The sequence below is a fragment of the Bubalus bubalis genome, chromosome 9 (genome assembly GCF_019923935.1).
Source record: "Bubalus bubalis isolate 160015118507 breed Murrah chromosome 9, NDDB_SH_1, whole genome shotgun sequence".
In the NCBI taxonomy this organism is placed as follows: Eukaryota; Metazoa; Chordata; class Mammalia; order Artiodactyla; family Bovidae; genus Bubalus; species Bubalus bubalis.
The window spans coordinates 39,956,268-40,028,356 of NC_059165.1; the positions used below are offsets into that span (position 1 = coordinate 39,956,268).

The 72,089-nt window shown below is 39.2% G+C and overlaps 2 protein-coding genes across 6 annotated transcripts in view; one reads left to right on the forward strand and one right to left on the reverse strand.

Annotated features, from left to right (window-relative positions):
* IL12B (interleukin 12B) overlaps nt 1-12,247 on the forward strand; it is an 18,690-nt gene extending 6,443 nt beyond the window's left edge. For 3 of the 5 annotated variants that reach the window (XM_045166529.1, XM_045166530.1, XM_045166531.1), the window contains 6 exons: nt 959-1,234; nt 1,819-1,936; nt 3,958-4,175; nt 5,574-5,731; nt 7,349-7,474; nt 8,041-8,778. In XM_045166529.1, the coding sequence (XP_045022464.1) occupies nt 959-1,234; nt 1,819-1,936; nt 3,958-4,175; nt 5,574-5,731; nt 7,349-7,474 (896 nt within the window). In that variant the 3' untranslated portion in view covers nt 8,041-8,778. 5 annotated transcript variants of the gene reach the window in all.
* Nucleotides 12,248-33,351: 21,104 nt separating this feature from the next.
* Nucleotides 33,352-53,495, reverse strand: UBLCP1 (ubiquitin like domain containing CTD phosphatase 1). Its single transcript, XM_006066998.4, has 11 exons — nt 53,362-53,495; nt 49,599-49,796; nt 48,723-48,814; nt 48,045-48,130; nt 47,848-47,963; nt 46,749-46,847; nt 44,416-44,453; nt 43,756-43,854; nt 40,806-40,922; nt 36,263-36,390; nt 33,352-34,442 (listed from the first exon to the last, which is right to left on the reverse strand). The coding sequence occupies exons 2-11, from the start codon at nt 49,750-49,752 to the stop codon at nt 34,415-34,417; spliced, it is 957 nt and encodes a 318-aa protein (XP_006067060.1). The 5' UTR covers nt 49,753-49,796; nt 53,362-53,495; the 3' UTR covers nt 33,352-34,414.
* Between the last annotated feature and the right edge of the window lie 18,594 nt (nt 53,496-72,089).

Genomic DNA, 72,089 nt, shown 5'->3' on the forward strand with positions numbered 1-72,089 from the left:
GAGAACCACTGCATTAAACAGTTCTATTTAATTAATAATTGATGCATGAATGAATGAAGGTTTGATATGAAATACTCTTCAAAATGCGATATTAGGCCATTCCTCAAGTGCCAGTTTAGATGCTGGTATTAGAGGTTCAGGGCAAAGACCTGAGATATAACTCTTGTGGTTCTAACTTGATGGAACCTTGCTTAACCTCATGGGCCTCAGTACCCTTCTCTATAAAACGGGAAGACTGAGATCTACTGAACTGCCTCGTAAGAGTGTAAAGTCGCTTTTAAAAACACAGAGGGAATGAAAATCTCCATTGGTGAGTTTCATGCAGTAGGAAATAAATCCTTCAATCCCTGTGGAACATTGGAAAGCAGTTTCTGGCACAGTTGTCTAACCTTTGGTCTGTGACTAACAATAACAACTAATTCTGAGTGACAGATTCTGGGCTAAGTGTTTTACATGCTTTTTTCATTTAATCCTCACAGCCAAACTGACAAGGCAGATACTATTATTATTGTCATTTTACAGACAAGGAAACTGAGGCTCATGGTGATTAAGTATCTTTCTCAAAATTCCCCAGCCAGCTAGTGGGGACAGGATCTCAGTCCTCATCAGTCTTTTTCAGCACTTATTCTCTATGAACGTGAATTGTGCTGGAAGTTTCCTATGTCCACCAAGGCTTTGAGAAAGAGTATTGTGCTGTTTGTAATTTTTGGTATATCAAGGTCTTCCTCATCTGCCAGCTAATCAGAAGTTAACTATTAATGGCAGCCTGACAATCAGTCAGTGGCAGCTATTACACTCAGTTTCTCTCTTCCACAATTTTGAACCCAAGTGAAGCCTGGTAACCTGAGGTCATCTTCAGCAAGCATTTGCTGTTATTAGCAAGGTTGTGCTTCAGCCATTCAGATGCCCAGGTGATACAAAAAACACAGTCCAGTTCTCCAATCCCTGTGCTCTCCAGTTTATATTGTAGAATTGGATTGGTATCCTGATGCTCCTGGAGAAACAGTGGTCCTCACGTGTGACACTCCTGAAGAAGACGGTATCACCTGGACCTCAGACCAGAGCAGTGAGGTCTTGGGCTCTGGCAAAACCTTGACCATCCAAGTCAAAGAGTTTGGAGATGCTGGGCAGTACACCTGTCACAAAGGAGGCGAGGCTCTGAGTCGTTCACTCCTCCTGCTGCACAAAAAGGAAGATGGAATTTGGTCCACTGATATTTTAAAGGATCAGAAAGGTAATCCCATCCCCTTGGATGGTGTCAGTTTTCTCTTTGGCTCCATAAGAGATTTAAAAAAAAATTTAGAATTTAAAAGGCAAGACAGGCTTAATGTGATTAATGAAGTCATACCAAGTCCCTTACTGAAACCACCCAAAACCTATATTTTCCTTTGCTTTGTTTTTCCTTTGCTGGACACTGGATTATCAGCCATCAAAATCTCCTGTTGAGAGAGTTTCAGAGGGAATCTAGATGCTTTTCCTGAGGTTCTTTTCAAATAGCAGTAATATGATTGGATGACTAATGGAAGTTAACATGCAGTGTGCGTAACTCAGCTCTGGGCTGATAGCCTTGAAAGAAATTAATACCTCCCTCTGATATGTTAGGTGTGTAGTATAATCTACAGAATCAACTTCCTCTTGGGACCTTCCCAGTCCTCGCTGAACTGCCTGCCAGGGGAACAGCAGCATTTTCCTAGGACATAGATGGAAAATCTTCACTCTTATACCATACAGTGGTCTGTAATTTATGGCAATAAAAATCTGCAATTTTAAAAGAAAGAAAATCCATAAATATTGAATTTTTGTTCTTTTCAAATCCAGAACCCAAAGCTAAGAGTTTTTTAAAATGTGAGGCAAAGGATTATTCTGGACACTTCACCTGCTGGTGGCTGACAGCAATCAGTACTGATTTGAAATTCAGTGTCAAAAGCAGCAGAGGGTAAGTGAAACCACTGGGGTTTCTCAGCATTTCTCTTGAACTTTCTCATTAAGAAAATAAGGGCAACCTAGCAATACCCTATCAGTTAATGAGAAGGGAGAAAATAAAATCAATCCTATGTTTTTAATCCCCCGCTCCGCATATACACACCCTTGCCTAAATTAGGGAAAGAACATGAAGGTTTACGCTAATTGCCTGAATAAATGTAAGCATTAGAACAGGATATTATTGGGGCTTGGAATAGCCTCTGCTATGTATGAACCCACACAACCAAATTGCCTGGCAATGCTTCATTAAGGCTCATAGCACCACAGGGAGAGAATAAAAGGAGAAATCAAAGCTATGAAGGACTTGCCAAAATTGCACCTTGAGTCAAAAATAGAAACAAGAGCCCTAGGGCATGTATCTTGTAAGCTCTAAGACCAACTCCAAAAGCTCTGTGAAGCTTCTAAAAATTTTCCCAGGGCCACTTCAACTCCTTTTTCTTCTGCTGGCACTACTAATCTGAAGTTCACTGTTTGTCCAATGCACCTGAACTTACCCCAAGAAACCACTTCCCTTGGTACGGAACCTACGTTAGCCCTCTATGTGACTTCCTTCCCTCTCATCTAAGTTCCCAAACAAAACAGGCTAACGGAACAAACCCTAAGTGATCACCCTGGCCTGGCCACTATTTAACTGAATAAACCATTGGAGTCTTACTATTCCATCATTAAAATGAAAGTGCTTACTAAAGAAATGCTTATACAAGTTCACAGAGACATAGATGCAACGGTTCATTGTGATGTTCTTGGTAATCTGCAGGGCAAAGGTTAAACAGTGAGGTACATTATACCCCGTCTTATTGTGCAGTCTTCAAAATGAATAACCCAATCCATGTGGTGTGTCATGGAGTACTCCATATGTTCAGAAGGGGGAAAGATGGTTGCAGAGTTATATATATACATACATATGTATGTAAATATGGGTGTCCCTGGTGGCTCAATGGTAAAGAATTTGCCTCCCAAACAGGAGATGCAGGTTTGATCCCTGGGTTAGGAAAATTCCCTGGAGAAGGAAATGGCAACCCACTCCAGTATTCTTGCCTGGAGAATCACATGGACAGAGGAGCCTGGCAGGCTACAGTCCATGGGGTCACAAAAGAGTCGAGCACAACTTAGCAACTAAACAACAACATATATAATATAATAATATGTTAGAATTTTAAAACTTATAAAATACATATTATATATATATATAATTTTATCCTTTTTCATAAAAATAAAACCAATGTATGTGTATATAGACAAACACATGTATATGCATATACGTGTGTGCATGCTAAGTCACTTCAGTCGTGTCCAACTCTTTACAACCCCATAAACTGTAGCCCACCAGGCTCCTCTGTCCATGTGATTCTCCAGGCAAGAATACTGGAGTGGGTTGCCATGCCCTTCTCCAGGGGATCTTCCCAACCCAGGGATTGAACCTGCATCTCTTACGTCTCTTGCATTGGCAGACAGGTTCTTTACCACTAGCACCACCTGGAAAGTTCTTATGTATACATACATGTGGATAAATGACTGCTTTGAATATTCATAGAATAATGTCTGGAGGGATACAACAAGCCAAGAAAAGTATTTGTATTTATATCTAGGGCATGAGATTATGGTTAAAAGGGGGACTAGAGTTAAAAGAGGCATATACATTTCATTTATACACTATCTTCTTAAGAATAGGTATGTGTTGATTTTTGTTCAGGAAAATGAATTAAAATGTTTGATAAGGAGATTTAACCAGGAGCTTTGGATCCCAAAATTTTCAGATTCATTTAGGCCAGAGGCATATAAGTGCAGAGTTGTTTCTAATCATTTGTACCACTTTTTGAAGCAACACTTGGTCTCATGGGGAGAGCAGTTGCTATCCCCTTGAGAGAAATCAAACCAATTGGAGAAATTGCATCCTTGGACAGATGTCTAGCTACAATGGCTAGCGACTCACCTACAGTCGTGTGACACAGGATAACTTGTCTTTGATTTCAGCTCCTCTGACCCCCGAGGGGTGACGTGCGGAGCAGCGTCGCTCTCAGCAGAGAAGGTCAGCGTGGACCACAGGGAGTATAACAAGTACACAGTGGAGTGTCAGGAGGGCAGCACCTGCCCAGCCGCCGAGGAGAGCCTGCTTATTGAGGTCGTGGTAGAAGCTGTGCACAAGCTCAAGTATGAAAACTACACCAGCAGCTTCTTCATCAGGGACATCAGTGAGTCTGCTTGATTGTATGTTGCTTAATCAGGATGATGCCATTCATCACATGTTCACAGTGCTCCATGCCGCGGAGTGAGGGTTTATACGTGCGTTATCTCTTACTCTTCACCTCCACCCCAAAATAATTACAATGTAGATACAATTACTGCTTTTAAGGAAGAGGAAATTGAGTCCTGGTTAGGTTAAACAACTTGCCCCAGATCTCACAGCTAGCAATTCAGACCTAGGCTGCCTCAGAAAAAGCAGGCTCCTGGTTACACTTCTGTTCTGCTACCCAAGCACCTTCCATGATGAATCCAAGAGCAGTCACTCAAGCATAATATTCATATGCAGAACCAGAGCTTCCCCTCCTAATTGCAATTATTCCCAACTAGTCTTTCTCTAGCATTTGAAAGAGACTTCTTTATAAATTGGCAGATGGAGATTTGGCCATTTGTCATATCCTTCACCCTTTATCCAGTGACCATGCATCGTGCCATAAAGTGTGACAGAAGCACAGAACCTGCTCTAGCATTTGTGGAGGGACTGCCTTTGGTGGGAAGCAGAGGGTGGGGTCTTGTTCACGTGAGGTGGCCAGGGAAGGTCTCTGTGACGAGGTGGCATTGTCTGAGTCCTAAAGGAAATAAGATGTCATTGTGTTAAGAAAGAGGAAAGAGTATTTGTGGAACATCTAGGAGCCTTTTGTCTTTGTGTGGAGAGGTGCTGGGTCCAGATGTTTCAAGCCCATTCTATGGACTCCCTCTCCTCCCTACACCTTTCTAGAAGAAGGCATTTATTTGAGGACAGAGTCTTTCTGACATTCGGGGATGTGCTTTCTGTGCACAGTCCAGTGGCTGGCACATAACAAGGGCTTTTTATTGAATGAATGTGTCACTGAGCATAGAGACAAGTTGGCTTAACTGCCACAGGACAAGTCTGTGTCAGCTTCCATGAAAAGGCGAAAGAAAGGGCACCAAGTGGGAATCCCTCATCTAGTCCCCAGCAAGAGGCTCCACCCTTTCTGAGTTTGGTGCAAAGGGGAATGATTGTAGAGACGGTGGTCCTTCACTGCCAGCGCAGATTAAGTCTTCTTTGTCTCTGAGATCTTTCCTCTGAGCACCATACAGAGGTGGTTCCACCCCCCAGGCCTGTATAACTGCACAGTGATGAGAAGGATTCTGAGTCTCTCTTAGTTTCAGCCAAAGCAGCGGTTGGTGAGGATGCCTCCCACAGGCATCAGCATGAGCATCACTTGCAGGGGTGACTCATGTCTGTCAACCAGATCAGAGAAGTTCAGTAACTATTATATGGACCTAGGCTCAGAGCTGGTCAACGGCGAAAGTGGGGTCAGAAGCCAAAACTACCTTACCCCAAAGCCCCATTAGGAAAATAACTGTTTCTCTCTCTTCTACAGTCAAACCAGACCCACCCAAGAACCTGCAACTGAGACCATTAAAGAATTCTCGGCAGGTGGAGGTCAGCTGGGAGTACCCTGACACGTGGAGTACCCCACATTCCTACTTCTCCCTGACGTTTTGTGTTCAGGTCCAGGGAAAGAACAAGAGAGAAAAGGTAAGGTGTGGTTCAGGTGCCGTCTGTTCTGTAGTCAGGTTTATGTAGGCCCACATCGAGGAGAAGATTAATAATGCTGCTGCTGCTGCTGCTAAGTCACTTCAGTCATGTCCAACTCTGTGCGACCCCATAGACGGCAGCCCACCAGGCTCCCCCATCCCTGGGATTCTCCAGGCAAGAATACTGGAGTGGGTTGCTATTTCCTTCTCCAATGCATGAAAGTGAAAAGTCAAAGTGAAGTCGCTCAGTCGTGTCCAACTCTTAGCGACCCCATGGACTGCAGCCTACCAGGCTCCTCCATCCATGGGATTTTCCAGGCAAGAGCTAGTAACAGCTAATGTTTGGTTGGTACTTTCTATGTGCCTGGAACTCTGCTGAGGGTTTTCCCTGCATATCTTACTTAATTCTCACAGTAACCCCAGAAAGGCAGGCAGTGTTATGTGTACCACTTCACTAGTGAAGACTTTGAAGCTCAGAGAGGTGGAGTGACATGCCCAAGGTCACCCAGTTAGGAAGTGGCAGAACCAGGATGCAAACTCAGTCTCCAGGACACAAAGGCCATGCACTTAAGACCCTACTGCCACCAGTATGGATGATCATTAATTTTTGCTCTCAGAATTGGCCTCGATATAGAAAATCTGGGCTCTAGGAGCCTAAAATAATGGTTTCTAATGAATGAATATAATGGGTGATAGAACATTCATGCTATGTTTCTTCTAAAGTGTTAGATAATTCCTAGCTTGTGAAATTATCTTATTGAACAGAACGTTGTCTCAGACATTGGCTTTCAAACTTCCTTGCCTGAGCATCATAATCTCAAATTCCTAGAGGCCCTTTTATAGTTCCAAAGACTCCTTGGACCCCAGTTTTAGAAATCACTAGATAAAGGCCTTATTCAGTATAGTGTTAATATGTGGTAGAAATTCTATGATTCAGGAACTCCCTGAGAATTTTTTTCTGGAAAGGAAGGGCTATTCAGGAGTAGATTTTACCTAGATTTTACTTAAAATCTTGCTATGTGCTTCTCAATATATTATTAATATATAGTATTAATAGGTAGTAGTATTTACAGAGCATTTTCTACATGATTAAATACTTTGCTACTTTAACTTTTATAAAATTCTATAATGGAATGATTATTATGATTATCTCTCTTTTATAAATAAGGAACTGAGACACAGAGAAACTAAGACATTTTCCTGTGGCCACATAGCTAATAAACAGCAATGCCTGGGTTTGAACAAAGATATTTCTGACAAAAGGATCAGACTATAGAATTTCAGAATATCCAGGGGACAGCTAGAGGAAATCTTTCTCAGCCTGCCACTGGCCTAGTACTAGAGCGAGTGCACATGGGGCCTTCAAGCAAGGCAACTGTGCTGAAAAAATGAAGCCTTGACCAATTTCTTCCTCCAGGCTTTTGGCTTACAAGGTAGAAAAATCGTGTCTATGCTGAGAGCTTCTGTCAGTAGGTGGCGCAAGTTCTACATACGCCCTGTGAATTCCCAGAGTAGTGCCCTGAGACTAAGGTGTGGATGTTTTGGGAGACTGTACTTGCCAAAATATGCCCAGCCCACCTTGTGATTGCTTTGTCAAAAAGTTCCCTCTCCCTTGCAGAAACTCTTCATGGACCAAACCTCAGCCAAAGTCACATGCCACAAGGATGCCAACGTCCGCGTGCAAGCCCGGGACCGCTACTACAGCTCATTCTGGAGTGAATGGGCATCTGTGTCCTGCAGTTAGGTGAGCAAGCCCGCAAAGCCCAGCCCAGACTTGTGCACTCAGTGTATCCACAGTCAGGACAATGGTGGGGATGGTGTGGGGCAGGAAGCGGGGGGCGGCGCCCAACACATAGTCTCCAGAGATAGAAACGTACATTTGTTCATTAATGGGTGTTTATTTGATGGCCATGGTATTCCAAGCACAATGCTGGGCACAGGGACACTACAGTAAAGAAAGCAGGCACAGGTCCCGCCCTTCCAGAAGTAGAGAGAGAGAAGTAGCCAAAAGTCAGAGAACAGGTGGCCTGCAAGCTGTTTCCAGGAATTACGATCTTATCTGGTGACCCCTGGGGCCACTGAAGGGCTTTAAGCAAGGAAATGGCATGATCAGATAGATGGTCTTTTAAGAAAACTCCCAAGAGAACCTCTGGCAAGTATAGTACCAGCAAAATCTTAGGCACATAAGGAAGGGGAGGACCCTTCTGACATGGAATCCCCAAAACCCAACTGCCCAAATAATGTGTTGTGTGAAATAAGGGTTGGCTACTGAATTTTGAATCCACATAGATGCTTGGCATTCTTTTCCAGGTTCTAACCTCAGGATGAAACCTCAGAGGATTTTTAAAAGACATGACGGAACAGACCTCCGCAAAGATATTTTCTACCAATTTGCTTTTTTTTTAAGATTATAAAGATGTCTTTGCTGTATTTTTATATTTAAATGCTAAATGCCCACTGAAACAATCAGCTAATTTATTTATAGTGTTTCCAGCTAACAGGTCACAGCTGACTTTTATGTTATTTAAATATTTAAGTAATTTATGTATTTATTAATGTATTACTGTTATTTAACATTTGTGTGCCAAGATATGTTTCATACACTCATAACCTGATATAAGGAATGGACCTTATTATGCAAAATGTGAATTTATGTGTTATTTATACTGACAACTTTTCAATTGAGGCTGCAAGTGCATCAGTTTTATGACAACCAGTAAGAACACAATGTTCTGATGCCAGCACCATAATATATTTGTGATGAACGGGAACACAAGAGATAGTGAACACACCAGAGACATGAACACACAAACTGAGAAGGTCCTACACAGCAGATATTAGTTCTCATGTCCATGAAGACTTCCTTGAAGTGGTGGTGATAACTCAGGGCTTTCTGCACCTCTAAGCAAGTTTAGTCTTTGGATGCCTGAACTCAGAATTTTAAAAGATGATTGAAATTGAAATTCAGCTTCAGCCTTTCTGGCAGCCCCCACCGCCTTCTATCTGTAAGACATAGGAGAGTGATATGGAGAAATTGTTAGTGTCTGGAAAATACAAAGAACTTACAATTCAAGAGAGAAGACAAGTGTAGTTATGGCAAAGGACATAAAATTGTCAGAATTGCCAGTTGTTCCTTAATAGCCACACAAAGAAGCAGACAGATGCAGAGAAAACAGCCAAGAATCTCTTTCTTGTCATCATGAGGGAATATGACAAGTGGATATAACCAGAAAGTGCCAAGCCATTAAAATGATACTTTTAAGTAATGAATGTGCTTTCTGTAAAATGACTCCATTTGTTTTCTGTTTACTTATTTATTTTTATATTCTGATGGTGAACTAATAAAAATATAATTCTTTTTTGCAATAATATTTTGGATTTTCTCAGTTGACTGGGTTTGCTGTTCCCACGTTGATCAGGGCTGCATTATTTTTCCCCTGTTGTTGAAGAATCACCCCACCTTGGAGCAATTTCGTTTCTGGTTTTGCAGAATGGACCCTTTCCCCTTACAGGAAAGTCGGTGTCTTGCTGAGCTCAGGAAGTGTCGCTGTGGTCTGACCACAGGGGACTCTGTGAGGGCACTCAACTGCATCATGCCCCTTCAGGGATGGGATATTCTTGCTTCACCTCCTAACCTGGAATCAATCCTACTGGTTTCCAAAGCATCATGAAAAAAATTTCCCAACTGGTAGAGCCATGGGCAGCCCATCCCATAAGTCCAGCTCCGATGTTTATTGAGGGTTTACAGTGTGTCTGGCCAACTGCTTGGGCCCTGGTCTTGAGCAGTTCCAAAAATCCTTGTGTTGCTGCCCCCAAACAGTCCCCACTCCTGGCAAAGCTTATAAGACTAAGATGAAAAGTTAACTTCAACACCACTAAGTGCTAATATGTTCACTGTATATGGCGCCCTGGGGTGAGAATGAAGATGGATCAGTATAACCTGGAGTCACCCAAGAAGGCTTGATAGAGAAGGGGATGTGCCTATTCTGGGCTCAAAGAATGGCCAGGGCCTGCCAGTTCCTCTTTGGTTCCTCCCATGGAAAGAACAAGTGGTGGAGTTAAAGAGAATGGTGTCCATTCTCTATCTTCAAAAGCCACATGTACACATCTGGCTCCCTCGCAATGGCAAGGTAATTATAATAGGGATGTTTATTTACATTCCTTATTTTAAGTGTCCCCTGAACCCCCAACTTCACTACTCTCCTGGTCTAGACAGAAGTTGTGAAGTTTCTGTCATCTTAATCCAACATTTGAAACATATCATCTTGTGTGATAAGCCCACTCTTGAAAGCACATGACTGGTTAATAGTAACTATATGTATCCTCCTGAGTACCTTTCATCTAGAGATACCAAAACACTTACTGGGCACTTAATAAACAACACTAACCAAGAAAAATATAATTACACCTCATCAGCACAGAGACATGGGGACCTTTCCCAAAACTTCCGGCCAGCCTGGGGCACCACTCAGGTGTCCTGGCTCCACCAATGCCCAGTGCTTTCCTAACACAACCTCTTAGCAGTTGATTAATTTCAGTTACATATAAGTTATGGAGAGTTTTCCTCTTTGAAAGATACTCTCCAGGACAGTCCTTTTTATTGGGAAAATAGCCACTAAAAATTCATCAAATGTCCCAGCAAAAAGCTCAGGATGGGGAACCCAGAGCCTGGGTCCTGGGCCTAGCCAGCCCTGCTGTGTGACCATGTGACCTTTGGCAGAGCACCAGACATAACCAGTTCTCACTCCCAGAGGCCTTCTCCCCATGCACCTCCTCAGCTTAAAGGCTGGGAAGCTAAGCAATCACTTTTCCAGTTGCCCTTGCTTCTTAGCAAGGCCATGAGACCCAGTTCTGGCCCATGAAGTAGAAGAAAACTCTTCTGGGGGTTTACCTGATTTAAAAAACCAGAGCCATGGCTAGTATCTCCCTTCCCCTCCTTCTTCCTCTCTTGACCAGATGAAATTTAAAATGTTTCAGAGGATACCTTGAACCCAGGATAGAAACCATCATGCTAAGACAGTAAAGAGAAAAAAACTCTGAGACACTAGTGACATCATCAAGGAGCTGAACCAACCCAGACTTACTGTTGTGTTAGAAAAGCAGACCCATATGTGTGGTTTTTTAATTCTGGTAAAATATATACAACATAAAATTTACCATTTTAACCATTTTTAGGTGCAGAGTTCAATAATATTAACTACAGTCACACTGTCTTGCAACCATCACCACCATTCAGCTCCAGAACTTACTCTTCTTCTGAGGCTCTGTACCCATTAAACAGCTCTGTTTTTAAAATAGAAAATGAATAAACTGAAAATTATATAAAGACATCCTCCTAAACATTCAGATCCCCATCTACAGGAAGCTGTTGGCCAAGTCAGATAAAGGAGCCAGGTCAGCACAGGAAGGAACTGGCATCAGAAAATCTGGTTCTACTCCTTAGAGTTGGCACAACCATGGGGAGGCCCCGGAGGACTTGATCCTAATGATGCCAGGTGGGATCCTGATAACACCCTACCTAGCCTGGTAGGGTTGCCATGGTCAGGAAGCCTGCTTCAAGGGCAGCCTGAGTGTCAGCAGGATTCACATGGTGGGGTGCAAGAGGAGGAAATGAGGGGTTACCTCTTGAGGGTTAAAAGCACTATGAAATGAGATCATCAGTTTATCGTGATCAGTACAGTACCCGGTCTACCATAAGCACCCAGAAAATTGAAGTTATTTCCACTGACTAGCTCTGTGACCTTGAGCAAGTTACTTAAGCACCTCAAGCCTCAGTAAAATGAGATAATAACGGTTCATATCTCACAGGGAAGTTGTGGAGGATTAAATGGAACAACACTCAGAAAATGCTTAGAAAAATACCTGATCCATAGAAGTACTCAATAAAAGCTTGTTGTTAATAGTCTTACCATATTACTTATCACCTGAAAGAAGCACAATTTATCACCCATGCTTTTGGGAGGTGGTAAGATGGAGGAGTCATTGTTGGGAGGCCCTGATGTCTCTAAGAACTAGGTTGGGATGGAGGCAGTATTAATCAGCCAGTGGGGAGGAAAGAGGCAATTCAGCCCCTTGAGACTGAAAACAGTCTTCAGTGTAGAATGCCTTTCTTATAAATAAAGTTGCAAAAACATCCCCATGGGGGATACCAAGATGCAATGAAAGCAGTTGCTGCCCTCAGGGATTGTAGTCTAGTGAAAGAGAAATGGGCCAAATACAGCGACTATATTAAAATACAGGCTAGCTAGCATAAGAGCATGTGCACCCTAAAAATTTCTTTTTATAAAGGTTTACAGCTTCTAGGAAGAGCCTGTCATTCCTTTTCACCTTCCTGGATGCAATAATTTGGCATAAACCTACCAATTCACTTCACCTATAAATCAGACTGTAATCATTTCTTTCCATTTCATTTCAGTACAGCCCATCTTCCAGGACAGAACCTGTGAGCAAAATATATTTGGACAAGACTTTCTCCAGAGGGTCATATTATACCAAGGAAATGAATTCCCTCTCTCAAGCTCATAAAATACAAAAATAAAATCAGCTTTTGGGCTGAAGGCGGAAGAGACCAGGCGTGCATACTGAAAAGCCTCCTTATGTGGGAAGCAGAACTGATTCACATTTTCCTTCACGCAGGCCTGGGTGCCAGGGCAGCGGTTGTGCCCAGCCTCTCACCAGGTGGATGCCCGTGTGTGATGGGCTGCAAGGCTCAGCAGCTGCTCACTAGTCTCCCATTTCCTTTTTTCTTTTTATATAACCTTTTTTTTTTTTGGAGTTTAGTTGCTTTGCAACATTGGGTTTGTTTCTGCTGTACAGCAAAGTAAATCAGCTGTACATATACATATATACATATACTCCCTCTTTGTCATCGCAGAGCATTGAATAGAGTTCCCTGTGCTATACAGTAGGTTCTCATTAGTTACCTATTTTATCCATAGTAGTGTATACATGTCATTCCCAAGCTCCCAATTCATCCCACCCTTTCTGACCCTCCTTGGTGTCCATACATTTGTTCTCTATGTCTGTGTCTCTCTTTCTGCTTTGCCAACAGGTTCATCTGTATCATTTTTCTAGATTCCACATATATGTGTTAATATACAGTATTAGTTTTTCTCTTCCTTTGCTCTGTGTGACAGTCTCTAGGTACATCCACTTCTCTGCAAGAGGCACAATTTCATTCTTTTTTAGGGATGAGTAATATTCCATTGTATATACATCTTCTCTATCCATTCCTCTGTTGATGGACAATTAGGCTGCTTCCATATCCTGGCTATTGTTAAGTAGTGCTGCAATGAACACTGGGGTGCAGGTATCTTGAATTATGGTTTTCTCTGGGTATACGCCTAGCCTGAGACTTCTATCTCCTTTCATAAGGAGCACAAACTGACTCTCCCCTGCCCTCTATCCCAATCTACCTGGCATCTTCCCTGACTGCTTGCTAACTTGAGCAAGGGGGGCTCTAGGGAAGTGAGCATTCTTCCTGTGGTTCTGGAATTTGAGGGAGTAGGAAAGTTGCGGGACAAATCTTAGACAAATTACAGTGTCCAGCCAGCTTTATTCTCCTCACACCCACCAGCCGACATTTATACAGGTGGGAGGGAGTTAAAGTGGTGGCAGGGAGTGTGTGGGAGGATTGCCAATGGGGTGTGCACATGTGACCCAGGGCTCAAATCCGCACACACACCTTGCTTACCAGTGATGTGCTTCTAGGCATTTCCTTAATCTCTTCTGGCTCAGTGTCCTCACCTCTAAAACAAGTATGCAAGTATGCTGGCAGGGCCATCACCTCCCACGGTTACTATGAGGGTTACCCAAGACCAGGCTCAGAGCACCCAGCACTCAGCACTAAGTACACAACAAATGTTAGGTACACTTGCTGTTTTTCTAAAGTCAGGCCAAAAAGAAGCAACACTAATGCCACCTCATCTTCCCTCCCTACGGCAATGAGGGTGGGTTCGGGACATGTACACAAGCCTTCCCATTCTAATTTGTAAACGTATGTCCTCCTGCCCATGAGCCCTCTCCTGGGTACATTGCCAGCTCACAGCAGTGACACCACCCCCAAATCACGGCACCCAGAGCAATGCTCCATTTCAGTAAACCACTGCATGGGTTTCCATTCAACCTTGTGGAACCAGTGGTGGCTTGCCCCTTTCTCTGAACTCCCTCTTTTTTGTGTTTTTAGGGTCCTTGGAAGCTAATCAGACCAATGGTCCCCTAGCTTGTTTGAGCCAGGATCTCTGTGGTCAAATGGAAATCTTAAATGAATTTCCAACATATACAGGGACAGGGCAGGATGGGTACCAAAGGGGCCTTAATTGTGTCTGCAGTATTCTAATTCCTTACAAGAAGGATATATTAGTAGATTTCCTGCAAAATTAAAAATTAATTTTTTATAAAGTCCTACATGTAAAGTAGATAAAAGCAGAACTTCTGGCTGAAGCTTCCCACCCACTCAGTCTCACCTCCCTACTCACCACTGAGAGCCCGAGGTGTCACCTCGACACCCCTAAACTCTTCAGGGCACCGTGTGAGAACCTCTAGTTTTATAGGTGAGGAAACTTGAAGGCCAGAGAAGGTCACTGCCTGCCCAAGCACTGATTAATGTCAGGGCTCACACTTGAACTTGGGTCTCCTGACTCCCATTCTGGCAGTTCTTGTTATATTAGGTTATAATTTCCAGAAACTGCTGTTAGAATGGCCAACCTATTGCTAAAGAGGGGAGGCACATTAAAACCTAGGAGCTCCCACAAGCACTTTAGGACTAATGAGTTTCTCCAAATAGTCACCATGCTCCTTGGAATATGGTATCCAGGACCCAAAGAAGATCCTCTACTCCACTCTTTGGGAGAGTGGAAAGCAAACAACAGGGCATGTACCCTATCAGACAAGAAAAGTCAGAATGTGGGCTGTCATAGCGCTGCCACCAGTCCCCGAGTACCTTACTGCTAATACAATAAACTGCCCTCTCCTCTGGGCTGGCTTTCCAAGTGGAGAGCAGGCTAGATTTCAGCCCCAACATGCTCCCTCCACCGGAAACTCGTGTGCAGTACACAACCTGCCCAACCATACATAGCAATTCTTGTCATGGTAAGAGGAATAGGTGCTTAGTTAGAGGAAACTGAAGGAGAGGGAGAGCTTTCACTCATTCATTTATGTAGCCAATAGTTGCTAAATGTTTGCTGTGCCAGGTACATAGGTGCAGGAGAAAGTACATTAGTAAGGTGGACAGGTCAGTTGCCCTCCAAGATCTTACAGCCTTGAGAGAGATGAAGATGAGGCCACAGACAACAACAGTGTGCTAAGTGTTAGCACAGGAAAGAAAAAGGGTTCTCTGGCATTACAAATTAGGATTCTTCAGGCTGCAAGTAAGAGAGACTCTACTAAAAAGTGGCTTGGGCAATAAGGAACAATAAGGGCAACCTAATAAGAACCGTGGAGGTAAGTGGTAGTGGGATACAATCCAGGATTTTGTGACAACATCAAGAACTAGGACTCTTGTGAACTCCCTCCTCCACTAGTTCCAGTGTGCTAGCTTTTGTCCTCACATGTGACCCTCATGATGGCTGCTGCAGCCCCCAGCATCATGTCCTCACACTGCCATGCCCAAAGATCAGAAAGGTAGTTCTCTAAATTTTTGTGTTTTTTTAATCCGAGAAGACAGTCTTTCCCAGAGTCCTCCAGCAGAAGCACCCATACCCTACCTACCTGAGAGGTTGGGGAAGCAAAAATCTGGCATTTTCACCCTCCAAAGAGGGAGGCAGTCTCTGAGAGCAGAAAAGTACTATAGCTAAGAATGGGAAATGGTTATTGGTGAAGCAACCAGCAGTGCCTGCCACTGGAGCACAAGGCAGGGACATAGACCGTAGATTTGAAGGTGGGCACCTGTGATAGGCAAAACTACCTGCCCTCCCCTCCCCCACCAAATATGTCCACACTCTATTCCTCAGACCCTGTGACTGTGATGAGATTCTCCCAAATTCTCCAGGTGGAACAAGTGTAATCACATGAGCGCTTAAGAGTCAAAGAGTTGGAGAAGTGTCTATTTAGATCTCCCACCCATTTTTTTGATTGTATTGTTTGCTGTTTTGATATTGAGTTGTATGAGCTGTTGGTATATTTTGGAGATTAATTCCTGGTCAGTTGCTTCATTTGCAAAAGTTTTCTATCATTCTTAGGGCTGGCTTTTCATCTTGTTTATGGTTTCCTTTGCTATGCAGAAGCTTTTAAGTTTTATTAGGTCCCAATTGTTTATTTTTGTGTTTATTTTCATTACTCTAGCAGATGTGTCCAGATGAAACTATTTGCAGGGTAGGAATGGAGACACAGACGTAGAAAACAGATATATGGACAGAGGCTGGGAAGGGGAGGGTGGGACAAATTGGAAGACTGGGATTGACATATATACACTACCATGTGTGAAATGGGTAGCTAGTGGGAACCTGCTTTATAGCACAAGGAGCTCAGCTCAGTGCTCTGTGATAACCTAGAGGGGTGTGGTGGAGCAGGGAGGTAGCAGGAGGTCCAAGATGGCAGGGATATATGTATATATATAATTGATTCACTTCCGTTGTATAACAGAAACTAATGCAACACTGTAAAGCAATTATACTCCAACTTTTAAAAAACAGTCAAAAGATGGCAGTAGAGGGAGAAGTCGAAGATTTTTGAAGCATGAGAAGGGTTTGACCTGCCATCACTGGCTTAGATATAGAGGGGCCACGTTTCCAGGAAATGGGGATTTCACTTCTACAACCACAAGGAACTAAATTCTGCCAAAATCCTGAATGAGTTTGGAAGCATATTGCTCCTCAGAATTTCCACAAAGGAATCCAGCCCTGATTTGTGAGACACTAAGCAGAGAACTCAGCCAAGCCCATCTAGACCTGTGACTTCTGAAATCTGTAAGATAATAAATGGGTATTACTGCAAGCAGCTAAATACAGGCATTTTGTTGCAGAAGCAATAGAAACTAAAACAAGATCCCAAATGAGAATGCACACATGCTGTGACTTTATGAATTAAGAATTGCCAGGTGAAAGGGCTAACATGAGCACAAGTCTAGAAAAGGGAAAGACATGTTTGGAAACGAGCAAAAATTCATTTCAACTGAAGCATAGGAGCTTTGGTTGCACAGAACCATGAAAGCATAGGAGATAAGAGGAGAAGGGTAGGAGAAAGATGAAAAATAAAGACAGGCAGATATTTAGGAACTAAACCAGGTATGTCCTCAAATATCAAGCGTGGGCTGCATCATGATGACAACAGAAAGTCACTGAAGGGTTTTAAACAGACAAGTGATGAGGTCCAATTTCTGTATTTACCAGTTCATTCAAGTTGCTACATGGAGAACAGATTGGGAGATGGCATGAGAGAAGGCAAGTGAGCCAGGTAAAGGTCACAGCTGTTGTCTGGGTGAGAGAGTATGACAATTTGGACTGGGAAATGAGAAGAGAGGACTACTTTGAAAGAAACGATGGAGAGAATTGATAGGGTTTATTGCTTGGAGTGGTGAGAGGCAGAGAAAGGAAGGATGAAAGGATGAAGCCATTCATTCATCCACTCATCAGGTCATTATTTGCACTTTTCACAGTGAATGGTCCAAAACTGAGCTAGCTAGACACAGAATGTTGGCTCAGCATAAATAAACAGTCCTTCTTTACATGGAACTGAGAGGTTTCTGATTTGATCAATTGGGTCACTGTTGATACCATTCACTGAGAAGGGAGGAGAAGGATTGAGTTGGGAAGGAACTGAGAAGAGGGAATAAAAATGATGAGTTCCACTTTATATCTGAGAACATATATAAGGGACAAGTAATTGGAGCATCCAATAAACTTTGGATATATGGGTCCGGGGACTTCCCAGTTGGCTCAGTGGTAAAGAATCTGCCTGCCACTGAAGAAGACATGGATTCAATCCCTGGTCTGAGAAGACCTGCTGGAGAAGAAAATGGCAACCCACTCCAGTATTCTTGCCTGGAGAATCCCATGGACAAAGGAGGCTGATGGGCTATAATCTATGGTGTCACAAAGCGTCAGACATGACTTAGCGACTGAACAACAACATATGAGTTCGGAACCTGTAAGTGAAATTTGGGCTGGAGTTAGGGAGCTGGGGATCACCAGTATATACAAGAAAATTGCCTTCAGTTGCTCAAAAGACAATGCCTATGAGGAGAAAGGTTAAGAATTAGGAAATGGGGATTTGCTTTCAAAAGCTTTCATCTCCACTTTTTTTTTTTTGCCTTGGGACCAACCCTGAATGAGAGACTAACTGAAACCTGGGACTATCTTCTTCATCAATTTATACTGGCTAAGCCTGGCACCAAAAAGCCCAGGGGTGCTCAATAAAGGTTAAATGAATGAAGGAATTACTCAAGAAGGCAAACAAATGAAACCCAGTGGACTATTCTCTCTCGGATTCTTTGCTCTAAAATAGATGAAACATTTGCTCTCCACTTTTTAAAGTAGCTCCACTGCCATAGAATGCAGTCTCCCATGTATTTTAATAACTGAATTTAATTCCAAATATTCCCTTAAATTAGTTGCTCCTTTTAAAATGAATTCTCTCCTTGAAGGCTAACACTTCTTTCTTGGGAGACTAAGACACAGGAAATACAGTGTCTCCAAGGAGGCAGCTATTTGATTTCACCAGGCTGGGGTGGTTGTGGGGGAATGGGCAATAAGGAAACAGGAGGGGGCATCCAGCTGTGCACTTGGCTATTCTTCACCCTTGGAATTTATATATGATATAGAGAGAAATTAGACTTCCCTGGTGGTTCAATGGTAAATAATCTGCTTGCAGTACAAGAGGTGTGGGAGGAGCCGCAGGTTCAATAGGATTCTGGGTCGGGAAGATCCCGTGGAGAAAGAAATGGCACCCCACTCCAGTATTCTTGCCTTGAAAATCCCAACAATAGAGGGGCCTGGTGGGCTACAGTCCATAGGGATGCAAAGAGTTGGACACAACTGAGTGACTAAACAACAAATGGAGAGAAATTGACCAAAGGTAACCATTTCACGTCCTGTAAGAAATCTTTGGCATTGGCATCCAGAAGTATGTGTAGTGGATAGGAATATGGTAGTATCAGAATATAGAGGTTTTAACCCACCCAGCATATACTAGCTGTGTAAGCCAGGGAAAGCTATTTATCTACTCTGTGCATCAATTCTCTCAGCTATAAACTGGAAGCAATAATAACACCTCCTGCAAAGTGATGGGGTGAAGATAAAATGAGATAATGCAGAAGAGCTCAATGTTCTAAGTTCTCAGTAAATGTTAACTAGTGTTATGGGTTTGTTAGGACTGATGTAACAAATACCACAATCCAAGTGGCTACAACAACAGAAACTTACTGTCTCACTGTTCTAGAGGCTGGAAGTCCAAGATGAAGCTGTTGGCCCCGCTGATTTCTTCTGGGGGCTGCCAGGGAGGATCTGCTCCATGTCTCTCCCCTAGCTTCTGCTGCTTTGCTGACAATCTCTGGAGTTCCCTGACTTCTGCTACATCACCCCCATCTCTGCCTTCATCTTCACATGGGATTTGTTCTCCCTGTGTGCCTGTGTCCAAATTTCCCCTTTTTGTAAGGACAAGCTGGATTAGGGGGATACCGAACTCCAGTATGGCATCATCTTGACTTAATTACATCTGCAGGGAAGGACCCTGTTTCTAAAAAAGGTGACACTCCTGAAGGTATTAGAACTTCAACGTGTAAATCAGGGTGGGGGGCAAATCCAACCGACAACAGCTAGTATTATTACTGTTAACTTTAATACTATGCTCAGTTCAGTTACCATATAAATATACCTATCTTTCAAGTTGTTATTTTGAATTCATTTCAGACAGAAAAAAAAACTTCAAAAATACTATGTTGCCTTGTGACTATTACCCAGCTTCTCCTAATGTTATCATCCATAATCTTAGTATAAGAATCTAAATCAGGAAATTAATGCTGATACAGTACTATTAACTAACTCATAGACCTTATTAAAATTTTTCTAATTGTCCCACTAAGTGTCTTTTCTCTGTCCAAGAATCTAATCCAGGATCCAATACTGCATGTAATATCATATCCTCATAATCCAATCTAGACTGTTTGGTCTTCCCTGCTGCTGCTGCTACTGCTGCTGCTAAGTCGCTTCAGTCGTGTCCGATTCTGTGCGACCCCATAGACGGAAGCCCACCAAGCTCCCCCGTCCCTGGGATTCTCCAGGCAAGAACACTGGAATGGGTTGCCATTTCCTTCTCCAATGCATGAAAGTGAAAAGTGAAAGGGAAGTCACTCAGTCGTGTCCGACTCTTAGTGACCCCATGGACTACAGCCTACCAGGCTCCTCCGTCCATGGTATTTTCCAGGCAAGAGTACTGGAGTAGGGTGCCATTGCCTTCTCTGTGGTCTTCCCTAATCATTTGCTATTGCTACAGTTTGAAGAGCAATGACCAGTTATTTTGTAAAATGTCTCTCAATTTGGGTTTACCTGATTATTTCCTTGTGATTAAATGTGGATTCTGCATTTTTGCCAAGGATCCCACACAACCGATATTGTGCCTTCTCAGTGATCTTGTCAGGCGATTCAGCATCACTCAGGGTTGACGTACTGGAGCCTTAGGACCGCTCAGCACCTGGTGTCAGTGGTGTCTGCCAAGCTTCTCCACTGTGTGGGTTCTATTGTTCCCTGAGGATTAATATAGCTACCTTGTGGAGAGATACTGGGAGGCTATGTTAATATCCTCCTTCTCATCACACTTTCACCCACTGATTTTAGAATACAGTGATGATACTTGGCTGCAGCAATAGTTTTGCCTAATGGTGATTATCTATTTCCATCATTCCATCTACATTTACTGATTATAATTTTACCATAAAGGAGGCTTTCCCTTCTTCCTGTATTCTTTTTAATAACACATTCCTACATTTGAGGTTATCAGAGGCCACCAAATTAGTTTCTTAGGGTTCCTTAGTATCTTATTCTTGGGTCTGCCCATTACTGAGGTATTCACTTATGTGCTAGAACAAAGAAAAATAATCTCCTTTGTTTTGCATTTAAACCTCATAGTTTCATTTCCCATTAATAGAATCTTTGAGGGAAGAGTACACTAAATGCTTTTCAGGGTGAAGAGGATGTTTAAATTATTCAAGAGAACTGCTTTTAAACAATTTGGATGTACCCATTTACACATAAAAATTAATGCTAACTAGATATAATTTTCATCTAGTCATTAAAAGAAATCCCAAAGCATTCCAGAAATCCTTAGTTAGCCTAGTGTTATACTAGGTACTTGAAAACAAAATCACTTTTCTTAAAAAAGAAAAATCATGACTTTGCCTTTTATGAAAACATTTATAAGCACTAACGGTGAAGCTGCTGGCTCCTCTTTCCAAGCACCCACTTCTTTTGCTTTTCCTCATCTATCAGGCATCAGAGTCTTTTCTAATGAGTCAACTCTTCACATGAGGTGGATTGGGGGCAGGAGGAGAAGGGGATGACAGAGGATGAGATGGCTGGATGGCATCACCGACTCGATGGACGTGAGTCTGAGTGAACTCCAGGAGTTGGTGATGGACAGGGAGGCCTGGCGTGCTGCGATTCATGGGGTCGCAAAGAGTCGGACACGACTGAGCAACTGAACTGAACTGAACTGAACTGAATCTATCAGGCATTCATTCAACACTCATTCACTGAGAACCTACGGTGTGCCAACCTCTTCTCTTAGTGCTGAGACCAAAGACCTGCCCTGAATACCTGCCCTGTGGAGCTTCCAATTTCACAAGGAGATAAACTACAAACAAAACAACAAATCCCACTGCTTTGAAGAAACATGAAGTGAGCTCGAGTGAGGGAATAGAGAACAATACGGAAAGAAAGCCTCCATTCAGGTAGGGTCAACCAGTGGGATGACCCCTCAGACAAGGTAGGACGTGACAGAGACTGAAAAGAAGTGAGGGAGAAGCCCGCGGTGGGGGGCAGAGAGGATTCCAGCAAGTGCCACAGGTTTCAGTTCTGTCTTAGGAGCAGTGATTGGGTGTGTCTGCCAGTGGGAGTGGTTGTGGTGTGTCCTTCCCCAAACTGGTCCACTGATGCTCTATTTACAGACAGCCTTCATCTGTTAAGTCTTCAGCTTTTCGTGCCTTCCAATTTCCCTCCCTTCCCCTGCTTAATTTTTTTAACAGTTTTGAAAATCTTTCCTCATCTGGAAGAATACTCCATGTAACTAGATAGATAACTAAGATAGATATATATAGGGTTTTGGTTTATTTGGCTTCACTGTGTGTCAGGCAGACAAATTTGCATTTAGTAACAGAACTTCACTGGATAAGAGAAACACTGAATACTGACCCCCAAAAACTAATATATAGAAATAACAAACTTGTGACTTTACACTCAGCCCTAGATCCACAAAAAGAACCATTTCACTTTTAAATAATGAAAAAGTTATTTAAATATATAGAAACAAACTCTCATATTAGGCTTCATTTTCCTAACTTCATAAACTGAAGCTACTAAAACTTAAATATCAAAATCTTTTGACAGCTATAATGAGTATAATCCACACAACTGTGCAACCGACTACTTAAAGCATAAATTCAATGGCTGTAGCATATTCACAGAGTTGTGCATCCATTACCATAATCAATTTTAGAATATTTTCAATACTCCATAAAGAAACCCAGCACCCCTTAGCCATCAGCCCCAATCCCACCATCTCTCTCCTCCCCCTGGCAGTCCCAGGCAACCACTAATCTACTTTCTGCCTCTGTGGATTTGTTTATTCTATTTCACATAAATGAAATTATATGATACACAGTTTTCCAACTTCCTTCTTTTCCTTAGCATGTTGTCAAAGTTCAAACATGTTATAGCATGCATCAGTACTTTACTCTTTTTATCACACTGTGTTGATATGCCACATTTTATTTATATATTCATCAGTTGATGGACGTTTGGGTTGTTTCCACTTTGGGGCTATTTATGAATAATACTGCTTTGAATATTCATGTACCTAATTTTAAACTTAAGTAATTCTGCTTTAGGGCTCAGATGCATCCAAGGAAAGTGAGTATAAAACAAACTTTATCAGTGATTGCCATTTGTAAATCATGTTTTCCCAAGGAAAACATTCCCTAACAGCCTGATTTGAAAGCATTAAGTCTCTCAGAAAAAACTGTTTGATCCTTTCACACAAACATATTTATTGCATGGCTACCCGATGCAACATACTGTTTATGCTGGATTGATAAACTTGAACTATTAAACAATGTTTTTTCCCTGTATTCCTTTGCACCTCTTGTTCTGCCCCCTCTTTGAGCCATTCACTAAGAAATATGTGGGGAACGGATACCTCAGAGAAGAGCAAAGTAATCGGCTTTGGGCTTTTGAATCTCAAAAGCCAGGCAATAAATTTGGGAACACAGGTGATGAATTAGATCAAAGCTTCCTCCCACAAAGATTAGGTTCTTCTGGAATTGAGGGAGTGTAGTAGGAAAATGCAATGGCACCCCACTCCAGTACTCTTGCCTAGAAAATCCATGGACGGAGGAGCCTGGTAGGCTGTAGTCCATGGTGTCGCTAAGAGTTGGATATGAATGAGCGACTTCACTTCCACTTTTTACTTTCATGCATCGGAGAAGGAAATGGCAACCCACTCCAGTGTTCTTGTCTGGAGAATCCCAGGGATGGGGAAGCCTGGTGGGCTGCCATCTATGGGGTCGCACAGAGTGGGACACGACTGAAGCGACTTAGCAACAGCAGCAGCAGCAATAGGAAAATGAGCCCAGGAGGGGGACAAGGAGAATTCCATGAAGGTTCATGAGATCAGAGAGCAAAGCAAATGCAGGCCTCTCTTCTCAGGTAGTGTCCACAAGGGGTACCATGAGCTCAGAGAAGAAATGGCTGTGTGGTGTGCCTTAGGCAGAGAGAACCTAGACAGCCCCCCAGAATGTTACCATGGCTCAGCTTCGTCTTCGGTGAAGGGAGAAGGCTGATCTGATGAAGGCTCCTGAGTGGCTCTGAGGTACCACAGGGTTTTGGCTCCACAGAGTGACTCAAGGCTGAGGGAAGCACAGGAATTCTGTACATTCAGCAGAAGTTCAGACATAACAAGGAGCATCCCTGGACCTGATGTGGAATGGGAGTTAAGGTGGCAACGACTCATGTGGACCAGTGATCAAGGTCCAGAGCAGATTTTGGAGACTTTAGCAAATACAAGTGTGGCTAATTGACAACCTAGAGTAGACCCCTCCCCATCTCAATCCCATGCCCCAGGAATGTTGTCAAAATCCTCATTACCTGGATTACAAGATTTTATCCCCTTTCTGGAGATGGCTTATCTGTTTTCACTGGCCCCCCCAAATTTGCTACCTTCCTGTCTTTGAGTCTGACCTCACCTTGAAAGGGGAAGGAAGGGAGTAGGGCACAACCACTAAAAGAATGACAGAGCCAGGACACAACAAAAACTGGTTAGAACCAACGAGGCCCAATGGGGCAAAAGACTTGACTTCTAGAGATTCTTCCCCAGTACAGCCTGGCAGATACCTTGTTGCAGCCTCATGAGACCTTGAACAGAGGATCCAACTAAGCAGTACACAGACTCCTAACATCATGAGGGACTAAACGGGCGTTGTCTTAAGCCAGTAAGTTTGCAGTAACTTGTTATGTAGCAATAGGAAACAGAGAGAGGTTATGTTTCTTACCTTGGACCCTCATATAAGTTGTAGCACTGGAAATCCAACCTGGGTCTGTTGACCCCCATGTTATTCAGAGCCACCTGTTGCATCTATGTGGTGCTTTCAAGACTGTTTAAGATCTCAGCCTGACTCCAACATGGGACTCAGTTAAATTCCTCTAATTACTCAAATCAAGACCTTCCCTGACTTGGATCACATGCAGGACCTCTCTACCTTCTCAAGTAGGCTGCAGCTGCCTGATGGAGTAATGATAATACGGGCCCATCTTGGGAGCTAACATTTGAGAAGTGTCAGTGGTTAGTGGTCCTAGCAAGACTTCCTACAGGCAGGGGCCCCCATGCACATTCCCTGCGCCCCACAGTGGGGCTGGATGTGGGGATGCTTAGTTAGTTGCTCAGTAAACTGGATGATGGCAGGCAAATGGCAGCACTTTGTTTTTGATGATTTGCTGCTCAGTGGCATCTACATGATACCTATCAGTGTCCTCTTAGTCAAAAGAATCATCTAGCCTTGAGCTCTCAGAATTCCCTAAGAATATCAGTTTATGAGAAGGAATTATGGCATTTAGACAGGTGCTGTGCACTTCTACTATTGTTTGGTAAAGGCATTTGTAAACTATATGAATCAATTTACTACTAAAGAAAGTACCTAAGAAATAGATGATAACCTCTCCTGTGCATCATGAGACATGAATGTATAGCAGAGGAGCCATCCAACATTGCATCAGTAACTAGAACTTACAAATTTCATCTTTACAATAAGCTTTCATGAAAATATTGTCCTTATTTCAATATATACTCCTCAAAGGTAGATGGAAAAAATCAACATACAGGGATGCAAAAAGGGAAATACATATATTCTAGTCGTGAGTCTCATTATGGTTGAAAGCATTTAAAGCAAATGTTTCAAATAATGACATTACATAAGTGTATATTTTATGGCTTGTTTATATATTCATTAGTTAACTCACATTTGTCTTGTATCCATCAGGCCTACTATGTACCTGGAAAGAATTCAAAAGGAAAAGAAATATAGTCTCTTCTTCCAGGGGCTTTCCAACTATCAGTTAAGTTCAGTTTAGTTACTCAGTTGTGTCCGACTCTTTGCAACCCCATGAACCTCAGCACGCCAGGCCTCCCTGTCCATCACCAACTCCCGGAGTTTACCCAAACTCATGTCCATTGAGTTAGTGATGCCATCCAACCATCTCATCCTCTGTTGTCCCCTTCTCTTCCTGCCTTCAATTTTTCCCAACATCAGGGTCTTTCCAAATGAGTCAGATCTTCGCATCAGGTGTCCAAAGTATTGGAGTTTCAGCTTCAACATCATTCCAACTATCAGTTCAGTTCAGTCTCTCAGTCGTGTCTGACTCTTTGAGACCCCATGAATCGCAGCACACCAGGCCTCCCTGTCCATCACAAACTCCCAGAGTTCACTCAGACTCACATCCATTGAGTCAGTGATGCCATCCAGCCATCTCATTCCAACTATATGGATCTGAAAATAAACATATGGGCTAATTCAAGCACATAGAGCCCCAGGACATATTTTGACATTCTTGTACACGTACTCCACCAGCACACATGAACACTGACAAAAACCTGAAGTACATCACAGTGTTAATCATGGCTACCTTGAGGTGGTGAGATTTTATGTAATCTTTAAAAATTACATGTACTTCTTAAATAAAATAGCCCTTAAAATGAAAATAATCATGCATTGCTATTAAAGATCTTTTAAACCACTAGGTCTAGGAAATTCCCTGCTGGTCTAATGGTTAGGACTTGGTACTTTCACTGCAGTGACCTGGGTTCAGCCCCTAGTTAGGCAACTAAGGTTCTGCAAGCCTCATGGCCTAAAAAAATAAAAAATAACGACTAGGTCTAATGTTAATTAAACAAACCCACCAAACGATGCACATCTATTCCTCCTGAGCAAAGAGCCACTTAAGAGAAAATAAAGAATATTAACATTCAGAAAACTAAGATCATGGCATCTGGTCCCATCACTTCATGGGAAATAGATGGGGAAACAGTGGAAACAGTGTCAGACTTTATTGGGGGGGGGGGCTCCAAAATCACTGCAGATGGTGATTGCAGCCATGAAATTAAAAGATGCTTGCTCCTTGGAAGGAAAGTTATGACCAACCTAGATAGCATATTCAAAAGCAGAGACATTACTTTGCTAACAAAGGTCCGTCTAGTCAAGGCTATGGTTTTTCCAGTGGTCATGTATGGATGTGAAAGTTGGACTGTGAAGAAAGCTGAGTGCCGAAGAATTGATGCTTATGAACTGTGGTGTTGGAGAAGACTCTTTAGAGTTCCTTGGACTGCAAGGAGATCCAACCAGTTCATTCTAAAGGAGATCGGTACTGGCTGTTCTTTGGAAGGACTGATGCTAAGGCTGAAACTCCAGTACTTTGGCCACCTCATGCGAAGAGTTGACTCATTGGAAAAGACTCTGATGCTGGGAGGGATTGGGGGCAGGAGAAGAAGGGGACAACAGAAGATGAGGTGGCTGGAGGGCATCACCGACTCGATGCACATGAGTTTGGGTGAACTCTGGGAGTTGGTGATGGACAGGGAGGCCTGGCATGCTGCAGTTCATGGGGTCACAAAGAGTCGGACACGACTGAGCAACTGGACTGAACTGAACTGAACATTCCCACATTCTTTTTTTTTTTTTTTTTTTAATATCTCTTGGGAATTCCCTGGCAGTTCAGTGGTTAGGACTCTGTACTCTCACTGCCGAGGGTAAATACAAAACAAAACAAACAAAAATGTCTTCTTAAAGTTGAGTGATATATACAATAGTGTTTAAGTGTTCCTTCATCCTCCCCCACTATTAGAGGGGAGTAAGTTCAGGCTTATTTTTTGTTTTTGCTTTGACTAAAATTTCAAAAACTTTACAGCTGTACCTGTTCTTAAAGATTTGATTGTAACGCAGTACATTTGAATCCGTTTGCAGATGAGACTCCAGAAGGCTATAAGAGGGGGTTTCAAGAATTTAGAGTTTAAGAAATACCTGGCAGAATTTAGCCACAGGCTTATGGCATGCACTGTAACCCCATTAGATGGTGCGGAAGAAGTGGCAGTATATTGAGTTTAAGTACAAAATACTCTGTAAATGGCATTCTTGGCTGTTTGTGTATGAAATGGTTAGAAGGGGATGTTCTTGCTGCAACTCCACAGAAAAAGAGGAGGCAACCTTTGATCCATCTTCCTGAGTGCTCTCTTTTCACAGGCCAAGCATGCTCATGCAGGACACCCATCCTAGGTCTAATTCTGGACAACACTGAGGCCTTCTTCACTGCGGGTAGTGGGTATAGTGAGAAAGGCTCTTTATGTGTTGACTTTGATATGTTGAGTTCTCTATTCTTCAAATGGAATTTCTTACCAAGTGGTAAAGCCCAGAGGGCTGAGTTTGCTATAGGTTATCTTATGTTGAATCTGCATAACCTCCTGTGAAGTAGGTTATTTTTATACCAACTTTACAGATTAGGCTCAGGAACTGTGGCTGAGAGGCCATAAAATAACTCGATGATTCCCCCCACCCCCAACCCCTCCCACTGTTCACACATTTGTTTAATCTCCAAATGTGGGAGGGATCTGTTGCTTGACTCTAACAGAGCGTGGCAAGAGTGATGGGCTGTCACTGCCATAACTCCATGTCACAGAGACAAGGCTGTTTTAGCATGTGTAGTCAGAGACTCTCCCTGCAGGTTTGATGAAACAAACATCCTTGTCAAACCTGCGAGGAGACGCAGTCCACTGTGCACTGCTGTGTGCTCCACACGGATCACGTCTAATGTCATCTCCATCACTGGAGACCTGGCTCCTGGCACAGGGCCTAGCACAGAACACAGGCTCAATAGGTAGTTGGCAAGTGATGCAATGAAAGAGTGAAAAAATGCCAATTTTCCTTTGGTCACTTTGAAAATCTCTCACCTGGGTAACATCAGTAGCCTCCTGATACTATCCTTTTATCCTTTTCCCCCTCCATAATCCGTTCTCCACACAAGAGCCAAGATGATCTTTTAAACAACAAATCAGGTTCTAAAATTAGATCCTAGTGATGGTTGCACAACTCTATAAATATGCTAGAAAACACTGAATTGCACACTGAATTCAAATGGGTGGATCTTAAAGAGTATGTAAATTATATCTCAATAAGGTTGTTTAAAAATTGTCATTCCCTTGCCATATGACTCAGGCAACTCAAATCAGGGCTGGGTAACAACCTAGAAGGGTGAGGTGGGGAGGGAAGTGGGAGGAAGGTTCAAGTGGGAGGCGACATGGGTAAGCCTATGGCTGATTCATGTTGATGTTTGGTAGAAATGAACACAATACTGTGAAGCAATCACCCTTCAATTAAAAATACATGAATTTTAAAAATTGTCATTCCCTTAAAATCTTTCACTTATTCCCATTTCACTAAGAATTGTCACTGGGAATTTCCCAGGTTACTTAGAGTGGCCTACACAATCCAACCTATCCCATGGGCTCTGCTTCCCTCTCCATCCTCAGCTCTCCTCAGCCACCACTTGCCTCCCACCAGTCCCTGAATCTGCCCACCTGATTCCTGTCTTAAGGTCTCTCACTTGCTCTTAGCTTTGCCCACAATACTCTTCTTCGCAATATTCTGAGTAATGCCTCTTATCATTCAGGTGACCCAACATTAGCCCCTGCTACTATCAGCCACTACTCTACAACCCCACCACCCCACACACTTTTTATCACATTCAGTTCAGTTCAGTTCAGTCACTCAGTCGTGTCCGACTCTTTGCGACCCCATGAATCACAGCACGCCAGGCCTCCCTGTCCATCACCAACTCCCAGAGTTCACCCAGACTCACGTCCATCGAGTCAGTGACACCACCCAGCCATCTCATCGTCTGTCGTCCCCTTCTCCTCCTGCCCCCAATCCCTCCCAGCATCAGAGTCTTTTCCAATGAGTCAACTCTTTGCATGAGGTGGCCAAAGTACTGGAGTTTCAGCCTTAGCATCATTCCTTCCAAAGAAATCCCAGGGCTGATCTCCCTCAGAATGGACTGGTTGGATCTCCTTGCAGTCCAAGGGACTCTCAAGAGTCTTCTCCAACACCACCGTTCAAAAGCATCAATTCTTTGGTGCTCAGCCTTCTTCACAGTCCAACTCTCACATCCATACATGACCACAGGAAAAACCATAGCCTTGACTAGATGAACCTTTGTTGGCAAAGTAACGTCTCTGCTTTTGAATATGCTATCTAGGTTGGTAATAACTTTCCTTCCAAGGATCACATTACTATATTTTTATAGCACTTCTTATTCTTTGGGGAAAAAAAAGAAAAGGTTTTAAATTGTTTTCCTTACTGGAATACAAACTCTTTGGGAGTAGAGAATCTTGTTGTTTACCTTTGAAGAACACATCTGAAACACACAATAGGTACTAACAAATCCATGCTAAATGTTGATTTCCTGGTCTCTGCACAATTTATTCTGCCAAAACTAACATGTACCCTAGTATCCTTGTGTAAGAAAAAAAAATGTTTAAAAAAATTCAGTGCTTTGGAATGATATCTTATTTTTTACAGGCATGGCAAAATTAGCAAGCTTCTATCTGGGAACAGCTGGGTTCAGTGAAAAGATTAAAATAATGTTAATATTCCTCTATATAAGATGTATTATAACACTGTGAAAGTTTCAAACATATCCAGCAGATCATCCATTCGCACCATTATTAAGTGGCATTTGCAGACTAAAAGCATTTGGATATCTACAAAAACATCTGGATCATAAGAAGAGTTTCCTCATTCTACTTTCATTGATTATTTAGAACTTTCAGAAAGCCAAAGTAATATTGTAAAAAATAAACCCGAGAAAAGTTTTCCTTTTAATACTACATTCTTGTTAATTATAATTTCAAGAATGAGATAGTTCAGTCACAGCCACATGTTCTGAACTACTTTTAATAATATCTGATTCACACAAGCCTTTGCTACTTGAAAGTACTTACACATTGTCTCATTTGACCTTTGCAACAACCTATGGGGTCACATCATTAAAATTTTTGTGAAGAAGGGAAAGCTCAAGGAATTAGAGACACTTGCCCAAGGTACCAGTAAGGAGGGATTCTTTTCTGACATTTCCCTTGCCCTTTCTTCTTAAGGAGAACATAATTTGTTATCCTCACAAATTATGCAACAAAAAGTGATAGCTATCAAAAGTACTCCAGGATATCAAGAACTGGGAACAGTAAATAACGCTGCTATGAATATTGGGCTGCATGTACCTTTTCAAAGCAATCTCAGTGTCCATCAACAGATGAATGGATAAAGACTATGCAATGAATAATGAATGAATATACAATGGAATACTACTCTGTGACTAAAAAAGGAAATTTTGCCATTTGCAACAAAATGGATGGGCTTGGAGGGTACTATGCTAAGTGAAATATGCCAGACAGAGACAATACTTTATGATACCACTTATATGTGTAATCTAAAAAATATAGCAAAGTAATGAATAAAACAAAAACAAAAAACAAAAATTCAGATTCACAGATATAAAGAACTAGTAGTTAAAGCAGAGAGAAAGAAGGGGTTGGAGGCAACGTAAGTGCAGAGGAGACAAAGGTACAATTAGGTATAAAATAAGCTCTTACACAAGGCTATATTGTACAACATGGGGAAGACAGCCAATATTTTATAACTATAAATGGAGTATAACCCTTAAAAATTGTGAATCACTTTATTATATACCTATAACTCATAAAATACTGTACAGCAACTATACTGCATTTTAAAAAATCTCAAAGGCATTATAATGAGTAGAGAAAAAAAAAAGACCTGTGAACAGAATTGAGAGAATTGCATTCAATCAAAAATTACTTTAATAACCTATGCATTCATCAGTTTGGTCTTTAGCATCACAGATTAGACATATATACAATCTAATTTGTGTTTCTTGTGGCTATATTGACTTATACAGTATCTCTGGTTTTGGTATTTTTAAAGACTGTTTTCCCATAGTTTATACAAACTGTTAAGTTCAACTTTTCAAAAGGAAATCTGTGTTTTAATAAGTAACACTGTGTATCAGGAAATATCCTTAAACTAGCATTTAAGAAGTGCTTACTTACATCCAGTTTTGGGAATTCCCTCTTGGTCCGGTGGTTAGGACTCCATGATGTTACTGCCAAAGGTGTGAATTCAATTCCTGGTTGGGGAACTTACACCCCACAGGCCATGTGGCACGGCCAAAACTCAGAAAAAAAAGAAACATCCAAAGTTTTAAAAAACCACTAGAGTGGGAGGTTTTAAAGATCTTATGTTCTACATGGAACCTCACTGACCTTAAGTAATTGACACCCTTTTGTAAACCTACAGGATGCCTGATACCGATTTCTTTTCCAATTCTTAAAAATGCATTAGTTTCTCAGTCTTTGATAAATCTATCCAACTAATCATCAAGGATTTCTCCTTAAGTGCTATATACTTAGCATTCCCACAAGACCCACACAGCTTTTTCCAAAGTTAATCCTAAAAACTAATATATCCTTACATAAATACCTAAGCATTTAATCTCTAGAGATACCACTTGGGCTGCTATTCCAGCTAAAAACTAATCAATTTTGATGTACCAATACTTTAGGGGAAATTAACAATCTGTCCCTATGAGAGAGTTCTGCTGATTATTTGGGATAAGAAAAAACCTCAACCAGTTTATTTACTTTTTACGTTTTACTACTATTCTTGGCAATTGTCATCTAAAAACCAAGCAACACCCTAAACAATCTGCCTTTCCCATGTTGTTGTTTTGCATATTCTTCTTTCCCAGTCCTATACAGCTTCACCTCCTCCCCGCAAGACAACCATCTTCCTTTCTATGAATGAAGAACAAGATGTAGTTCCTTAGTATTTTGACTTGCTTATCTATTGTCTTTATACAACTAACTCCTACAGATAACATTAACCCAATAACCTGATTTTCATAAAGGACCTGAGGGGCTACCAGGTCTCAATCAGCCCTATAAACCAAAGATTTAATGATGTTCTGCAGTTTTTAGATTAAATATACTTTGTTAGGCACTAATGTCTGAAAGTTTGGAACATCTGCATATATAAAACTAACTTTCTATTTCACTAGAATATGCATCTGAATTAAGTCATCTCTTGGTTCTGCTGTGTACACCACATACACAGATATATATAGATACATCTGTTCAGTAAATCATGAGATGCTGAAGACAAACTAAAATTCTCACACTATGAATGTATAACCACACAAGCACATGTGATTCCAATAAGCTGACAATGACAAGGTTCACTCAGGACTGCTTAATTTAGCATATCCACTAATAAACTTTGGTTTAGGATACCACCTAACGGCAGAAAAAATATTTTCTTGAATCCTATTCTGCTTTGCTTCCTGAAGCTTGCTAAGTTTTATTTTCTAGTTTACACTGATTTAGAAAATGTTTGCTCTTTATCAACATATATAAACAATTTGAAGTCTTCAACTTTCTTAAAAAGATCAAGCCCTTTCCATGCCTAACTTAGAATAATAAGCTGCTTTTTACAGTGGGAAAATGTGCCAAAGAAATACTCTAAAAGATTCTATTCTATCTTTAAATATTTAAATTTAGCCTAATTAAAATGCTCTCATTGAATCATTTTAATTAAGGGTTCTCAAATGCTTCTATACTCTATATCTTTATAATAACCACCCCAAACAGTTTATCTTTCTGAAAACATGGTGCTTATTAGAAATAAGTAAGCTAACTATCTAATTAGTTGCTAAAATCAACTCCAAATGCATGAATAGTGATAAACACTTTTAAAACTATACACATTTAATTTTTTTCAAGAAGTGCCTACCTGAACCTAGTGTTTGTTTCATGATTCAACAAAGAGGCAAAATATCTGGAATAATATAGAGCAGATAACCAATGTCTTAAGAAAAGAAATTTATTATTTACACCACTGAAATAGTCCCCCATAAGAACAATATATACCATGTTTATTTGAAAGAATCAGATTCCTTTCAAATAGAAGAACTGTATAAAGCAATACTGTCAACACAAAACAGTGGTCACATTACATATCTGCAGGCACAAGCATTGCAAATAAATTTTTTTTCATATTATGGCTAGGTATTTTCACTGAAACACAGTGTCTGCACTTCTACAAGACAGAGCTGGAACAGAACAAAAACTTTTTGTTCATGCTTTTCAGGGCTGAACCAGTGATACATCCCATTTGAAAATGTACTGCTTTTAGGACAATGGTTTGAGGCAGGAGTGCTTCTACTTGGCCACCACAAAGAAACACACTCTAGTTCTGGACTTTCATTCCTCAGGCTTATGTTTACTATTTGTCATACTATGACATATGTGTATCACAGCAGACGTTTTCCAGTTTTACTCAAAGAACACTGACACATATACAGACCCAAATGAAACAGGTCAGAATTTAGAAATGTAAGTAGTGGAGTAAGAAGAGAAATTGTGTTTATGACAAAGGAATAAAAAAAAAATCTTAGTGATTTTAAGCAAACCAAATTAGGTTCCTTACTAAAAACATTTCTTTTTTTGGTTTTAAAGAGAAAAACAGTAGTTTCAAGATGGGTTTGGGCTTAGACAACACATTGAGACAAAAACACAAGACATACTTGTTTCCATGGTCACAAAATAACATTGTTAAGTATACATTTCTGCCACTTCGTGTGTGTGGCGGGGGGGAGGGGGGGCGGTACTCACTACTCTATGCTGGAGAAAATATTTTTTAAGAGTTATAGTATATTCATATGGGGGGGAGCTTTTTTCTTCTTTTTTGGCGTATTGCTATGCTCTTCAAAAAATATAAAATTAAATTTACAAAAAAACTGGAAGACCAAGTATAAGCAGTTGGTATTTGCTGCAGTGTCCAGCACTATCATAATGATCTTTAGCATAAAAGCGAGAAGTTGTTCCTGGATAATCAAGTATCTTCAATAACTGCCAGTACAGCTTGTAACTACTGTCCTTGCTTCTTTGAGAGATACCTGCAAGAAATCAAAATAAAGATGTCTAAGCTGTATTACACTGTTTTCAAGTTAACAATCTAACACTCCTCCCCAAAGAAAGTTGATTATTTTAATAACAAACCTTTTCAAGATAAGTAATAACTGTTAATAATCCCTAACATGCATTAGAGAAGGCAATGGCAACCCACTCCAGTACTCTTGCCTGGAAAATCCCATGGACGGAGGAGCCTGGTAGGCTGCAGTCCATGGGGTTGCGAAGAGTCGGGCACAACTGAGCGACTTCACTTTCATGCATTGGAGAAGGAAATGGCAACCCACTCCAGTATTCTTGCCTGGAGAATCCCAGGGACAGAGGAGCCTAGAGGGCTGCCATCTATAGGGTCGCACAGAGTCAGACATGACGAAGCAACTTAGCAGCAGCAGCAGCAGCAACATACATTAATTATGTGCCAAGTACTGTTCTAAACACATGCATTAATTTATTTAGTCCTCACAATATTCTATGAGGAGTTTTCAATGAGAATTTATTTCTATTTTACAGTCACAAGAGGTTAAGCAATGTGTCCAAGTTCATACAGCAAGAAAGTGGTGGAGTTCAGATTGAAAACAAGACTCTGGAGGCTGCACACTGTCACTACATACTGTCTTACTTCCAAATGTGAAACCAATGTATTAGCTAATATTATAAATTTCCCCCAAAACTCAAAGTCCATTTAATGATCTTCCTGCATAAAGGTAGTCAGCCAAAGCTGCTAAAGAACTCTGATCAAGAGTGTAAAGATGTTAATTCACTAAACAAACAAATTTTTCTTCATATTATTTTATAGAAGTGTGCAAACAAACTAAAATTTTTACATCTCTATTTCTCCCATTTATGAATCACTATACTCAGAGGTATGGGAATGGAGAAAGAGTTCTTAAAATCAGGAGATCTAGATAAGTCTTGATGGTAAAACTTGCTCACACTGGCGTCTATTATTCCTATGACTTAGTTATTACACCATTTATAGGAACTGAGGATAAAAATGACAGTCCTAATATTATGAGACTCTAGTAAGAAGCATATTACAAGTTTATGTAAGTATATAAGTATATCTAAGTAAGTAAGTGTATGAGTGATCTGAAAAGCCAAAAGTGTAATTCAGCCAGAGTGTTATATTACATGAAGTTTCTTTTGTTGCTGTATTAGTGAAATCCAATCTTTAAAGATCTACTTTGAAAAGAATACTTGCAGTACATAATCCTGTCCACTCCTCCAGAGGTTTATCCTACAAAATCTTGATGTTTACATGCAATCTATGTGTAGATTTGTATTTAAATTTGTGCTCAGATAAAAAGACTAGAAGACAAGACATCAAGCTAGTATCTTTCATAATCACAACTGTTTGCCTAAAGGAATTAATTTTCTAATTTTTCTGCTGCATAGAGAGGTTACTTGTAATTTTTAACAAAAAACATTTTAGCATATTTTATTTTATCCTGACATTATTTTACAGTATGAGAACAGGGATTACATTCTCATATGATTCATAAAAGAGTGACCCACTAAATGTTACAAAATAATTAACAGGTAGCATTAAAAACATGCACTAGCCTCTGAGATCCTCTCTACTAAAGAAGTACCAAAGGTCTTAAGAGATGTGGGTTTATGAACAAGTTAGAGGTTAAGACGAAAGGGAAAAACAGTTCCAGGGGAGATGTCACTAGATTACAAAACAGCTTTAGAATTTACCCATTTTAAATAAAAAATAAGAGTTATGTGTATACCAGAGATACCAGATAATTTTTTCATTCATTAATGTACAGATGAAATAAATAATTAAGCAAATGACACTTACCTTTCCCAGTATTTGTGATTCAGGTCCAAAAAATCATCTAGTTTTGCTATTTCCTTGAGGTATTGGGTTAATTTTAAAAGTTCTTTGTCTTTATCTCGATTTAGGTGTGCTTTCATAAAAGGTCTTATCTATTAGAAAACAGACATTATCCAATAATTCACATTGCAGTAAGAAAAATAGTACAAACTTGTACATTTAAGTTACAGTCAATGAAATTAATATCACCAAGGATGTCAATACTAAGAATTACTTTTATATTATCTCACTGACAGTCATGGTGTGTTTATAATAGAAGACCCCTTCCACCTAATTTGTCTTCTATTAGCCTTTCAGTTTGAACTTGACAACACCAGCTATCTTACAGCACTTCAACCCTACATGGCTTCTTTACTTTGCAGAACTACTTAAGACTTTTCCCCCTTCTATCTAGTTGCTTCTTACTAATTAAATAATCTCATTCATGTCACTTCATTCATTAAAAAGGTACACAATACAAGCTTGATTTATAGAAGAGTGAGATAAACTTTTTTAAACCATAAATTTATTATTACAAATAATTTCAAAGATCAAAAACTGATAAATTATCAGACAATAAAATGCAATATTACATATGCATTTAACCCCAGAAGTCCTCCACATAGTTGTTTTGTTATTTAAAAAAAAGAAAGAAAAGAGAAAACATTTAAATAAATTTTAAAAATCAACTTTGTATTATAATACTAGAGAATAAAACATCATTATCATATATTAGTATGGAAGAACAAACTAATGATGAAAAATAAATGTCTGATTATTTCACATCAGTATTTTTCTATTAAATTTTTATATAACTAAGATATTATGCATTGGTATAACCTGTTTTCACTCACATTTTATCATAAGTATTTTTCTTTATTATTAAAGTCTCCATTAAAATATTTTTAATTATATGAGTTTTCCCATAAAAAGTGGTCATGGTTTCTGAATTTTTAAGTTCAATATATTTTATTATGATAAAAAGTTCATTTCAAAAGCATGAAAGTCAGGCTGATGGACAGGGTTGAAGACTATAATTTGTAAGGAATTTTATATCTTGACTTGAATGGTAGTTACACAAGTTCTCTGTAAAATAATGTTAAACTATACATTTTATGTACTTTTCTTTATGTTAAAGCTCCAATAGAGTTCTACTTTTTAAAACAACCTGCTCATCTATATACCACTCAAGATAGCATTTCATAAACCTTTAACTAATTTTAGATGAAATGTCTAGGATTTGCTGCAAAATATCAAAGCGAGGAAAACAGTTAAGGTATTATACGAGCAAACATTCATGAATTAACAAGTTGTTTAAATACGATGATGCATACATGGGGGTTAATTTATACAATTCCAAGCAGTTCTATTTTATGTTTGAACTTTTCCATTATAAAAAAAAATCTTTTTTAATCAAACATACTCCTGTAAGAACTGAATAAATCATTTTAGTAAAATATTAATATATCCTTATTGTGACTGAAAGAAAATGCAAACTGGTCAATTTTACATAGGGACATTTAAAAACATGACATTTGATCATTGTTACATATTGAGAACAATGAGCCCATGGGAGTGTTACCGTGTCAATCAAGAGTAGAGGTTTAACAAGAATTTTTATATACTTCTGTGTCATGGGAAAAACACAACAACAGCTTGAAACCAACAGAAGAAAATACTCCCATACATCCCAGGTTCTACTTGCATCAAAACAGCTTAGGGCCAAGGACCTCCACAGCTGTGAGTCAGCGGGTGGCTGACTGGCACCAGTAAGAGCTGTCAGAGTCTGCACAGATGCAAGCTCTTGTAGGAGATCCTACTTCCAAACAGGCAGTGCTGCTTCACAGCAGCAGCAGTGACTGCAGGAGATCAAGAAGAGTCTCCGCAGGGGCTTGCGTAAGCTCTGCAGCTAGGTATAAACAGGCATGATATCAGAATGTGGTGACATGAGTTTTTGCACAATCCTGGGCAATACTGTAATATTTTAAAGTATTTCCTCATGTAACTAAAGGTTGTAAAAGAAACACATTAACTTCTAAACTATTAATATACAATGTACCAAAGTGATTTCCAGTGTAAAAGCAGGAAAAGATTTAGACTGAAAGAGAAAGTACAGGTTCAGTGCCTAGTAAATAAGACTTTCAACCCAAGGCCCTGCTAAGCTACTTTTACTTTCTAAACAATTGAATTGGTCTTAAGCACTATTAACAAAACTAAAATAACCCAAAGATTCTAGATCTAAAAGTTAAACCAGTTAAGTGGAAAAAATTGACTTCAACTGTTTCAGTATAATCACTGTTCCATTCTCAAGAATAATCTAAATGATCAACATATATTACCCCTACTGCTGCATAACCAAAAAAACATTTTTAGGAACTTAAGAATATTTAGATGATCTACATTCTCTTATATTTCCACTTCCTTATATAGATAATAAAAGTGAAGTTCAGAGTAACTACTGTTTATGCATGACCGAAACTCAACTTCCTTAAGTTCAGTACTATATTTATAACTGACAAAGCCTCCTATGTTATATTTCAAACTTTAAGATTAACAAACTTTTATTATAAGAAGTTAACTACTTCAAAAATAAGCAGTCTTTAAGATCTCTGTGAAATCTTTGAGATTTCTACCAGAAGTATTATGAAACAGTGCTAACAAACACAGAGTTTAAGAGTATTTCTCAATTTCAAAACCACTTCTATGTCAATGTGGGCAGAACATTAATTACTACCTTCTTAAAAGGAGTTTTCAAAAGGAGACATGAGAGAGATTACCTATAGAATGCTTAAAAATACCTCTCCTGAATTAGAAATTTTGGAGGTGGAAACTAATATATTTTTAGGAACTCCTTCAATGATTCTACTGAGTACTCCGGTTTAAAAAAAAAAAAAAAAAATCTTGCTCTAAAGTACTAGAAATTTGTATCATCATCTTGCTGTATCCAGAGATGAGGAGGGCCCAAATGTTGGCTGGGAAAATGTTTCTTCTAAAAACACACATGAAAGTTAATTTTTTTTTTTAATTTAAGCTCTTCTCAAAAGTCATTCCCTATCTTACTTACATGCAGAATCTAAGAAAAAACAAAAACAAAACACACACACAAAACCAAGCTCATACATAACAGAGAACAGAAAGAACAGATTGGTGGTTGCCAGAAATGGGTAGGTGGGAGAAATGAAGAAAGTCAAAAGGTACAAACCTCTAGGTATAAAATAAGTCATGGGGATATAAGGTACAGCATAATAACTATAGTTAGTAATACCGTATTGCATACTTGAAAGCTGCTAAGAGAGTAGATCTTAAATGTTCTCATCACAAGAAAAAAAATAACTCTGTATGGTGACAGAAGTGTGGTGATCATTTCACAATATATACAAATATCAAATCATAAATTATATTGTACACCTGAAACTAATATTATACCTCAACCAAAAAAAAATTTTTAATCATTCCCTGAATACCATGATTTTACCTCCTTTCCAGTACAGATACTATTGGTTTCATACAAGATTCAGCTTAGATCAACTGAATCTTTGCTCAAGACTGAAGAATGTACTTTTGTGTCTTATACCTGGTAAACCACACGGGGAAAAGCACTTCTCCTAAAGCCTCAAACAGAAATCATTTTTAAAGGGGAACATAACCACCAATCTACCCCTAGTACTTCTCTTCCAAGTCAAGAGTTTTTATATTTGTGACAATTCACTGCCTATATTAATAAAAATTCCCTCAACTATCCTCCTTGTACATCGAAGACCACATCAATAGTCTGCAAGGATAGCTTCAAAAATGTATCTGCTTCAAGTTTTTCTCTTGTCTTTTAAAGTCATCAAGAATTCAGCTTGTGGGAAAGTTTAGGACTGAGATTAAAAATATCTTAGTGTCAGGATTTACACTTCAAATGGAGATTTCATTTGTATTAGTACCATAATATAAAGCTCTCTTTTCCATTTTCATATTGTACTGACACATTGGCAGCCACAGGTACCAAAAACTTTAAGTTTCAATTTCTCTCTCACCAATTTTACACTGCTCAGACGGTAAAGAAACTGCCTGCAATGAGGGAGACCTGGTTCAATCCCTGGGTTGGAAAGATCCCCTGGAGGAGGGCATGGCAACCCACTCCAGTATTCTTGCCTGGAGAATCATCATGGACAGAGGAGCCTGGCAGGTTACAGTCCATGGGATCACATACAGTAAGACATGACTTAAAGACTTAACAACAACAACAATCCTTAATCCTTAATCCAACAATGTCTGATGCTTTCACTTTTGATGCTGAAAGTCAATGTCAGTAAGCTCATGTTGTTCCTCAGAGCTAAGTGAAAATAAAACATATAGATGAGTTGGTTAACTAAGGAGATACCATGCGAAAGAGAAAATGTTCAATTTTATATGAATTTTTCTAAACATGTAAGTTTTTCTTGCCAACACATTACCTGAAAAAATTTATGAAATTCAATAGTGCTAAAGTTCTACTACATATACCAGCATATATGAGAATAGCAAGTAAATTATGTCTTACCTTTAGTCCATTTTGTGGGTTCATTAGAAAATTTCTTCCTATGTCATCAAACATGATGGTGTTTTTCTTGCTGTAAAACTCCGAAAACTTTCCCCATATAACACCAAGAGGCTTTACCTTAGAATAAAAACTTAGATTTAACTTAAATTTCATTAATAGTTCATCCTTTCTTAGAAGCAAAAATACTGCAAAATGCCTACAGAACTATGCCCGAGTGTTCCTTTCCCACAAGACAGTGATGGCTCTGTGAACAGACCAGAACTGAGAGGCAGCACACTTGAAGAGACCATGTATCTCCCAATGTTAACTTCTGAAAGGTCTGCTCGTGTCTAATGGAACTAAGCCCATTATAACACTTCGAATAATTTTAACACGAAGATTTGGGATCAAAATAAGAGTATTTAATTTAAAAAGTAAGAATCTAGTAATTATTTAGAGTCTGCTGAGCAGTCTTATGTCCCCAGAACCTGAGGTTTCACTTGGGTTCTGTTTTCAAAACTAGCAAACCTTAACAACAATGTATCTGGCTCTTTTACTACAGTATTTAAATATTTTGTAAAGCAAAAATTGACTTTCTCTTTAGTTCAGTAGTACAGGTGCACAATTTCTAGAGCATTTGACTGCTTAACTTCAAAAATACCATAATTTGTAAATTCTTTCTTGTATTTCTGAATTCTTAAAATGAGCCTTCAAAAAGATAATTCCTCAGATATTCATATCTGTTGATACTTGCATAAATTCTCTGTAAAACCACATGAGAAGTAACAGTGATTGCCTATAGGAAGGAGAGTTAAGTGGCTGGAAGGTTCAGGACGGAGGAAGACTTTTCACTACATACTTTATTTGTGAATCATGTGAACTTTTTTTATACATTCAAAAATTTTTTTAATACATTAACTTTTAGAAGTTAAAAGTTTTTTTGTTTAGAAGAAAAAGTACTTTTTGCTGAATGCAGGAGTCTCATTTGTGATACGAGATTACATGCTATTAATAACTATATGAAATTAAATGGTAGTAATAAATGATGATAAGAGTTGTCATTTTAAAATGTTTTCTTTTTTTCCTTCTATAGTTTATTTTAATATGGAGAAAGTCTCTTTTCCTATCTTAATGTTCTTGCTACTACAAAAAATGTTATTGAAATATTTTAATGTCACTAAAATTTTATTTGCTGTATGTGTTTGCATTATCTGTTTACTACTGAAACAAACCCCCCAAATACTTGAAGACAAATATACTGGAACTGAAACAATAAACCAGATTTTTGGTTTTCCTAGCCAACATAAAGTCTCAAGAAATAAGACAAGAGCTCTATGACAGCCAGGGTTAGCAATCCTACATCCTCCTAAATAGAGCTGTCATTTTGTAATTAGGTCAAGCACTATATATTCCCCAAAACATGCTCTACTTTGTTCTCAATTAGAGAAGTAACATTGCTGACTGTAGGGAAAAAAATTGTGAAAACACAAAAAAGGACAAAGGAAAAAATTTTAAATATCTATAATCCAGTTAGTACCAAAGATTACAACTAGATATTCTGGTATATTTACCTCCCGTCTTTCTGATAAACAGCGGCAGCCTCAAAGAGTTCAGAGATCTTTTGTTAAGCTAAGGGAAACCCTGAACCAAACAAAGGTTAAAAAACTATTTTCTAACAGTTTGCAAATACTGCTAAAATACTTCTTTCACTTTAATAATGTATCATGAAAAAATTTTAAAGCACTAAATACTATATCAAATAGTTAGCTGCATTCTATTAAATGGGTGAACAAAAATTTATACAATCAACTGTCTACTATGGTGGGGATTTGTTTACTGAGGATTTCTTTTTATTCCTTTTTCATTATTAGAAACATTCCTATGTTTAACATTTGCCACACTTCTTTTCCCTATTTAGATTTAGTAAATGTACCACTTCAGCAGATAATAAATTACATTTTCTCCTGATGTATTTTAATTTCCTTTACTGAAAAATCCCCATGCACATAATTTGACTTATGATGGACAATTTTAATACTGTCTCTTCTAAATTTTCCTAGTTTGCTAAGTTCTCCCCAATTCCTATTAGTCTGTGTGTTTCCAAAAGGCATGGAACCAGGTGTTCTCATCTCTTTATTCCCAACAGTGCCCATTGCAGGGCTTTGCAGATACTAGAAGTTCATAGTATGACTAGTTACTTGATGAGTAAACAAAGTGAAGAAACTTAATCTTTTTAAGCACAAATCTTTTTTGACAGTTCTTCTTATTTTCTTCAGGCCTTCACATACGTCACTCCAAAGACATGCATCATGATGTATCTGCTTTTATTTATCAGTTTCATATAGGCCAAGACAAGTATGTTCTGGTCTGTTTCTACTATCTTCCCTGAAGATATCCAGTATTTTTTCTCATCTACTCTGTCTCCTCTACACTGTTGGAGAAGGCAATGGCAAGCCACTCCAGTACTCTTGCTAGAAAATCTCATGGACGGAGGAGCCTGGTAGGCTGCAGTCCATGGGGTCGCTACAAGTTGGACATGACTGAGCGACTTCACTTTCACGCGTTGGAGAAGGAAATGGCAACCCACTCCAGTGTTCTTGCCTGGAGAATCCCAGGGATGGCGGAACCTGGTGGGCTGCCGCCTATGGGGTTGCACAGAGTCGGACACGACTGAAGCGACTTAGCAGCAGCAGTAGCAGCAGCGTTCTGTCTTTAGCAACACTGTGCTGCTATCATCATAGGACAATTAACCATGACTTTTCCTGACAGCCCTTCCTTAAGCTTCTTAATTTTGTCACTAAAATTCAAATCTATTAACCTGAAATACAGCTTCCTCTGTCAAAACTCAACTGATACTTTATTAACCAGTCGGATTTCTAAACTCTTTGTGTAGTTTATTCCATCAATATAAATGCAAATAGTATATCAGAAAACAAGCAAGTCTTTAAATAAAAGAAAAATGACTTCTTACATCTATTAATCCTCTCCTCGGAGTATGCACTGTTATCATAGCAGCACTGTCCAACATGAAGGTAATCTTGTAATTTGCATTTGTACTCACTCCCAGCTCCTATAAATATAAATGTTCACATGGTTAAAATATAATAATGTAGACAATCCCAGGCTTTATGAATAGCCCAGCATAATTTCCCATTACACCATCTTTCTATACCCCTGGCTACCACATCTTGATCAACAACTGGCAAGCATTTTAGTTTCACTAAGCAGATTGAGTAAATGGTAGTCCAAAGAACCCTAGTCTATTTAGCTTCCAAACGAGGGGCCCTTTTCAACATACTACTAGAAACAGGTTACTTCCTAATTCACTATTTTAGAAGAGCATCACTCCTTTAAGCATCACATACCAGACAAAAGAAGGAAAATAAAGTGTTAGCGTAAAATGAGGGAAAGAGGAACAGGAGCTTTGCTGTACTTTATCTTGAAAAAGACATAGGTAGGTAATCAAAGCAAATCACCACTAAGCAGACTTGAAAAACACCTCTAACTCCTGATATTGGCATTTGTTTTGGTACTAAATGTCCTCCAATCACAACGAAATTAACTCAGAATTTTCTAAAAAGACAAATGCAGTTTCAAAATGTTCTTAAATGGATTGTTTTCTAACACTTACTTTCATTTTAGCTTCAATCCACTTCATATTTGTTGCAGCTAAAACATGAGGAATGATAACACAATATATATGAAAAGTTTGAACTTGATTTAAAAAAATCTTTCTTCTGTATAAATTAGTTTCTAAGCAATACTAAAAGTTCAAATATACCACAAATAATCCCTAGCATAATTTATGGTTTTCTTTTAATTATTTATAAAAACAAACTTATTTTACTGTGTCTTCAAGACAACAATTTTTAACTTTTCTCTAAAAGATATCGGTCACCAATGCTCAAAGGAACTCTGAACCTAGGAAATTCATAAATCAAGCCCTAATCACCCTTTTAAAAACAGCCCTGCTACTATTCTCCATCAGTTCTAAACTTGAATTTAGGGTGCCTGGATCTCCATTTTTTTCTATGTTCCCCCTGCCAGGTAACACACAGGTGGCGGGGGCGGGGGTTGTGTGGGTGGGGGCGTGTGTATGTATGTATGTCAATATAAGCAGATGAATACATATGTATGTCCATATAAGCTAATGAAAATTAGAATTTTTCCAGGTCTGGCAAACTTAGTGATCACTGAGTCCAGCAGCTTTTAACAAGTCTGAGACAACTAAATTCATAAACTGCATCTATGTTATGTACCTGCTCACTGTCAGTCACCAACCACTTTGAGATCACTGACATTAAAATTCAACCTTCAGCTTCATGTGCATTACTCATCTCAAGTTACTGGACTTAAACTACATAGTTATTACAGAGTAAAATATTTCAAAAGGGAAAAAGGAGCTCAATTATTTAAAGTGTGTATACACATACATGTATGTTATTTTTTAAGGGCAAATGAGGTACCTAAGTTCTTGGAATAAAAATCTTTAGTACACATAAAAGAACCAAAATCACCTTACACGCAAAATTGGTCAGCTGAACTAAAATTGTAGAGAATGATGTGTCTACAATGACAACAAATCATGTGATAGGGAAAAATAACTTTTTAATTCAGTATGTATTTTGAATCTGTAATTCCCAGATGAAAAACAGATTCTCAGCTAATAAAAAGGATTTCTTAACTATTAAGCAATTATTACGTCAGACACATTACTAGTTGCTATATCAATATTTTATTCTTATAATTATCCTGTAATATAGGTTTCCTTATCTTCATTTCTCAGATGAAGAAGCTAAGGCTCAGAGCAATTAACTGACCTGCCCAGTATCAGGAAGGTCAGAGCCAGAATTAAAACCTTAGTCTACTTAGCTATAAAATGAGATGCCCTTTTCAATGTACTACTATGAAATTTATAAAAATAACCTATTTTAAATATATGATGTAAAAAGTTCTCAAAATCCCTAAGTCTACTCCAATAACATTTAGAGGATAAACGTTTTTCTCAAATGTCATCTCAGAAGTCAGAATTGCTAAACACAAAACTGTTTTTCAGGAAGCTTTCTTCTCTGTATCTTAAAAATCAGAAAATTATATGTTTAAGTATATATTTCATTATAACGGATATGCACTCATGTTAGTACTGAACTATTGAAATACTCTGATTAATAAGAGAAAATACAAAGGAAATTTACAGACTGCAGAAGTATGTAGCCTCTATAATCAGTAACCTAATACAGTTAAATGTACCATCTTTAGCTGATGGGAGTTTATTAATTCACAATTAGGATAGCTCTTTTCTGCTTATGACATTGCCAAGAGAAAACTTAAAATGTTTATGGGAAGGTGAGATGTAAATCAATACACCACTCCCCTTTCCTTTTCAGAAAATCATGCCACAAAAAAACAATGTCACCTCAACTGAACAGTGTGCTCAGTAATGCAGTAAATTTACTTTTCTGGAGCAAACTCACTCTTGTCATAGACCTACAAGTTCCCGGGATGGCAGACCACAACTTGAGTCACACTGCTTTAACCCACTTAATAATTTTCCCTAAGTAAATTCACATTGCCTTTATTTCTGAACTATATCACTGTAAATTTTTTTAATACATACGTTTCTCTAATGTTCTGAGACCAGAATAATGAAGAAAGGAGAAAGCAACAGTATACTAAAACATCAAAGATTCTATAGTAAATATCAGAAAGAAAAGATCCTTATCAAAGTGGGGTCTTGTAAAAACAGGCCATTTTATTTCACACTATAAACTACTCTCTTCCTATATTTAAGTATTTCAGTGGTATTGGCAAATACATGTATACGTTCACACTGTGATGAATGAAAGTATCAAACATGCTTCATCAGAAATTTGCAAAATAAAATTTAAGTCACATTTTAAAAAGCAAAGTAATATAAGCAACAACCTTATTTTCATGAAAATCTAAACAAGAAATACAGCTTACACCAAATAACAATGTCATAATCCTCATATGCAGATGTTAGGAATTCATGAAGATATGGCCGCATTAATTCTACCCCAGTCTCTGCACAAGACCTATGGTCTAAAAGAAAATCAGTTAGAAATGATGATTAGTTTATTATCATGGACAAGTATCTAACATCAATTAAACTTCTGAAATATAACAGAAACACTCAAAATACTAACTACTTCAGACTAACTTCTATCAGCTGACAGAGGGACATCTTCAAAGCACACAATTCACTATTCTTGCAATCCAACTGTAACTGATCAATTCTGTTCAATTTGCAAAGAGCCAATACCCAGAATTCAGGCTTATATAATAAACAGTACGTTTTCTTCTAATCTCTAAAACATAGATCTTATTTTAGGATATGAAAAACAAACTAGGGCCAGATATACTCACTTTTTAGCCATTCACCTTCCAAATATAATCATATTTCACCAAAATGACAGATTCAATTAATTTACTAATCAAATTTTAAAATAAATGTACACTAACTTATGACATGTACTTAAAGGTTAGGATTAGAGGTAAATATGATCATTTTAATGTCAGGAGTTAACTAATTATTTCTGGCAATATTAAAGGATGAAATGAACATCTTTTTTTGTTGACATGAAATATCAAATGTCAAATTCTTAAATTCAAGAATCTGTCTTGAACATAACAGAAAACCAGAAATAAACTATCAAAAATGATTTTTAAATAATCCTCATACAATGTTAATAAATAGGTAACAGCTTTATTAAATTATCACATATTCATAAACTAGAAAATCACCAGACCAAAAAACACATATATTTAACTCACAATGAATACAAAATGATTGAAATGTTGAATATATCATTAAGTAAACATGAAAAGGATATACATATAAATATCCAGGAAATTAACACATAAAAAAAGATCTCTGGATCTTGGGATTACATATGACTTCTTTTTTTTTTGCTTACAATAAATGATTTACTTTTAAAATAAAAAGAAATGCTTTCAAGTAATTCATAGCGCAAGGAAAACACAGAAGGGGAAAATGCTGTTACGGGTAACAGACGATGAAGCACCGTTTCAGCTGACTTACCAAATAATGTATAATCAACATCTAGTACCAAAAGTTTTTTCCCTTCCCTGGGAGGATTCAAAATTTCCACTTTGTACTCTTTTACTCTGCGGGAAATTTTCAGTAGGTTTTCCTCCCTAATGAAAAATAAAATCAGATGAAAGATTCACTTTTTCTTGTATTACAACCAATTCCCTTTGATGATGAAAAGCACTCACCTATTTTCTACTTCAACTACTTCATCTTCAATATCAAAGTCATTAACAACGTCATCATTGTCAGGAGGTGGACCTAAGACATCTTCCTATTAAGACGAAAAACAGTATTGCTTTACCATATTATCTTTAACATAACAAATATATGCATAGCATAAAAAATTAAGAGATACAAATTGAGTCCAAAAGTCTTGCAAGCACACGCTATGGGAAAACGTCCACATTTTATGTATGTTCACTGGGCAGATTTACCACGTTAAACTTGACCATTATCACTACTACTATACTAAAAGCTGCCTGTGTACACTGACAAGTTCCCCAGTGTTTGCTTTCTGCTGAGTTAATACCACATTCATTGCGCAGTTTTTACTTTGTATTGACTATTAAACTGACAATTTTACCACAATTAAAACTATGATGTAACAGTGTGATATAAATCATAATGTCTTCAGTCTCGGTGGCTCAGTGGTAAAGAATCCACCTTTAATGAAGGAAATGTGGGTTTGATCCCTGGGTCGGGAAGATCCCGTGGAGGAGGAACTGGCAACCCACTCCGGTATTCTTGCCGGAAAAATCCCATGGACAGAGGAGTCTGGAGGGTCGCAAAGAGTCGGACATGACTGAGAGACTAAGCACGCACGCATCTTCAATGGGACAAATGTAACAAAAGTAAACATTTACCAAGCTCTCCTCACGAGTTCCCATCATCATGATTTTAGTATTTGGTTTCAGTTTGAGAGCTCCAAGCTTAACATCATTTTCTGCAGGTTTGCCTACAATACAAGCAAATGAGTGTTTTCTCACTAAAGTTCAGGTGCTGGTTTCACTATCCCATTATACAAAACCCTAACATTAAAAGATTCCACAGCAGGTTCTTGTCCCTTAAATTAATAAACTATTACTGCTGAATTAGCAGTTTCTAACACACTATCAAGAGCAATTAATACAAGGTTGGGTTTTTTCCCCCAACTCCGTCTTAGAGGAACATCTTTAATTCAACTAACTAAATAAAACTCATGTTTTATTCTTATTCTGTTGTTCAAGATGAAGATAACTGTTTTCCAGAAAGTCCTAAAAATTGAGTGCCTGGGATAACTGTAGATTTACTGCTACTCAGAACTCACTCTTCAATGATAAAACAAACAAAAACACCTTAAAAGTGCCTTTTAACTGAATATGAACATTGCTGATAATTTCTAAATCATTATTACTTTCAAAAGAGAAAAGGTTATTTGGAGAGAGTAAAAGGCCCAAGCTGTAATGAAAAGACTGTACTAGAAGACAGATATTACAAATTACACTCTTTACCTGGGACTTCCATGTCCAAGGTTTAACAAGCAAACATCAACTGTCAGAGGAAATCAAAAGTAATCTTAATAGTGGTGTTATTTCCAAGTATCCTTAAATATTCTTACTTGTATCACTAAAATAGTTTAAGGGATATCCCTATCAAAGAAACCATCAGGGGGAAAGACTTATTAAGGTGAACTGATAATAGCTAATGTAAAGATTTATAAATATATCAATGCAATAAATTTAAAGAAGGGAGAAAATTACCTTTAACTTTGAGCCCAAGTAACTTCTGGCGTTCTGGTAGCACTCCTGTAAGGGTCTTGAGAAACTGTTTGAGATCCAGCACAGTATCATCTTCCGAAAGTGTGGTCACTGAATATTCCTGTCCACCCCATTTTACAATGATAGGAAGAGCCATCTTTGAAACATATGATAAGGCAGTTTTCCTTCTGAAAAAGATACCTAGAAAGAAAACCATATACATGTTGAAACAGACATATCAAAGATGTCATGGTCATACAGCAGAAACTAACACAACATTGCAAAGCAACTATATTCAACAAAAATTTTTAAAAAGATGTATCGAAGCTCTAAGTCTTATAAACTGCATCCTTTGAGTCCTATTTTACAACTTGATGGTACAGAAACAGGATTTTCTACTTATAGAAATGTTATCAGAACACCAAAAGTTATTAGAAGTCAAAGTTAAAATTCCTCCATGCTCCCAACTTTTAGCTTAGTTACAACCCGCTAATATTCTATCAGATTATTCCTGTTTGGAAAGCTGCAATCATGAGCTACATATTTCTCCCTCTCTGATCAGGTTTGTGCTACAGGCAAATTCCTCCATGATGGACCATCCATGTTCATTTACCATTTGCAAGGTAGGACAGTGAGTTGTTATGAGCACAAACTGTTGAGTCAGATTACCTGGGTTTGGAGTTCAGGAATCCCACTTATTGGCTATTCGACCTTAGGAAGTTAATTGACTCTTAGTGCCTAGGTTTCCTCATCAGTAAAATAGGGATGATAATACTACCTACTTCTCAAGGTTCATGAGGAGTAAGTTAATTTTTGTAAGTCACATACTACTTGGCACATAGGTAGCACTATGCAAGTAAGTATTGGTTAAATAGTTTCAAAAACTAGAACTGAAGTGTTTTAGGCACAGCATTAAACAAATGGTAAATGGCCATTATTTATTTCAGATTTAATAAACAGGGCTTCCCTAATAGCTCATTTGGTAAAGAATCCGCCTGCAATGCAGGAGACCCCAGTTCAATTCCTGGGTCGGGAAGATCCACTAGAGAAAACATAGGCTAGCCACTCCAGTATTCTTAGGCTTCCCTTGTGGCTCATCTGGTAAAGAAACCGCCTGCAATGCGGGAGACCTGGATTCGATCCCTGGGTTGGGAAGATCCCCTGGAGAAAGGAAAGGCTACCCACTCCAGTATTCTGGCCTCGAGAATTCCATAGATTGTATAGTCGGACACAACTGATTTTCACTTTCACTTTTTCACAGGGGATGAGATGGTTGGATGGCATCACTGACTGGATGGATATGAGTTTAAGCAAGCTCCAGGAGTTGGTGATGGACAGGGAAGCCTTGCGTGCTGCAGTTCATGGCGGTCACAGAGTCGGATACAACTGAGTGATTGAACTGAACTGAATACACAGAACAGTTTTTACACAATCTCATTTAACAAGGTTGTTTGGTAAGAACTGTCTCTCTTTCACTGTGAAGGAAACAGGAGTTTAGAAGTGAAGTGAAAGTCGCTCAGTTGTGTCTGACTCTTTGTGACCCCAGGGACTATACAGTCCATGGAATTCTCTAGGAGTTCAGAGAGGTTATGTAATTGGCTCATGCGCAAACAGCTGATAAATGAACAGGTCTTCTGACTAAATCTCAAGTTTCTTCCCCTTGTGTCTCTCTTGAATTGAACTTAAGGTACCAAAGATCAGTAAATACAAAACCCACAGGCACAGATAAAGTACACAAAGATTATACAGCAGCTGCCGCTCATGAATGATAGCAGGTAGGTCTTCCCCGCCATAAAGCTTTCTCCCCAACAGGTCAGAGAACTAGATCTTTTTCATCTCAAAGCAGTGGTATTTGCAAACGCTGTCATAATATATTATGACTGCACTCTTCAAGTATTACAACCAACAACAAGAAAGAAGGCAAATTCTGAATCTTAACATGCAAATGTAATTTGGAAACTCAAGATGTCTTCAGCATGCCCATTGAAAAGAGCACCATAAATTCACTTACATTCATTCTATGTTTATAACCTGCTCTACAAGAAGGTATGCTACTTTAGAGCAATGTATTCTATTTGGCAAGAACGTGCTCTAACAAATGCTATACCCCTCAAAAAAAAAAAGCCAAATAGGCCTTTTGTGTCAAACTGAAATACCATTTAAATATTATTTTTCTGTGAGAAGTGGAAATAAAAATGAAAACTTACAAGAGCTAGGAATGCAAACAGCGCTAATACAGCACGTTGTATTGGGCAGAACAAAACATTTGAAGCGACATCACCTCAACTCTAGGTGGGTGCAGACAAATCATTGTGCCTCTAGATGAGTGTTCTCAAAGTGTGGTCCCCAGACCATTCAACAGCACTGACCCCACTTGGTAACCTGTTAGAAAGGTAACTGGGCCTGGAGAGAAGAGACCTAGCAATTTGTGTTTTAACAATCGCTGTTCCCACCTACCCCCCATCTTTGAGGCATCTTAAAGTTAGAGAGGCTCTTCAATTTTCTCAGCCTTAAAAAAGAAAATGTGCCAGACGGCATGGGCTGTGTGTGCTTAGTAAAGCAGTATACAAATGTTACATATCACCCATGCCACAAGTGGATTTCCAAACTGACAACTGCTCTAAAGGACTAGGCACAACAAAACAAATGCCATAAAAAAGTTTAATGCAAAAGCCCTTAAAACTGTTTTTCAAAGTTATACTGAACTTTACTCCTTGAATATTTAGATCATTCACAAGAATGGAGCAATGCAATGCAAATGCACGAGTCATTTTCTGTTTTCACATTTGGCCTTTTCTTACACAATTTTAATGTTTTGTGTCATTCCAGATCTTATCAGATTTATAAAGTGAAAAACTATTTTGGGGGTAGGTATGGCGATCAAACCCAAATAAGTTAGCAAGGAACATACCTTTATGGTGGTGAAACTACGGTCAAGAACGGCTGTCTGGATAAATTCTTCCAACCTAACATACAGTGGTCTAGTCAAGGTAGTAATGTTTACCATGACAATAGCTTTAAGCCCTGCAATAACAGCCGTGACAGCACTTATAAGCAATACAAATGGTGGTGAAAATAGAAAAATTATAATATGCTCGACAATTTTATTGAATAATCTCATTTAAGCCTCACAATCCTAAAGTGACAACTACTGTCTTCACTATACAGACTAGAAATTTGAAAAAGAAAAAGAAGCTGCTCCAGACCACACAACTAAAAAGTAGCAAAGGCGGTCAATTTGAAAGGACCTTCAGCCTAAGTTAACACCTTAGGAATTGAGGGGAATTAACTTTTCAACCTGCCTACTACTGAAGTACTGTCAACTCGTTCTCTGGACAGCACGGCTGCAGCAACTGCGAGCGAGTGCAGAGAAGCGGCAGCTAGGGGACAGCACAGAAGACAGGCAGAGACCCCCCAAACCCAGAAGCGCTGGGATGCGTTCAACAGGGAGGGGGAAGAAATGGACAAACCCCAGACGAGAGAGGAATGAGACAGGAGGACGCAAAACCCCACAGAGGCGCGGAAAGCCCTCCACCCAGGCGAGGAGGCTGGATGCGAGGGTGGCGGCCCCTGTGATGAGCGGGCCGGGGCCGAAGGCCTGGGCCGCGCACGGACCAGGGCAGCCGCGGGCGGGACACCCTAATGCAGCCCCAGCCGGCGTGCCAGGCCACAGTGAAGGTCGCGCACCGAGGACAGCAAAGCTGCGGTCCTCCAGCCCAACGGTGTTTCCGCGGGTAGTGGGCAGGGATGCCCAGCGTCCCCTCACCTGGAGCACAGCGGAACCGACAACAGCGGATGCAGGAACCGACCGCAGAGGAACCCACGGCGACCGGAAGTGAGAGGCGGGGACCGGAACCGGCTAACGAACCGGAAGTTAGAGTTTGAAACGGAAGCGCGCCAGAGACGGGACAATCTCTTTCTTTGTTTCTCTTCGTGTAGTGATACTACGTAGTCGCCGCCAAGAACTGCCTCACCGCGACAAGGGAAGCAGACCTTTCGGAGACTGTGACCGCTGTACACACACCTGCGACGCCTGGCTGGCTGTGGGCGCGCGCCAGTTCTGCGCATGCGTCCCGGTGGCGGGCTCTTGGGCGGGAGCCGCGGGAGTATGACGTCTGTGGTATTATTTCGACAAAGTCGAAGCTGGTTCGGAGGCAGTGCGCTGAGGCTTACTCAGGTGAACGGAGATCCTCGTGGGAGACGGGCCTACGACTCGTGTGGCTTTGTCATGTTCCGAATGAGGCCTAAAAGGTGATGGTTTGAGGACTGAGGACTTGAGAACTCGACCTGTCACCAGGGGCCACTAACACTAGTAATTTCAGGAGTTAAGAATTCTACCCGTTTTACCCAATCTCAGAAGAAACAGGATCGTCAGGAAAGGGGCAAGCCCAAGTCTTAGAGAATCATGCAAGCAGATCTCGTTATAAGAGCTGCCATCGAGATTACTGTAGTCTTGTATTGAATTATGTCTACCTGCCCATTGCCACCTCCATTACCACTTCCCTCATAATGCTAAGAAAGCCAATTACAAACCCTAACAAAAGAATTACAGACTTTAATGAAAATATGGAGCACCCGCTATCTGGTACAGCGAATTCCCAACGTGCATCCCTTTATGTTAAGCAGGAAAATAATAATAAGTGCCCACTAGATTGTTGTCCGGAGAAGGCAATGGCACCCCACTCCAGTACTCTTGCCTGGAAAATCCCATGGATGGAGGAGCCTGGTGGACTACAGTCCATGGGGTCGCTGAGAGTCGGACACGACTGAGCGACTTCACTTTCACTTTTCACTCTTATGCATTGGAGAAGGAAATGGCAACCCACTCCAGTGTTCTTGCCTTGAGAATCCCAGGGACAGGGGAGCCTGGTGGGCTGCCGTCTATGGGCTCGCACAGAGTCGGACACAACTGAAGCGACTTAGCAGCAGCAGCAGATTGTTGTCTGTGGCGGAAAATGTATTAGGCTTTGAAAAGCAAGGGAAAAGGTGAAAATAATATTGGCCTCTACGTATGCACTAGTCGGGGCTTCCCTTGTGGCTCAGCTGATAAAAGAATCTGCCCGCAATGCGGGAGACCTGGGTTGGGAAGATTGCCCTGGAGAAGGAAAAGGTTACTCACTCCAGTATTCTGGCCTGGAGAATCCCATGGACTATACAGTCGCAAAGAGTCGGACAGGACTGAGCGACTTTCACTCACATGCACTAGTCGAATTACTTGTATTTTTCTTTCTTCTTGATAGCATGTAACTAATCCATGTTTCCCTTTTGTCTGTTGGAAAGGGAGCAAAGAGCCAGGTTTTGTGTCTTAACAGTTTTTAATTAAGACACACGAACTCTGTTTTCCTCCCCCTTTTTGGTAATTCTTATTGCACTAGTAATGATATCTGCTCATTTTTCTTAATGAAGCGTATTTGCAAAACATATTCCCTCTAATTTTCAAAAAATAAGAAAGGGAAAACCCAAAATTAATGGAATTTGTACAAAAGTCACATATTAGCAATCTAGCTAAAGAGATGGTCAAAATACAAAGGACTAGGCAATGAATTACCTTTCACCCCAATGTTTTTTGCTTTATTCAGGTTCTAAACAGCTTCTTAGGCTATGGTTTTTCCAGTAGTCATGTATGGATGTGGGAGTTGGACTGTAAAGAAAGCTGAGCGCTGAAGAATTGATGCTTTTGAACTGTGGTGTTGGAGAAGACTCTTGAGAGTCCCTTGGACTGCAAGGAGATCCAACCAGTCCATTCTAAAGGAGCTCAGTCCTGGGTGTTCTTTGGAAGGAATGATACTAAAGCTGAAACTCCAGTACTTTGGCCCCCTCATGCAAAGAGTTGACTCATTGGAAAAGACTCTGATGCTGGGAAGGGTTGGGGGCAGGAGGAAAAGGAGACAACAGAGGATGAGATGGCTGGATGGCATCACCGACTTGATGGACGTGAGTTTGAGTGAACTCTGGGAGTTGGTGATGGACAGGGAGGCCTGGAGTGCTGCAATTCATGGGGTCGCAAAGAGTCAGACACGACTGAGCGACTGAACTGAACTGAACTGAAACAGCTTCTTGGCAACTTTATATTTTTGCCATTGCAGTTAGAGAAGATTGTTTCTGTTAACATCAGTTAAAAACATTTTTAAGCTTCCCTATTTCTAAGCAACAAAATTCACAAGGAGGTTCTTTTTAATCACAGAATAGACATTGTACAAAGGGTCTGATAAGTCTTATTACCTGTAAATAATTTAATAATTACAAATTACCTAGCCAAGTGTTTAACAGTAGTATTTCTCAGAGAATAATGGTTGTGGAGTATTTTACAAGTGGTTCATGTAACAGATGATTTTTAATTATGCCTATACCTCAGTTCCTCCTTCTGTTTATATTTAGCTAAACATTCATTAAATCAAAAATAATGTTGAGAAAACACTTGAGGTCAATTGAAAGATATCATTTGAGTAAAAGAACTGGACTTGGTAACTAGGAAAGAATATAATAAAATGGACCTAAAAAAGGACTCACAGCAACTCACAATTGCCAATAAGAAGAGGAAAATTAAATGTCAGCCTGCTCTTGCTCACTAGAGTCGCTCTTCTAATGAATGATACACTTGTGCCTCACTCATCCTTCCCTGCAGCCACTGAAGGTGCCTGGGAATTACCCCATAGGGTTTGATAGATTATCAGGTCTAAGAGACTAAAAAGAAATGTGTAACAGTTTCACAAAATCTGATATCACAGTGAAGATAAAGTGATATCACAGTGACCAAGCTGGGATTGGAGGACAAAAGGACATTCCTGACCCCCAACTGGAAAGCTGTCACCCTATTTGCATCTCCATCTTTCTCTTCCTTCCCTTTCTCAGGCCATTTTCTTCCTCTCTTTCCAGTTGAAAAACATCCTCTAATTTTTTAAAAAATATAGTGCACTGTAGCACTTTGTTTCTCTTTTTGAATGTACACTTGTTTTTTCCCTGACTTCAGTCAGTTTGCTGAAAATGGTTAGAATCTGCCTTATAGAACCGACTCTGCAGGCCCTCAACTCACCCCTGGCAAGGGTATTACTGCGTATCTCTACTCATCTTGCTTTCCCAAATGACTATTTAAAATCTCAACTCTCTTCCAACCTCAGATCTTCTGATTTATATCCTTACTTTTGGTAGATGACATTGTCTTGTATTTTGCTAAGGAAATAAGCAGTCTCAAAGAGGAATTGCCTGAACTTCAGACCTCTAAATCTACAAACTAAATTATAGCTTTACTTGTCCTCACTTCCTATGCTTGTTTCAATGTGGCATTTTTCTTTTACCTGAAACCAATTCATATTTGTGCTGTGGCTCCTTCTATTTCAGGAAGCTTTCATAGAAAATCAGTTATCCCTCTCTCTTGCTGTGGTATTTTTAACCTCTTTTCTCTCTGCAGGCTCATTTCTACTAATAATAAACATGCCATGGTATCTTGCCATAACTACTATCCTCTCTTTCCACAGTTGGGCATTTCAAAGCATTGTTTGCATTTGTATAAACTTGACATTATAATTGTGTATTTCTTTCAGTTTGTTTAGTGACAGTTTTTATTATACTGTAAACTTTCTGAGGAAATGGATGTCTGCTCTATTCACTACTATATTCTCAGAGCCTCACATGATGGTGGCTAAAGAAGGTACTCAAATAAATACTTGGAAATGAATAACTAATAAATGAAAAGAATGTCAAGTAATGAGATATATATACTATATATATTAATACATATATAGTATATATATTATACATATAATAGTACACATTGGTGATTATAATGATTATAATTTGTAAATGACTTTGGATGCACAGGAACATTCTGAAATACACACCAAATGTTAACCATTCATGGCACCATAGGATGCACTCACTATTTGTTAAGTGAATGAAAGAAATCACATGATGGCATCATAGAGCAGGTGAGTTTCACCTTATTTGTATTTTTCTGTATTTGAATTTTTTATAATAATTTTACATTCATTTTCTCTCATTAAAAACAGTACAGGGACTTCCCTGGCAGTCCAGTGGTTAAAACTACGCACTTTTACTGCAGGGAGCACAGGTTCAATCCCTCTTAGGGGAACTAAGATCCCACATGCCCTGTAGCATGTCCCCCCCACCAAAAAAAAACAACAGCAAAAATAATACAGACATGTCCTTACCACTATTTTTATGCCTATCTTTGAAAATCTTTTCTGTACTTTAGGTAAGGGTATACAGTTTATACATGATATTTTAAAATAATTGTAGATTTATAGGAGGTTTCAAAAAGAGATCATGTGTACCTTTACCCAGTTTTTTTCTAGTGATCACATCTTAGATAATTATAGTATAATATCAAAACCAGGACATTGACATTGCTACAATATGTGTGCATGTAATTCTATGCCATTTTATCATATAGATTCACACAGCCACTACTGCAATCAATACAGAACTCTTCCATCACCACAAAGATACCCCGTGTGCTGCATCTTCATACTCACAGAAACCACCATTTCTTTCACCATTTCTAACCCTCGATCACTAATGTTTTTCTGATTTTCTAATTTCTAATTTTCTAATCATTAACTAATGATTTTCTCATTTCCAGATGTTATGTAAATGGAGTTATGCAAGTATATGCCTTTTGAGATTGGCATTTTTCACTCAGAATAAGGCCTGTGATATCTTCTCAAGCAGTTGTGTGTATCTGTAGTCCAGTTCCTTTTATGATTGAGGATTTCTGGGTATGGATTTAACACAGTCTGTCTAATCATTCACCTGTTGGACATTGTGATTCTTTCCACCTTTCGGCTTTTACAAATAAAATAGACCACTTGTATGTAATACAATTATTGATATTTTGAAGCTTCAGTCTGCCACTTTATTGATTTCTGGTTTGGGTGGTTTTTCTATGTTGTCTGTCTTTCTGTTGGTTACTTGAGCATGATTTAAGAACTCCATTTTGATTTGTCTGTATTATTTTAAAGTGTATCTCTTTATATAAATTTTTATAGTGATTGCTCTAAGTATTATATATACATAACTTATCAGTCTATCCAGTTCAGTTCAGTCGCTCAGTTGTGTCCAACTCTTTGCGACCCAATGGACTGCAACACGCCAGGCTTACCTGTCTATCACCTACTCCCGGACCTTGCTCAAACTCATGTCCATTGAGTCAGTGATGCCATCCAACCATCTCATCCTCTTTCATCCCCTTTTCCTCCTGTCCTCAATCTTTCCCAGCATCAGGATCTTTCCCAAGGAGTCAGTTCTTTGCATCAGGTAGCCAAAGTATTGGAGTTTCAGCTTCAGCATCAGTCTTCCAACGAATATTCAGGACTGATTTCCTTTAGGATCTCCTTGCAGTCCAAGAGACTCTCAAGAGTCTTCTCCAACACCACAGTTCAAAAGCATCAATTCTTCAGCACTCAGCTTTCTTTATGGTCCAACTCTCACATCCATACATGACTACTGGAAAAACCATAGCTTTGACTAGATGGACCCTTGTCGGCAAAGTAATGTCTCTGCTTTTTAATATGCTGTCTAGGTTGGTCATAGCTTTTCTTTCAAGAAGCAAGTGTCTTTTAATTTCATGGCTGCAGTCACCACCTGCAGTGATTTTGGAGCCCCAAAAAATAAAATCTCTCACTGTTTCCATTATTTCCCCATCTATTTGCCATGAAGTGATGGGACTGGATGCTATGATCTCCATTTTTTGAATGTTGAGCTTGAAACCAGCTTTTTCACTTTTATATACATAACATCTTTATAAGTTTATATGTATAAGTTATGTATAAGTTTATATACATAACTTAAATACATTGACTTATCTCTCCTCTTTCACTTTTTTCAAGAGGCTCCTTAGTTCCTCTCCACTTTCTGTCTTAAGGGTGGTGTCATCTGCATATCTGAGGTTATTGATATTTCTCCCAGCAGTCTTGATTCTGGCTTGTGCTTCATCCAGCCTAGCACTTTGCATGATATACTCTGCGTATAAGTTAAATAAGCAAGGTGACAATATACAGCCTTGACGTACTCCTTTACTTTGGAAACATTTGTTGTTCTATGTCCGGTTCTAACTTGCTTCTTGACCTGCCTTACATATCTCTCAGGAGGCAGGTATAGTGGTCTAATATTCCCATCTCTTGAAGAATTTTCCACAGTTTGTTGTGATCTACACAGTCAAAGGCTTTGGAGTAGTCAATGAAGCAGAAGTAGATGTTTTTCTGGAACTCTCTTGCTTTTTCTATGATCCAGTGGATGTTGACAATTTGATATCTGGTTCCTCTGGCTTCTCTAAATCCAGCTTGAACATCTGGAAGTTCACGGTTCACATACTGTTGAAGCCTGGCTTGGAGAATTTTGAGCATTACTTTGCTAGCATGTGAGGTGAGTACAATTGTGTGGTAGTTTGAACATACTTTGGCATTGCCTTTCTTTGGGATTGGAATGAAAACCGACCTTTTCCAGTCCTGTGGCCACTGCTGAGTTTTCCAAATTTGCTGGCATATTGAGTGCAGCACTTTCACAGCATCATCTTTTAGGATTTGAAGTAGCTCAACTGGAATTCCTTCATCTCCTCTAGCTTTGTTCAAAGCGATGCTTCCTAAGGCCCACTTGACTTTGCATTCCAGGATGTCTGGCTCTATGTGAGTGATCACACCATTGTGGTTATCTGGGTCATGAAGATCTTTTTTATATAGTTCTTCTGTATATATTCATGCCACCTCTTCTTAATATCAGTTATTTGGTGATAGTATTTTACTAGTTCCAGTGAAGTATAAAATCCTAACCTTTACTCTCTCTAGTTCATATGTGTTTTAATTATTTCCTCTACTTACATTGAGAGCTATATCAAACAACATTATAATTTCTGTTTCAATCATCAAATATAACTCAGAAATTTCTAGCAGAAGGAAAGTCTGTTGTCATTACCCATGTTTTTATTCTTTCCATTGTTCTTCCTTCCTGGTGTTCCAAAATTCCTTTTTGTTTAAAGAACTTGTTATAAGTTGTTCTCTTAGGATAGGTCTGCTGGGAACAGATTCTTTTAGGCTTCCTTCATTTGAGAACATTTTGACTTATCCTTTATTACTAAAGCATATTTTCACTGGTGATAGAACCTGGATTGGCAGTTCTTTTCCTTGGGCACTTGAAAAATGTGCGACTTTCCTCTGCCCTCCATAGTTTCAGAGGAGAAATCTGTCATTTGAATTGTTTTTCCTGCTATTTATAAGCTGTTGTTTCTTGATGACTATGCTATGTCTTGGTGGAGATTAATTTAGGTTTATTCTGTTTGAAATTCACTCAGACTTTTTATTCTATAGGTCTATGTTTTTTTTCAAATTTGGAAAATTTTCAGGCCTTATTTCCTCAAATATTTTTCCTGGTTGTGGTAGAAGTCCAGGTTCCTCATTATGCTCCTTTGACACCCCAGGTGGGCAGGAAAGGGCACCCCATTACTCTTGTACAGGAATGAGGGTGAGGGTTCTTTACCAGCCTCTACTGATAAGAGATGGGAATACCAGAGCACCTGACCTGCCTCTTGAGAAACCTATATGCAGGTCAGGAAGCAACAGTTAGAACTGGACATGGAACAACAGACTGGTTCCAAATAGGAAAAGGAGTTCGTCAAGGCTGTATATTGTCACCCTGCTTATTTAACTTATATGCAGAGTACATCATGAGAAACGCTGGGCTGGAAGAAACACAAACTGGAATCAAGATTGCTGGGAGAAATATCAATAACCTCAGATATGCAGATGACACGACCCTTATGGCAGAAAGTGAAGAACTAAAAAGCCTCTTGATGAAAGTGAAAGTGGAGAGTGAAAAAGTTGACTTAAAGCTCAACATTCAGAAAACAAAGATCATGGTATCCAGTCCCATCACTTCATGGGAAATAGATGGGGAAACAGTGGAAACAGTGTCAGACTTTATTTTTCTGAGCTCCAAAATCACTGCAGATGGTGACTGCAGCCATGAATTAAAAGACGTTTACTCCTTGGAAGGAAAGTTATGACCAACCTAGATAGCATATTGAAAAGCAGAGACATTACTTTGCCAACAAAGGTCTGTAGTCAAGGCTATGGTTTTTCCAGTAGTCATGTATGGATGTGAGAGTTGGACTGTGAAGAAAGCTGAGTGCAGAAGAATTGATGCTTTTGAACTGTGGTGTTGGAGAAGACTCTTGAGAGTCCCTTGAACTGCAAGGAGATCCAACCAGTCCATTCTGAAAGAGATCAGCCCTGGGATTTCTTTGGAAGGAATGATGCTGAAGTGAAACTCCAGTATTTTGGCCACCTCATGCGAAGAGTTGACTCATTGGAAAAGACTCTGATGCTGGGAGGGATTGGGGGCAAGAAGAGAAGGGGATGACAGGGGATGAGATGGCTGGATGGCATCACTGACTCGATGGATGTGAGTCTGAGTGAACTCCTGGAGTTGGTGATGGACAGGGAGGCCTGGCATGCTGCGATTCATGGGGTCGCAAAGAGTCGGACACGACTGAGCAACTGAACTGAACTGATACCACCTGAGTTGGGAGGCAGAAGGGTGCTTCATCATTACTCCACGTAGCCTCCACTGGAAGAAAGTCAAAATTCTGGCTTCCTGCTCAGTCTTCTCTTACATCATCCTGGAAGAGGGTTGGAGTACCTCTTTATAACCTGGCATGGGTGAAGGCCTAGACTTCCTACTGGGCTATTGCTGACAGAGGTGATAGAACCACCACTTTCCCTGTGATGTTTGCCTGGAGTGTGTCGATTTGTCGGCAGTCTCCAAGAACACTGCTTTGTTCAGTGATTCACCTGAGGACTCACAGACTCAGTTTGTTGTATTCACAGTTGAGCTTTACTGCAGCAGGTAACAAGGCAAAATCAGCAAAGGGAAAACCTTCATGGAATGAAGTTCAGAGGAAATCAGGCACAACATTCTAAGAGTTCTGTCTCAGTGGAATGGCCCAGGCTGTGCACAGTTTTTCAATCATGAATTGTGACAACACGATGATGTGTTTTTTCCCTGGGAAACTCTAAAAACAGTACCCAAGGTTTTCTGGAGGGCTGGTCATATAGGTACTCACTTCCTAATACTAATTCCAGACTCCCAGAAGGAACAGAGGGGAGCATAATAAACCACATGGTTTCCATGAACAATCTAGGCACAATGAGACAATCTTCTCATTTAGGGAAGGTTTAATATCCCTTGTAGGGAACTTCCATGTAAATTCCCATGTAGGGAACTATCGGTGCAGTTCCCAAATGTCAGCAAAGGGCCAACCTTGCAAATAGACTTTCTGCAGACAACAGGCTCAGACTTTCAGTGTTTACTCTTCTGCACAGGTGGATATTAGCTAAATGCTTTCTCCCTTGCTAGGCTCTGGCTTTCCTGGTTCTTTGTCTAGAGAATACAGGCTTTTTTGTCTGAGCCCACTGGCATTTCTGGGTTGCCTGTATCTCTAGCAACCCCATCTGAGAAATATGAAATAGAAAGAAGACTCATAGAACTCACTGCCTTGTCTTTCCAGGTAACTAGCCAATCTGACTTCTCTCCACCTTTCAGTTTTCTTATATTTGTTTTATAATGTCCAGGGTTTTTAGCTGTACTTGGCAGAAGGAATGGGGAGAAATGCAACTACTCTGTCTCATCTTGAAGCAGTAAGTCTCCATTACTTCTATAATTAAGAAAAAGTGATTTAAAAATTTTTTCATTTTGAAAACAAGTTATATATATATACAAATAAAACTCACATGTATGTATACATATATATTAAAAATAGGTTTAATTTTTAAGTTGAATTAAGAACACTTAACATGAGATGTATCCTCTTAGAAAAATTCTAGGTCAGACAGTACGGTATCCTTGCAGACAGTTACCCATGCAGAGTGTTAACTGTAAAACCTTTGCTTCTGGTTTACAACCAAAGTCACGTGCATAGGAGACCATATCGTCTCAGTCACAGAAGAAATAATTATAAATGTCCCTAACCAACAAATTTTAGACTAATGAACTATTTCTGAGATGAAAAATTTTGTAAGATATACTGCTGTTGCTGCTGCTGCTGCTGCTAAGTCGCTTCAGTCGTGTCCGACTCTGTGAGACCCCATAGGCGGCAGCCCACCAGGCTCCTCTGTCCCTGGGATTCTCCAGGCAAGAACACTGGAGTGGGTTGCCATTTCCTTCTCCAATGCATGAAAGTGAAAAGTGAAAGTGAAGTTGCTCAGTTGTCTCCAACTCTTAGCGACCCCATGGACTGCAGCCTACCAGGCTCCTCCGTCCATGGGATTTTCCAGGCAAGAGTACTGGAGTGGGTTGCCAACTGCTACCTAGTAAATATTCAATTTGAAGTCTTAAACAAGAACATCAAATTGTTATTCTGTTGCAGTATTTCAAATTATGAGGGCAGTTTGATTTGTTTTTTATATCCACAGTGACTCATAAGTAGATAAATTAATATTTCTCAAACTTGCAATAAATGTCAATGAAATATCTAGGCTGTTGCAATCTAAACATTTACAAGCAAGCTTTGATTACCAGTAAGTTGTAATGAATAGGTTACCATTGTTTTGATCATTATACTTCTAATTGTCAGGAAACATTTCTTTAACCATGTATTTGTGCCCAAAGAGCATTAGTCAGGGTTCTGGAAGCAGGCTTTAAATTATCCTCCTGACTTTGATGTAATCAATTTCTACTACTTCAATCCCTGTTTACAAAAATGAGCTAGTTGAATAACCAAAATACGCTTTTAAATTCTGTGTTTTAAATCTTTAGTTTTTAATTCAGTAGTTCTCAAACAGCCACCCATGGATCTATGTGTGTCATGATTTCCATCAATCTTTCACTTTCAAAATTAGAACTATAAGGATCACCTACTGCATTATCATAAAGCTTAATGGAAAAATCATGTTCTTTTTTATTGATAGCTTTTATTACTTCTCTCATGTCTATGTTTATCTTTCCTGGAATTTCCAGAACTTCATTATTCATATTGAAGTAAGTGTCATAGAGTATTTACATTTAGTATTTAAAATTTCATTGATGACATGAAAGTGGTACATTTTTTTCTTGATGGTATATAAATATTACCTCAAGTGATTTGTTTTGAAATATTATTTATGGTTTTACCTAATAGAAGCCTAATCAGGCTAGCTTGTGCTACAAAAGTGGGGACTGGTGTGGGGAAGAAGCAAAATATTGCAAGGGCATAGTACCTGTCAGAGGGTAGTAATTGAATGTTGCTGAACCAGGTACCAAGGCAAGTTTAAGATCTTTTGCAATAAATTCATGGACCTTTATCCTTAGAGTGCTACTATTCATATAATTTTCAGTCTCTAATATCATTTAGCTTAAAATTTGAAAATCCTGGGATCAGATCTTGATGGCATAACTTAGGTCACCTGTCTATCTCTGGACCAGTCAACTCCTTCAGGGGCATCAATTTCTGCCTAAGCCTGCCCCTGGCTACTGGGGAAGGTTCTTAAGGAAAACAGCCTCCCTGTAGGTCAAACAGCCACTCCTGAAGTATCTTCTACACTGATTTTTAAGGGTGTCAGTTCTCTTCCCAACAGGTCTCAATATTGTTCTTTTCCTCTTCTTAACATTCTGGTTAATTTAGTATTCATTTATCTACTCTATTATTCAGTAATAGTCACATTTTATCAGTAAGCAAATCATTCATTTTCATCTTCTCTATCACCTCTTTGGATATATCTAATTTTATTTTATTTTATTTGAATGAATATTTACATTTTTTAACACCATAAAATTCACCATTTTAAATTATACAATTCAGTGGATTTTAGTATATTCAAAACCATCACCACTATCTAATCTGAAAAACTTCCATCACCCTGAGAAATTTTGGGGCTGGGTTGTTCTGTTTCCCCCTACCTCTAGCCCTCAGCAACCACTAATTTGCTTTCTGTCTCAATAGGTTTGCCTATGATGGACATTTAGTATAAATGGAATTATGCACTGTATGGGCATTTATGTCTGGCTTCTTTCACTTAACAGTGTTTTAAAGGTTTATCCATATACTCATGTGTATTAGTATTTTGTTCCTTTCTATGATTCCATTGTGTGGCTATGCCACTTTTTGTTTATTTATTCATCAATTGATGGACATTTGTGTTGTTTCCATGTGTTGACCATTTAGATAATGCTGCTATAGACATTTGTGTACAAGTCGTTGTGTGGACATACTTATTTTCAATTCATTTGGGTAGATGCCCAGAAGTGGAATTATCTGGGTCATATAGTAACTCTATGTTTAACTTTTTGAGGACCTGCCAAACGGGATTTACACAAATTTTAAATTCTACCACCTGCAAATGTATTTTATGCTATCACTGTTACTAACATAGAAAGAAATATTAAACAGTTCCAAATTAGTTCACAGCTCTCAAATATGGATATATTTTAAATCAACATAAATCTCTCCATTATTTTTTTTCTTAAAATTGCCCCTCAGAATTTGATTTCATGTGAATAGCTCCAGTTTTGAAGTGAGTCACATTACTATTCTCTTTTTGATGTAGTGAATCTATAACTCTTCTTTCTCTTCATTAGTTTCCCATAATAATATTCCTAATTAGCAATAACAGTGATAACAGCTATTATTTATTCATGTAAGCACCTTAGGTATATTATTTCATTTAATTCTCATAACCTTATGGTCAGATTGGGTTTTTTTTGTCCCAAAACAACAAAGAGCAGAATGTATATTCTGCATTTTGCTCATTGTTTGAGAAAATCACTGGCAGCAGTCTGTTTAAAAACACAATTCATTACTTGATGGTCTACATTTAACCACAGTTTAACTCAGTTTTTGCCTCCTCAACAAGGCTGGAGAATGAAACCTTAGGACTCCAATAAACAGTCTCAGATGTATCATTAGCATTGCTTTTCAGTCGTATTGATTTTTATTTCTAAGCAATTGTCAGCACATCTGACATCTGGTACTATTCCTTCTAGATGTCTTCTGTATCCACTGACTTGAACATGATGCTTTCATGACCATGAGAAATGAATCTTCAAATATTGCTTATAATTGCTCTTTGGTTTTGTTTGTTTGCTTTAATAAGCTGCTCCAATGATCCTTCCATTTCTCAGTTATATCCAGTTTCTGAGTCTGTTCTCTGAAGTGCTCACTCTTTGATCATTCTGCTGTTTCCCTTAATATTAAGTTACTCATCACTGACACATGCCCATATCAATAAGTCTAAGAAATGCCTTTCCCAGGTTAAGTATTATCATTACCCCTGTTGTGCAGATAAGGAAACGGAGACATAATAATGACACACCAAGGGATTAGTAGAAGATTTGCACACAAGCAGTTTGACTCTAGAGCAGCATTATCCAATAGAAACATACATATTTTGAGCCATATGTGTATAATTTTTAATTTTCCAGTAGTCACATAGAACCAGTAAAAATAGGAAATATCCATTTTAATAGTATTTTTATTCAACCCAGGGTATCCAAAATATTATCATTTCAAATGTAATTAATATAAAAATTAAAGAGATATTTCTTTTCTTCATACCAAATCTTCATACCATACATGCTTTTCTTCATACCAAGTCTTTGAAATTCATTGTGTCTTTTATACTCAGGGCACATCTCAGTTCTCATTAACCATATTCAAGTGCACAGTAGCCACATGTAGCTCGTGGCTACTGAACTGGACAGCAAAGCTTTGGAGTGTGCCTTTTTAACCTTTTATTCTGCCTCCCCCAGTATTCTTCTATACTGTTATATCTTCATTATGAATTTTTAAAGTTTCTTTGTATTTCCTCAAATTTTATCATATTAGAATTGAAATAATCCATAACTTGGGCATGGAAATTTTTTAAATCACACCATTCAGAAGGAAAATTTTAAATACCCCTTCCAAACACTTAGAATGCTATTATTGCATTTATAATTCATTTGTGGGGGAAAATGTAGTTTTTGGTATCTTTTAGTCTTTAAAACATCGTAAAAAATTAATTAGTATCTATGGGTTCAAATTTAGTATCTGTGGCTTCCCTGCTGGCTCAGTGGTAAAGAATCCACCTGCAGTGCAGGAGCCGCAGGAGACATAGGTTCGATCCTTGGGTCAGGAAGATTCCCTGGAGGAGGAAATGGCAACCCACTCCAGGAATCTTGCCTGTAAAATCCCATGGACAGAGCAGTTTGGCAAGCTATAGTCCATGGGGTTGCAAAGGGCTGGACACGACTGAAGCAACTGTGTGTGCCCGGGTTCAAACTGGAGTTTAACTCACTCAACATCTGTTGGACACCTGCAGTGACACAAACTACCAGTTGGCAGAAGGAAGACAAAGATTCCTTTGAAGGAGGGAATGCATATGGGAGAGATAGAACCTGAGCGTAAGCACATCTGTTGCCTGCTTCTCCCAACTCTCGTGCAGAGGGAAATTCCAATCTTAATTGTCAGTGTGCATGGTAAGTCTTTGAAGTACATCTCAGGCAGGCATTTTCCCCCTTCATTTTAAAGGTATATTGTGTCTTTAATCAGAAGGTTAAAGAAAACCCAAATCCCCAAGAATCTATATAGCATAATTGACATAAGAAAATTAAGAATGTAGCTGTTTCCCAGATTACCTCTTGTAAGTCATACAGAAGAGGAAATTATTTTAGCACAGCTTGTTTTTAGCCAGAATTTGTTTTGATAAGTGCATGAGTCTTTCACTAGAGTGAATTCAGCCACTGGTATAGAAAACTAGACTTTGAATTTCAAATGTCTTTATGTGTTGTAATTACACAACACATAATTGCGTACGTTAAACTCAGTTGTAACTGAGTTTTGCATAAGCAATTACAACTACAGTTCATGTTATCAGGGACTTTAAACATGTACAATGGAAATGTCTTCATGCTGTCTAGAGATAGAAAAAAATGGCATTCACTTTTACATAAATTTATAAACACTAATTTTAAAATAATAGTTCTGTTGAACTTTCATTTGAGCAATTGTGTAATCACATAACTATAGCAGAAAAACTAAAGAAAACACTGAAGAATACTTTAGGGGACAAAATTATTGTTTTTCAGTATCGATAGAAGAGACTTGTTAAACAGCAACATCAAAAAATAGCATACTTTATGTAGAAATTGGGAAAAAAGAAGCAATTTACTAATAAAACTCCTATTCATATAATATATATTTCTAAAACATCCTGAGAATTATATCATGCTTCCATGTGAGCACTTCTATGCTGCTAAGTCACTTCAGTCATGTCCAACTCTGTGCGACCCCATAGACAGCAGCCCACCAGGCTCCCCCGTCCCTGGGATTCTCCAGGCAAGAACACTGGAGTAGATTGCCTTTTCCGTCTCCAATGCATGAAAGTGAAAGCAATGAAACTAAAAGAGAAAATAGTCAAATTATTAATATACTAGATTGAGAGCAAATCACTGTAAACACAAAAACCAGTGGCCAATGAAAAACACATGGAAATATCCAGCTCTTTACTTGGGGTTAAAAGAGATACTCTGAGGATAGATCTAAGCATTAGGAACAAGTTTGACATTACAAGAGAGACTTGATCTTTGAAAAAATGCACCAGAACATACTCAGTTGGAAGTAGCTGCAACCAAAACAGCCTTAAAATATACGTTTGCTAGTGCATAATTCAAGGTGGCAATAAAAGATGGTTTGGATCAAAGCACCTATCCTTAGGAAAGCATACCATACTTTCATGGGAAGCTAAAGAATGAAAAGAAAGAATAAATGAACTTAATAAACAGGAAAAGGTAGAGAGGATGAGAGAATGGGCTGCTGTTATAGAAAAAGAAAACATGGACAGGCTATTGGGACTGAATATAATGACTGCTTCAGACAATGAGATTTCACAGTATATTGACAATTTTTTTTTTATTGAGGTGAAGTTCAAATAACAAAATTCATTTTAAATATAATTCAGTGTCTTTTACTAATTCACAGTATGGCTCAGCCCATCCTTTGCTGTAACAATAAATATCTCTTAGACAAGTTCTGGATTTTGGTTTTTGTCGACACAACTCGAAAACAGAAGTGATGATGCACCTTCTAATGAGTCTATTTTTGAAGGTCAGAATCATAGAAAAAATGCATCTTTGGCACCCCACTCCAGTACTCTTGCCTGGAAAATCCCATGGACGGAGGAGCCTGGTAGATTGCAGTCCATGGGGTCGCTAGGAGTCAGACATGACTGAGCGACTTCACTTTCACTTTTCACTTTCATGCACTGGAGAAGGAAATGGCAACCCACTCCAGTGTTCTTGCCTGGAGAATCCCAGGGACGGGGAGCCTGGTGGGCTGCCGTTTATGGGTTCGCACAGAGTTGGACACGACTGAAGTGACTTAGCAAAGTAATTTGGATATTTTCTCTTTTAGTATCATTCCTATTAAGCAGTCATTCTAAGACTCAAATTTAAGATAGAATTATAATAATAATTATAATAATTCTTAAGGTATTGTTTTATAACTGTAGACTATTTAAATATGAAAATGAAGTGTTTACTTTTTAAATTTTACAAATTAAAATTTGTAATTTATAAATTAAAAGTTAATTGATTCCATTTCATTCCTTTTGTAGGTAGGGTAATTACAGTATTTTTGCTGTTGCCAAGTTCACTAAAACAATCCAGAAACACAGAATTTTACCTTCTAAAATATTGCTATTAATAGAGAAGATTGAAAGCCTCCAAATTCTATCTGAATGAGACTAAGCTTGTAAAAGTATTGATCTTTCTTTAAGGGGTGCAAAAATTCCAATGACCAGTCCTTTGTTTTTAGTTGCATGAAGTTTTATTCTTAATTATTAAAAAATCTATGACTGCAGTTACTGTTGTATCTCACAGCGATTGATGGGGATCTGTGCTCCAGTATGAGAAGCATTGTTGCAGTTATCTTCGTTCTTCAGCAAGCCACTAGGCGCCCTTACCTCAGGTAGGCTTTTATGAATTCACTTAACTCAGGTCCTTGATTATAAATTCCAGAGAAGCACAGTCCTTTCCTTCAGAGACTCACTGTAGTTTGTAATCACCTGCCTATTTCCACCCAGAGGTAGCCATCATCCTGAATTTTGTGTTAAGAACCCATGCTTTACTTTAGAATCACCGTATTTGTGTGCACTTCTGATACAGAGGTAAGCAGTAAAGGACACGGAAGGGATCTAAGCACTAAACATTCTCAGCATCCTTTAAATATTGGGGTTCCTAGGATTCTGCCCTTGGACCTCTTTCTATCTCATGTTTCTGGGTGACTTTAGCGGATGATTTCATTCATCTTCATGAGTTTCAACTTCCACTTTAGTAGTGATGATTCACAAATTTACGTCTTTCCTAAACTCCAGACCCACACATATAGCTACTGATTAGACATTTCCACTTGTTGGTTCCATAATGCTTCAGACTCAGTTTCTCTAAAGCATAATCACCAAGTGAACTCCTTCTCACGGTATACTTTTTCAGTTGCTCATGGCCAATATTCAGAAATCACCCAACACTATTCCTTTCTTCTGATCCCTTTCCTGATTATAATCAGTCACCCCAAATCCTGGCAATGCTACCTCATTTATATCTCTCAAAGATGCACTCTAAAAATTTATTAAACATATATTAAAAGTATTAAAGATATGATGTGGGTTGAATTGTGTCCTCTTAAATTTGTATGTTGGTTTTCACATCTGTTATCTAAATGTCACCTTATTAGGAAATAGGGTCATTATAGATGAGGTTGTACAGGAGTAGGGTGGTGGCCTAGTGCAATATGACTTGTGACCTTATAAAAAGGGGAAATTTGGACATGAACAGGCATGCAGGGAGAGTGCAACGTGGAGATTAATGCCAAGATTGGGGTGACAGAGCAGAAGCCAAGGAACACCAAAGATTGCCAGCAAACGAGCAGAAGCTAGGAGAGAGGCATGAATCAGATTCTCCCCATGGTCCGCAGAAGAAATCAAGCCTGCCGACACCTTCATCTTGGACTTCAGGCCTCCAGAATCGTGAGACAGTACATTCTCTTGTTTAAACCATTCATGTTGTGATACTTTGTTTCAGCAACCCTAGAAAATGAATGCAATATGTGTACCTCTGACCAGAATTTTCACATCTGGTAGTTGATCATATGCAAATTATTGCACAAGTGAACAAAGGAAAACAATAATGTTTATAATTGGGTAAAAAGGGAAACTGGAGAAGGAACTGGCAACCCACTCCAATACTCTTGCCTGGAGAGTTCCACGGACAGAGGAGCCTGGTAGGCTACAGTCCATGGGGTCACAAAGAGTCGGACACGACTGAGTGACTTCACTTTCTTTCTTTCTATAGTTTCGTTTGGAGAAGGAAATGGCAACCCACTCCAGTGTTCTTGCCTGGAGAATCCCATGGACATAGGGGCCCGTTGGGCTGCGGTCTATGGGGTTCAAAGAGTCAGACACGACTAAGCAACTAACACACACACACACACACAACAAGGGAAACAACCCAAGTGTCTTATAATGGAAACAATGTTCA

What these genes read in the sequence shown, in the direction of transcription:
- UBLCP1 (XM_006066998.4), bottom strand. Translation starts at nt 49,752, where the DNA reads ATGGCTCTTCCTATCATTGTAAAATGGGGTGGACAGGAATATTCAGTG. An exon ending in CGAGGAGAGGATTAATAGAT is followed by an intron (nt 40,923 to 43,755) that starts GTAAGAAGTCAT and finishes TTTTATTCTAAG; the next exon opens with GTAAAGCCTCTTGGTGTTAT. An exon ending in AATCACAAATACTGGGAAAG is followed by an intron (nt 34,443 to 36,262) that starts GTAAGTGTCATT and finishes GATTTCTTGCAG; the next exon opens with GTATCTCTCAAAGAAGCAAG.